Source organism: Gossypium hirsutum, chromosome A08 (genome assembly GCF_007990345.1).
Source record: "Gossypium hirsutum isolate 1008001.06 chromosome A08, Gossypium_hirsutum_v2.1, whole genome shotgun sequence".
Taxonomy (NCBI): Eukaryota; Viridiplantae; Streptophyta; class Magnoliopsida; order Malvales; family Malvaceae; genus Gossypium; species Gossypium hirsutum.
Genome location: NC_053431.1, coordinates 10,956,293 through 11,028,381, shown reverse-complemented (window position 1 = coordinate 11,028,381; position 72,089 = coordinate 10,956,293). Strand labels below are relative to the sequence as shown.

General features: G+C 32.9%; 2 protein-coding genes, 1 long non-coding RNA gene and 1 other non-coding gene across 8 annotated transcripts; 3 read left to right on the top strand and 1 right to left on the bottom strand.

The window, feature by feature from the left end:
* The first annotated feature begins 44,150 nt into the window (after nucleotides 1–44,150).
* On the top strand, nucleotides 44,151–44,257 carry LOC121205121 (small nucleolar RNA R71). Its single transcript, XR_005900204.1, has one exon. It is a non-coding gene; the product is annotated as a small nucleolar RNA R71 (small nucleolar RNA).
* Nucleotides 44,258–47,394: 3,137 nt separating this feature from the next.
* LOC107902519 (guanine nucleotide-binding protein subunit gamma 2) lies at nucleotides 47,395–49,775 on the top strand. Of its 2 annotated transcripts, none has more exons than XM_016828707.2 (5): nucleotides 47,395–47,615; nucleotides 47,735–47,892; nucleotides 49,065–49,117; nucleotides 49,373–49,417; nucleotides 49,512–49,775. In XM_016828707.2, the coding sequence occupies exons 2-5, from the start codon at nucleotides 47,767–47,769 to the stop codon at nucleotides 49,594–49,596; spliced, it is 309 nt and encodes a 102-aa protein (XP_016684196.1). In that variant the 5' UTR covers nucleotides 47,395–47,615; nucleotides 47,735–47,766; the 3' UTR covers nucleotides 49,597–49,775. The 2 variants fall into 2 exon arrangements, with proteins under 2 accessions (XP_016684196.1, XP_016684297.1); XM_016828808.2 differs by having other exon boundaries at nucleotides 47,443–47,615; nucleotides 47,738–47,892.
* A 238-nt stretch (nucleotides 49,776–50,013) lies between these two features.
* On the bottom strand, nucleotides 50,014–52,586 carry LOC107902730 (uncharacterized). Of its 4 annotated transcripts, none has more exons than XM_016828995.2 (4): nucleotides 52,358–52,586; nucleotides 51,364–51,808; nucleotides 50,371–51,086; nucleotides 50,014–50,267 (listed from the first exon to the last, which is right to left on the bottom strand). In XM_016828995.2, exons 2-4 carry the CDS (start codon nucleotides 51,763–51,765, stop codon nucleotides 50,249–50,251), a joined length of 1,137 nt encoding a protein of 378 aa, XP_016684484.1. In that variant the 5' UTR covers nucleotides 51,766–51,808; nucleotides 52,358–52,586; the 3' UTR covers nucleotides 50,014–50,248. The 4 variants fall into 4 exon arrangements, with proteins under 4 accessions (XP_016684484.1, XP_040931778.1, XP_040931779.1 ...); XM_041075844.1 differs by adding an exon at nucleotides 52,235–52,262 and having other exon boundaries at nucleotides 50,014–51,086; nucleotides 52,358–52,522; XM_041075845.1 differs by lacking the exon at nucleotides 52,358–52,586 and adding an exon at nucleotides 52,235–52,257.
* Nucleotides 52,587–53,776: 1,190 nt separating this feature from the next.
* On the top strand, nucleotides 53,777–55,060 carry LOC107902956 (uncharacterized). Its single transcript, XR_001685665.2, has 3 exons — nucleotides 53,777–54,419; nucleotides 54,537–54,599; nucleotides 54,682–55,060. It is a non-coding gene; the product is annotated as an uncharacterized lncRNA (long non-coding RNA).
* Nucleotides 55,061–72,089: the final 17,029 nt, after the last annotated feature.

Sequence of the window (72,089 nt, the reverse complement as noted above, 5' to 3'; positions counted from 1 at the left end):
ATATTTGTTTGATATGAATGGTTAGTATTACGGTATGTATGCTTGATGAATGTTTTATGACCAAACAAAGTGGTTATAATAAGAGAATAAAAGTGTGATATGGCAATAAGTCAATAATGCTTGAACATGAAATTGGTGTGGAATGACTTAGGCAAGCATGGTATAAGTGTATAAGTGATGATCAAAATGACATGTTCAATTGATTATGAATTGGTGTGTTTAGAATTGGTATAAAATAAGTAAGCAAAACACAGGTATGACGACATATGAATAGTACAATTGAGTCTTAATGGAGAATGTTTAATCATTTACTTGATGCTGCATTATATATGTCTATAATGTATTTAAGTATGTGAGCTATTAATGGTAACAAAAGGCTTGGAAAATAGCCTAAGTGCTAGCCACACGGGCAGAGACACGGCCATGTGTCTCAACCGTGTGGAGGACACGGCCTAGCACACGGGTGTGTGGCCTGGCTGTGTGGTTCAATTTGTTTTACTGACGTCATAAACAGAGAGTTACACGGCCTGAGGACATGGGGTGTCCCTATGTCCACACAGGCGTGTGACGCTGTTTCATGAAAATTTTTCTAAGTTTTCCTAAAACTTTCCAAGGTTATCGGTTTAGTCCCAAACTGCCTTTAATGCATGTTTAGAGCCTCGATAGCTCGCGTAAGGGACATTATGCATGTGATTGAATGTTTTTAATTTAAATGAAATTTTATGGCCCAATTTTACGAAATTGTATACTTTTAAGTCCGATACCGATGTCGAATACCGGTAAGGGGTGTTACAGTGACGATGTTTCCCGACGATCCCTGAGTCCGAACTAGCTTTGATTATCTATAAAACAAATACAAATAACACACAGTAAGCTTCATAGCTTAGTAAGTTTGTACCAAACATACTCAATAGTTCAAATATACAAATTATCAATTCTAATTCATGATCCTTTATCATATATATACAAATTCATCAAGCTTCATACACATAGTATCAACTACCACATAGGTATCGTACGTACCTGCACTTTCCTGTATTTATTTATTTCATTCTCACATTTTTATTCAATACGTTAAATCATTCAGAAATCTTTCAATGCTTTAAGAACTTGCACACTTAGTGCATAAATGATTAGTCGAAGCTATAACAATATCGCACACTTAGTGCCATCACATTAAACCGAAGCTATCTTGGTATTGCACACTTAGTGCCACATAAAGCTGAAGCTATTTCAATTCACACACTAAGTGCTATTTATAGCTAAAGCTATTTTAAAACTTACACTAAGTGCCAAACATCGTAGATTTATCATCATACGCAATTGTAGTCACATATATACAATTTATACATTATTAAAGCATTAAAAAAGACATAATTGTAATAACATTTATCACTTACGAACTTACCTCGTACTCTAAATTGACAATTTGGATCGATTACTCGATAACCTTCAATTTTCCCCGATTTAGATCCGAGTTCTTTCTTTCTTGATCTATATGTATTCAAATTAACCCATTTAATCACTAATTCATACAATTTAATCCACAAACACATATTTTTAGCCAATTTTCACTTTGGCCCTAAACTTTCACATTTTTAACAATTTAGTCCCTATTTCATAAAACAAAAATTACTCAAAATTCAATAAAACCCATGCTTGGTCGAATTCTCTATAGGTCCCTAGTAGCCCATATTTTTCACTTATTTTACAATTTAATCCCTCAATTTACATTTTTCTCAATTTAATCCCTAATATGCATTATTACTAAAAATCACTTTACAAAACATGTATATCAAGCACCAAGCTTTCACAATTCATCATCAAACATCCAAAAACAAATGAATTCATCAATGTAAACTTTCAAAATCTTTGAAACTTTCAAAAATTAAGACACGGGCTAGCTAGTACTCAAAGCAACGACCACATAAACATAAAAATCATTAAAAACCAAGCTAAAATCGTACCTCAATCAAGTAAGGAAAGTGTCGAATGTTTGCGCCCTAAAATGACTTCCTGTTTTTCTATTCACGGTTGAAGAAAGATAAATGAAATTCATCTTTTTGTTTTGTTTAATTAAAACATAAGTTAATAACTAATTTACCAATTTAACCTTGGTTTAAAACATCAATAATTCACATAATATAAGGCCATTAATGTCCATTAACCTTATAAATAGCATAATAACATCATAAGGACCTCTCATTTAATAAATCATAGCAATTAAGCACATTTAACTTATAGCATGCTACTTTTGCATTTTACGTGATTAAGTCCTTTTCTCAAATTAATCACTTAAACGATAAAATTAGCTCACGAAATTTTCACGCATACATATTCACATGCTATAAACACCAAAAATAATATTAAAATAATTTAATGACATCATATTTGTGGTCCTGAAACCACTGTTCCAATTTGGCTAAAACCAGACTGTTACAACTTTCCCCCTTAGGGATTTTCGTCCCCGAAAATCTTACCAGCGAATAGGTTTGGATATTACTTTCTCATAGCATCCTCGGGTTCCCACGTAGCTTTTTTAACCCTGTGTCGATGCCATAATACTTTCACTAATGCAATTGTTTTATTTTTCAACTCTTTGATTTCACGAGCTAGAATTCGAACCGGTTCTTCACTGTACGATAAGTTTGACTGAATCTCAATTTCTATCGGGGAAATAATATGTGAAAGATCGAATCTATATCGTCGAAGCATCGATACGTGAAATACATTATGTATCTTTACGACTGATAAGCTACTGGTCCAACTCGCTCAATAATTTCGTACGGTCCGATAAATCGTGGACTCAATTTTCCTTTACGACCAAATCAAAGTATTTTCTTCCACGGAGATACTTTCAAAAACACTTTATCCCCAATCTGAAACTCAATATCTTTCTGTTTCAAGTCTGCATAAGAATTCTATCGATCTGATGCTGCTTTCAAACTTTCACGAATCATTTTCACTTTCTGTTCAATCTCTTTAATCAAATCGACCCCGTGAATCTTATTCTCGCTGAGCTCAGTCTAATACAAAAGTGTTCAGAATTTGTGACCATACAATGCTTCGTAAGATGCCATTTTAATACTCATTTGAAAACTATTGTTATATGCAAATTCAATCAATGGTAGGTATTGTTCCCATGTACCTTCAAACTCAAGAATACAACATCTCAACATATCTCCGAGTATCTGAATAATCCTCTCAGATTGACCATCTGTTTGTGGATGAAAAATAGTACTAAAGTGTAGCTTTGTACCTAGTGCATCTTGCAATTTCTTCCAGAAATTTGATGAAAATCTTATATCTCTATCCCAAAACAATAGAAATAGGTATTTCGTGTAATCTCACAATCTCGGAGATATACAATGCAGCAAGTTTGTCAAGCGAATAATCTGTACACACGGGAATGAAATCAGCTGATTTTGTCAATCGATCAACAACAACCCAGATCGCATCTTTATTTCTCATAGATAAAGGCAATCTCGAAACAAAATTCATAGTCACTCTATCCTATTTCCACTCTGGAACTATAATCGGATGCAATAAACCAGATGGTACCTGATGCTCAGCTTTAACTTGCTGATAAATCAAACATTTTGAAACAAATTCTGAAATGTCACGTTTCATGCCATGCCACCAATAAAACTAATTTAGATCGTTATACATTTTCGCGTTTCCCAAATGAACAGATAAACAACTACTATGTGCTTCACTCAAAATCATCTAAATTAACTCTGAATTTCTCGGAACGCATATTCGGTCTCTGAATCTCGAACAATCATCAACATCAACTTGGAATTCTAAATCAGAGTTTGAATCACATTGAGCTCATTTTGCTAACATTTCATTATCAGCTTTCTGAGCTTCTTAAATATGTTGTAAAAACAACGTTCTTACTTTCAACTCGGCTACAATCAAGCCGTCATCAGATAAAGCCAGCTGAGTATTCATTGCACGTAGAGCATATAAAGATTTTTGGCATAATGCATCACCAACAACATTAGTTTTTCCCGGATGGTAATCGATCACTAACTCATAGTCTTGTAGCAATTCTAGCCATCTCCGCTGTTGCAAATTCAAATCTTTCTAAGTCATCAAATATTTCAAACTGTTGTGATCAGAATAAACATGTCATTTCTCACCGAATTGATAATGACACCAAATTTTTAACGCGAACACAGTTGCAGCTAACTCCAAATCATGTGTCGGGTAATTCTTTTCATGCGGCTTTAATTGTCTTGAGGCATAAGCTATAACTTTGCCTTCTTGCATCAAAACGTAACCCAGACCATTCAACGATGCATCACTATAAATCACAAATTCTTTACCCGATTTAGGCTGTACTAACACTGGAGCTTCAGTCAAAAGAACTTTTAGATGATCAGAACTTTTCTGACATTTCTTGGACCATTCAAACTTTACATCTTTCTGAATCAATCTCGTTAATGGAGTCGCAATCATCAAAAAGTCTTTCACAAATCATCTATAGCTGGCAAGTCCCAGAAAATTGTGGACTTCAGATATTCTCGGAGGCTTCCAATCTATTATTGCAGAAATCTTGCTCGGGTCGACTCAGATACCCGATGCTGACACAATATGCCCCAGAAAACAAACTTCGTGCAACCAAAATTCACATTTGCTGAACTTTGCATATAGATGTTTATCACGCAGGGTTTGCAATACAATTCTTAAATGCTCTGCATGCTCGTTTTCATCTCTTGAATATATCAAAATGTCATCTATGAACATAACAACAAATCGATCTAGATACGGTCTGAAAATTCGATTCATCAAGTCCATAAAGATAGCAGGTGCATTTGTTAGTCCAAAAGGCATGACTAAAATCTCATAATGACCATACCTCGTTCTAAATGCAATCTTTGGCACATCAAAATCTCTAACTCACAACTGGTAATAACCCGATCTCAAATCTATCTTTGAAAATACTGTAGTCCCTTTCAATTGATCAAACAAATCATTAATTCGTGGTAGTGGATATTTTTTCTTCATCATCACTTTATTAAACTGTCTATAGTCTATACACATTCTCATCGTGCCATCTTTCTTTTTCACAAACAACACAGGAGCACCCCAACGCAAGAAACTCGGTCTTGCAAATCCTCTATCAGTTAATTCTTGCAACTGAGCTTTTAATTCTTTTAACTTTGTCGGATCTATTCTGTACGGAGTTATCAATATCGGTGTTGTACCCAGCATTAACTCAATGCCAAACTCAACCTCTGGAATCAGTGGCAAACTCGGTAACTCTTCGGGAAACATATCTGGATACTCACACACAACTAGTACTGATTCGATCTTCTTTTCATTCACTTTCGTATCAAGCACATAAGTTAAATAAGCTTTGCAACACTTTCTCACACATTTCTAAGCTAGCATCAAAGAAATCACTGCTAGCAAACCATTCATATCATCTGACTCAATTCGAATAATCTCATTATTCTGACATCTCAAATCTATCGTCTTTCTTTTGCAATTCACATCAGCATCATGCAACGTTAACCAATCTATACCCAGGATTATATCAAACTCATCAAATGGTAACAACATTAAATCAGCTGGAAAGCAATTATCCCGAATCATCAATGGACAATTCTTGCACACTTTATCAACCAACACACACTTGCCTAAGGGGTTTGATACTCTAATTACAAATTCAGTAGACTCTATAGGAAAAGTCTTACTGGATACTAAATTCACACATACATATGAATGTGTTGATCCTAGATCTATCAATGCAAAAACTTTAGTATCATAGAGTGTAAAAGTACACGTAATGACGTTAAGAGATGACGCTTCTTCACAAGCGCGAATAGCATAGGCTCGTACAGGTACTCTAGCATCAAATCTCACAGTAGTGTCTCGTGTCACACCTCTATTACCACTCACATTTCCCGTGTTTCTAATTGGTCTACCTCTAGCTACAATGTTACTCGGCCTTGTGTTCTGAGCATTATCTTTTTCAGCTAACTCTGGGCAATCTTTAATAAAGTGATATCGTAAACCACAATTGTAACAAGCTCTGTTATTATTGTTCACCCAACAATCTTCTAAATGCAATCTTCCACACTGTTGACACTCAAGTTTAGCATCTTTTACATTGCCAAAATTCGATACTGATGTGGCTTAAGTTTTAAGGTTGGTGTATTACTTCTCGCGATCTCTATTCTGATATCCCGTTGAAGCTGTGGATCAGTTAAAATAGTTTCTAGATTTCTTTCACGAAGAATGATAAGATTTATTCATCGATCACTTTCTCGAATCTCTTGCCTTTAAATCAGCTTTTCTCTTTCCTTTGCTGAGATCCTCGGCTTTACAAGCCCTCTCAACTAGTACTACAAATTCTTTCAATTCAAATATCCTGACTAACAGCTTTATATCTTCGATCAATCGATCAACAAATTGTTTACACATGATCTCCTTAGTAGACACATATTCCCAGGCATATTTTCTTAATTGTACTCAGTGATAGTTATTCGGCCCTGCTTCAATTCCAGAAACTCTTTATGTTTCTGATCGAGGAATATCTGGCTTATGTACTTTTTTTGAAACTCGGTCTAAAAGAATTCTCAAGTAACCCATTCTCTAGGAACCACCGATGTTAACGTTTTCCACCAGTGATATGCATTATCTCTAAGAAAAGATACTACACATTTGATACATTCATCTAGAGCATAGGACAATTTATCGAATACTCTGGTCATGTTCTCGAGCTAAAATTATGCTCTCTCTGTGTCGTCATCAACTGTAGCCCAAAACTCTTCAACCCTGGGCTTACGAATCTTATCCACTGGCGGCTTACACAATCAAGTTGGATCTATTACTTGCGGCACAACCGGGACTTGTCGAGGAACAGGTGGGGGTAGAGGTTGTTGAGCAACCGAATTTGTTCGTACAAATTCTGTTAACCATTCAGTTATCATTCAGAAAAAGGTTTGCTTAGCCACTCCTCCCTAACTACTAGAAATAGGCCTAGAATCGGTCAGCACTACCCCTTGGGCGAAAGCGGGCGCATTACTTTCAACATCGTCATCTATAGCTAGATCAGGATCCAGTTGCTATATAAAAACACATTTTAACAGTCAGGAATCATCACACTATCGCAATTTATATATATGGCATGTATAGCTAGACTCTCACTCGTTACTTTAGTCCTAGAATCGACTAAACCGTAGCTTTGATACCAATTAAATGTAACACCTCTAACCCGTATTATTCGTCAGAATAGGGTTATGAGGCATTATCGATCAATCACAACATAAATCATACATTTGTGCAACCATAAATATAATCCATTCATTTCAATCATTTTGTCCCTTATAAGGTCCTACGAGACCTTAAAACATGATTAAACGAGGTTCGAGACTAAACTGATAACATTTACAAACTTTAAGAAATTTAGAAAATTTTCTTTAATTACAGGGTCATACGCCCGTGTAAACAAGCCATGTGCCTTACACGGCCACCAGACACACCTATGTCACAAGCCGTGTGAAAACAGGGCATACATACTAACTTGTACCACACGTGTAATGACCCAAATTTTACAGTTATCGAAAAAGTGTATTTTCGAGTCTCCGTTTCTGAAAAATGGATTCGTAAATATTTATTAAAAATATTTACGAAGTTAAGTGAGTGATTAATTTAAAGTTTAATGAAGTGAATTAACTTAAATTAAGGATAATTAGATAAAAGGATTAAATTGAATGAAGAGTGAAAGTTTAATTATAGAATAAAGAAAAGTGAAGGGACAAAATAAGCAAATAAGCCAAAAAGGGGTGACAAATGTATGGTTAAAATAAGTTAAATGTGTACAAATATAAATGGTACACATGTATTATACATGTGTATTTACTTATTATATAAGTAAAATAATAATAATTAAAGTTTATTATATTAATATTATTTTATATTAAATAAATAAATAAATAAAAGTTATGACAAGTGTGAGGTGATAAATGACTACATGTGTATTACTAAATATACACATGTATAAATAATAAATATTATAACAGTTTAATAGTTTAATTAAAAAAAAGAAATAAATGAAATAAAAGAAATAAAAAAAAAAGAGAAACAAAGAAAACGAAACAGAGAAGAACAGGGGAGAAAGAAAGGAAAAAAAAGAAAGAAATGGAGAAAAGGGAAAATCAAGGTTTTGAAACTTTAAACTTTAATAGGTAAGTGAATTTAGCCCTTTTTTACTAATTTTGATGTTTTGAAAGCTTTAGAACAAAGTTTTGATGAAATTAAGTTGATATTTTGAAAGTTATTAGATTTCCAGATAATGTTCATGTTGAGTAAAATGATGAAATAAGGGTTAAATTGATAGAAATTCAAGTTAGAAATGAAATAAGGATTGAATTGTAAAGTAATTCATAAATTTTATGTTGTAGGGACTAAATTGATGAAATTTCAAAATTAGGAAAATATGCTAGAAAATTAATAGTTAAGTATGAGTTTGAACAAAATTTGAATAGAAATTATATTAATTAGATGTAAATTAGAAGTGAATTAATGAATATGAATTGTTTTAATTCCCGTAGCTAATGTTGTCTCGGGAAATCTCGGCTAAGCAAGGAAAAATGGCAAAGACAATGGGAGTTAGCTCTAGAAAATACGGTTTGTATTTCTATAAACCGAATTTAATAATTATTTGTTGAATTTATTATTTATATGAATGGTAAGTATTATTATTATTATTATGGTATTGAATTGAATAAAAATTCATAAATTATTAGTGATTATTGATTTTGAATAGAATATGTGAATATTGAATGGAAAATTGAAAAATGTATATTGTATTGAAATTGAATTATATGTGAATTGATATGGAAATGTATTGAAATGAAGAGAAAGTAAATTAAGAATGGAAAGTGGAAATTGAAAGTTGGCTGGATACCCTATTAACAATGTCGGGCTAGTCGGATATGGTTGGCATGCCATAGGACCAGAGGAGTTAGGGATATTCCGACTGTGTGTCGATGAGACACTATATGTGTCAACTACTGTGACTGTTCAGGATTCGTTTCGAAGAGGTACTCTGTACCTAACTGTTACTGTTACTGTTACTGTTTCAGATTTGTTCCGATGAGGTACTTTGTGTACCGTTACTGTTACTGTTACTCGTTACTGATACTGTTACCAATACGGAGTATTCTGGCTTCGGCCAATGAAACACCGTGAAATATCCCTAGTGTGTGGGTTGGATTTGAGTCCGTGTATCCGTCGGGTCAGAGTCATGTTAATAGGGACAATCAAAGATATCAAAGAATGAATGTTATTAATTTATTATTCATTAACTGTTATGTCTATAAAGACTGCTTGATTATATAACAGATGAAGATTACTGTATAGTAATGAAAGTATATTGAAGATCGACTAATAAGGTTTTAAAGCTAAATAATGAAGAGTAAATGGTTGAAGTATTAAGATTCTAAAGTAATGCTTAAAGTTTAAGAATACATGAATGTTGACTGCTAATGAAAGGTATAAATGGACAATGAAGGTAGACTGAATCAAATGGTAAGGTTTATATGTTATGAAATTAAGTTATATGACTGAAGTATAAAGACCATGAAGTTAAAGTTTAAAGCCCGAATGTATATATGAATGACGAGTATTGTTTTTTAGTGATTTACAAGTTTATTATGATTAATATATGACTTAAGTAAATGTTAAATTTCTTACACTATTCAGTACTTCTGTTTATAGAAATACCACTGAGTTTATACTCAGCGTACGGTTTGTTTCCGTGTGTAGGTTAGGTTAAAGAAAGACCGTCGAATCAGCATCCTAAGTCGATCCCGAACTCAACAAGGTAAAACATGTTAATTGTTGATAATGGCATGTACCTAGGCTATTAAGTTAATAGAGTAAAAATGTTCAAGAATGGTTTAAAGATGTTAGGTCATAAAATAAAATATGCATGCTTGAAAGTTAATATAAGTAAGTTGTTTAAGATTGTACACAAAAAAAATTTAAGTCAATTTAGACTGTGGTACCATTAAGAGTACATTGGTTGAATGTTTTATTGTTAAGTTGGGTTAGCATTAAATATGTTTAATCGAGTTTTAATCATGTTGAGAGTCGGTAAAAATGTTATCTTAAAGCCTAAGTTTTTACAGGGTTAGTAACGCAAAATGAAGCTCATCATAAGTCCACACGGCCAGGTCACACGGGTGTGTGATCAGATCGTGTGAGACACATGGCTCGAGCACGGGCGTGCGCTTTGGCCGTGCAAAATTAACAGATTCTAAAGAAAAACAACACGGTGTTCCCACACGGACGTGTAAAAAGGGTACACGGGCGTGTAAGAAGGGCACACGGGCGTGTGACACTGTTCACAAAAGGAAATTTTTTTAAGTTTTCACGAAAATTTTTATAAGCTTCCGATCGAACCCCGGTTGGATTCAAATGTTTATAGTAATCAATATAGGCCCATTTAAGATACAAAATGACATAATTTTAATTTATGTATCATAATTATCCCTGTCTAATGCATAAAAGTATTGTAAAGACTGGTAATGCTCCGTAATCCTGTTCCGGCGATGGGACGGGGTTAAGAGGGTGTTACAACACGACCGAGGACACTCCTGTGTACCAGACTGTATGAAATCTAAGGGAGGTTACTGACTTGGGTCACACAGCCGACCACACGCCCATGTGCCTCGCACGGCCAATAGACACGCCCGTGTGTCTAGGCCATGTCAAAACTGTAGGGTATACTGACTTTAATTCAAAAGGGTACCCCAGGGGATACATGGCCGTGTAACATAGCCGTGTGTCGTACACGGCCGAGACACACGCCCGTGTCTCTGCTGTGTGGACAAAAATAGGCCATTTGTAAAGCAAATTTGCCACCCTTTTGTCTTGCATGCAAATTAACCTAAATGGTATCATTTCAAGACATTTATAAGCAACCAAACCCAACCAATTCATACATATATTATGTCATCTTTACATAAAATTTCAACTACTAAATTCCATAACCAAAATATATACCAAAATCATTAAACTTGTATGACTTCTAAATGCATTTCTTCATCACCTATTTCATATCACAAAATTCATCATATCATCGTCTCAAACCAAACCAATTCATAAAGCATTATATACATCACATATAACACTTACTAACCACATAATTCAAGCCAAATTAAATAGCTATACATACCACATTTACAAGCCAAATCTCATGACTAATATCCTGACTCAAACCATACCAAAATAACATTAGCCTATACATGCCATATACCATATATACAAGTTTTAAAAGTACTAACAAATGATCAATAGTGTGATGACGTTTCCCGATGATCCCCGAGTCTGAACTAGCTTTGATTATCTATAAAACAAAGACAAATAACACACAGTAAGCTTCATAGCTTAGTAAGTTCGTACCAAACATACTCAATAGTTCAAATATACAAATTATCAATTCTAATTCATGATCCTTTATCATGTATATACAAATTCATCAAGCCTCATATACATAGTATCAACTACCACATAGGTATCGTACTTACCTATACTTTCCCATATTTATTTATTTCATTCTCACATCTTTGTTCAATACGTTAAATCGTTTGGAAATCTTTCAATGCTTTAAGAGCTCGCACACTTAGTGCATAAATGATTAGCCGAAGCTATAACGATATCGCACACCTAGTTCCATCACATTAAACCGGAGCTATCTCGGTATCGCACACTTAGTGCCACATAAAGCCGAAACTATTTCAATTCGCACACTAAGTGCTATTTATAGCCAAAGCTATTTTCAAACGCACACTAAGTGCCAAACATTGTAGATTTATCGTCGTACGCAATCGTAGTCACATATATACAATTTATACATTATTAAAGCATTAAAAAAACATAATTGTAACAACATTTATCACGTACGAACTTACCTCGTACTCGGAATTGACAATTCAGATCGATTACTCGATAACCTTCGATTTTCCCCGATCTAGATCCAAGTTCTTTCTTTCTTGATCTATATATATTCAAATTAACCCATTTAATCACTAATTCATTCAATTTAATCCACAACACATATTTTTAGCCAATTTGCACTTTAGCCCTAAACTTTCACATTTTTAACAATTGAGTCCCTATTTCATAAAACATAAATTACTCAAAATTCAATAAGACCCATGCTTGGCCGAATTCTCTATAGGTCCCTAGCAGCCCATATTTTCACTTATTTCACAATTTAATCCCTTAATTTACACTTTTCTCAATTTAATCCCTAATATGCATTTTTACTCAAAATTACTTTACAAAACATGTATATCAAGCACCAAGCTTTCATAATTCATCATCAAACATCCAAAAACACATGAATTCATCAATGGAAACTTTCAAAATCTTTAACAGTTTCAAAAATTAAAACATGGGCTAGCTAGTACTCAAAGCAACGATCACAAAAACATAGAAATCATCAAAAATCGATCTAAAACCATACCTCAATCAAGTAAAGAAAGTGCCAAATGTTTGAGCCTTAAAATGGCTTCCTCTTTTGCTATTCACGGTTGAAGAAAGATGAATGAAATTCATCTTTTTGTTTTGTTTAATTAAAACATAAGTTTATAACTAATTTACCAATTTAACCTTAGTTTAAAACATTAATAATTCACATAATATAAGGCCATTAATGTCCATTAACCTTATAAATGGCATAATAACATCATAAGGACCTCTCATGTAATAAACCATAGCAATTAAGCACATTTAACTTATAGCATGCTACTTTTACATTTTACGCGATTAAGTCCTTTTCTCAAATTAATCACTTAAACGATAAAATTAGCTCACGAAATTTTCACACATAGATATTCACATGCTATAAACACAAAAAATAATATTAAAATAATTTTATGACCTTGGATTTGTGGTCTCGAAACCACTGTTCCGATTTGGCTAAAACCGGGCTGTTATAGGTATAATATTGTTGTTGAATAGTTTAAAAGCATGAAAGAATGATGGTTGATTGGCTTGAAATTGTATAAGTTGATTTGAAATGATTTGGTGCCAACTAAGGCATATTAGTTTAGTTGACAGGGAAAATGTTTAAATGATATGTTTCAATATGTATTTGGTATGTTTTGTACAGGTTATGTTGTGGATTTTTTTCACTAAATGGTCAGTTGTTTAGATGGCCAAGTGAATGGTGTCAAAGGACCTATTTGCACCAAAAACAGGTTCCTCATCCCGACGTCGATTTCCTTTTGTCACAACATTGGCCAATAGTTTGTGATATCCCGACGACAAATGGTCCGACTTCGTGATGTGACATACTGTTTTGGCGACATCACGACATGAAGGAAGTGACGTCACGACGTTGGCCCTAAATTTTTAAAACATTGCAATTTGGTCCTTATTCAATCTCGAGTCAATTTTAGAGCTCATGTAAGATCGCATAAGACTCAAGAAAGGTTTTAATTTGTACTGAATGATTACAATGATAGAAGTTATTATTTTTTTACTCGAGTTGTTTGTTAAATGTCTATAATTGTTCTATTTTAATCTATAGCATCCTGCAGCTCGGACCCGGCGATTGGGCCGAGCGAGGGATGTTATAACGACATTCGTGGACGTGGGCACAATTTTGACCTGAAGGCATTTAATATCACGACACAAACTTTCTAGTGTTGCGACCTCGACTAAGTAGGTAATGGGTTCCCTTTACTTTAACGCTTGGCTTGGAGTCGCAACCTCGAGGGCTTAGAATTGTGACTTAAGGCTCAATGTCGTGACCTCTACAATAGGTTACTCCAAGTTGAGTTTTAGTGAAGTTTAACTTCCTCAAGGTGGTGGAAGGGTTTGTGTGGCAACACACAAGATCCTATGTCGCGACCTCGACCACAATTGAAGTCCTCTTTGATGTTCAGCCCCAATCACCTCCCTACACATGCTCAAATCAATCATTAGACTTCCAATGGCATAGTTTTGTTAATTTAGGTTAAAAAATGTAAAATATAATAAAAGCTATCATTAACACTAAAATCTAATAATCAATCAAAAGAACTAAAAAAAAATTGTAAACTACTTTAAAACAATCTCATTAAGTACTTGAGAGAGCCTAATTTAACATATCAAATTATGGCAGATCAATCAAGTCTTACCAGGATGCTGTAAAGTAACATTCCATACCCGACCCGATTATCGAGTCCGAGCTGTAAGCTGCCACATTTATTGTCGGACCAACTACGATTAAACTATGTTTAATTTATAATATTAACTATTAATTTTAACTAATACATTCATATTATATGATATAAAGTCCTCTATGGGTCTTATTTGAGCTTACAAAAGCTCTATAGCTAACCTAGGGTCAAATTAGACCAAAATTGTAACATTTTCAAACTACAGGGTTAATGTTGCAACGTTGAGGGTTCCTCGTCGTGACACAACATACTAAGTAGGTCTCGTCGTGACCTCGAATATACATCGTTGCAACGTGAATCTAAGGTCGCTTATCATCGCGACGTTGGGAATATGTCGTCTCAACGTGCCATACTGTTTACATAAAAATCAACATGGTACAAGTTTGAGAGACCTATAATAATACTTTACATACCAATTACGACCAAAACAACAATATATCAATTAAATTCAAACTAGTATATGCCAAATTGATGCTTTAAAACAACATCAAGCCACCAAATTCTAATAGGACCATTTTTAATATAAAATCAACTTAAACCCTAAGAACATGCTATGTACTAATGAAAAGAGAACTTTACAAAATTTTCTAAGTTGGAGAATTGTTTCTTGGATGCTAAAACTTCTTCTCAAATTCTCGAAGATTACGTAAATCTGTGTATGGAGAAAACAAATCATACTCTGAGTAATAGGGCTCAATGGTACTTTCGTAAAACAAAATAATAAAATATAAAATTACTAACTTGTTATATTACATATATGCATAAAACTATCCACATGTGAGTATATATGTAACACCCCTAACCCGTATCCATCACAGGACTAGGGTTAAGAGGCATTACCGAACATTTCAGAACATTTATCTAACATTCCACAACTTTAATCATACATCATCATATCATAGCAATTTATACCTTTAGAAGGTTTACGAAACCCTAAACATGTTTTAGAGGGGATTCGGGACTAAACCAATCACATATAAAATTTCTCAGAAACTTAACAAATTTTCTAAGTTAAAGAGGTCACACGCCCGTGTGATCAGGCCATATGCCTCACACGGCATTACACAAGCCCGTGTGTCTAGACCATGGCAAAATAGGGCATACATACTAACTTGTCCCACACAACCGGAGACATGCCCTCGTGCCTTAGCCATGGTTGAAACTGACTTGGGTCACATGGCTAACCACATGCCCGTGTGTATGGCCCGTGTACCCTTCTAAATAGCCACACACGCCCATGTGCCAAGGTTGTGTGCCACACACGGCCACCAGACACATCCGTGTGTCTAGGCCGTGTTCGAGACTGACTTTAAATTGTAGGACTACCCCGTGGGACACACGCCCGTGTCTCTACCCGTGTGGACAAAAATAGGCCATTTGAAAAGCCAAATTGCCACCCATTTTGGTTCATCCCTACAAACATAAAACAAGCACATTTTATTTCTCAAAGGCATCCAAAAACATACTAAATCATGCACTATTCATGCTTCAATATTAACAACCAATTTCAAGCTTAAAATCCATACCAAATTATACCAAATCATAAACCAAAGTCATACTAAAACATTTGTTTCATAACTTCAATTCACTTCATTCAATCTCATACCAAAATCTTACCAAATTGACCAATTTTCTTGGCCATATATATACACCAAATTCACCATTTTTGAACACAAACATATACCAAAATTCATTCATAATCTCATCCATAATCAAGCCATATCACATGACTAGATTAACACATCTCAAAACATAACACATTAGTCCTAGCCTATACATGCCATACTTCAATATTCATATTTTCATAAGGTACCAAAATAGAGTTCGATAGTGTGGTGATGATCCTCGACGATCCCCAAGCTCTCGGTAGCTTCGATATCTAAAGAACAACTGAAAAACACACAAAGTAAGCTTTCAAAAGCTTAGTAAGCCATATACAAATAAACTTATCATTTTAAGCATATAAGTATCATAAAATACATATCCTCCATAGCCAACTACTATCACAAACCACATAGTTCATATAGATTTCACATATTCCCAACTCATTTGCAGATATAGCATATTTTCTCATACTTATATCACATATCATCACTTGCACATATACTTACTTCTCATTAACAAAAGTTGAACACATCTCCACGAACCTGAATCGGTTATTCATTTATTCAATCACAAATTTCTCAGAATGCCCGTTGAACCATATGGAATCAAATAGGATACGCGGATAGCTCAGAAAGCTCGTACAATACCAACATCCCAGACGTGGTCTTACATGTAATCAAATATCGATGCCACTGTCCCAGACAGGGTCTTACACGAAATCAAACACAATGCCAATGTCCCAGAGATGGCCTTACACATAAATCTCAAATCGATGCCAACGTCCCAGATGTGGTCTTACACGTAATTAAGTATTGGAATCTTATGTCATGACATATGTACGAGACTTTTCGGACGTCGTCGCATTATCAAAACTTTCTCGGATTTCACATATTCATCTTCCATATTCATCCATCACAATTCAAACACATATAAGCATAATTTAATCAACTCAAATACATTTATTTGTATATCAACTTACCTCGTACGAAAATGAATGGATTTAACTGACTACTCGACCACTTTCGACTTTCCCCGATCTAATTTCGTTTTCTTTGGTTCTTGATCTATACACATTCAAATTTAACTCTTTTATTCAACAAATCATTCAATTCAATCCATATACACGTATTTAGGGCATTTTACAAATTATCCCTCACATTTTTACATTTTAACACTTTAGTCCCTATTTCATAAAATCACAAAATATGCATCATTTCCTTTCACACATGCCTAGCCGAATTTTCCTTTAGCTCATATAAGCCCAGATATTTCATTTATTTCATATTTTATCCCCTCAATTTCTCATTTTCACAATTTAATCCAAAATACTCAAATTCATCAAAAATCCCAATATAAAACATAGTAATCTAACACATATCTTTCATTTTATATCATCAAAATTCATAAAAATCACACTATCAACAATGGCACATCTTAAAATCATAATCAAATTTAGAAATTGAGGCATGGGCTTGAAAGATTACTAAGCAACGATTACACAAACGTAGAAATTATCAAAAACCAAGCAAGATACATACCTTTATCAAGCTTATCAATGGCCGAATATCAAAGACCTAAATAACTTCTTTTTCTTTCTCTATTTTCGATCAAAAAGATGAAATAATATGAGCATTTGGTTTTATTTTATTAATTATATTAACATATTATACTAATTACCATAATAACTTTTATTAACCATTATAAAATCACTTAATGGATGGTCATTTATGTCCATTAATCTTATCAATGGCATAATAACAACATAAGGACCTTTGCTTTAATAAGCTATAACAAAGAGACACACTTAACATATAGCAAGTCACTTTTGCATTTTCCTCGATTAGGTCTTTTTTCTAAATTAAGCACACAAACGATCAAATTTTCACACAAAATTTTCACAGATATCAATTCACATATTATAAGCATAGAAAATAATATTAAAATATTTTTCTGACTCAGATTTGTGGTCCTAAAACCACTATTTTGACTAGGTTCTAAAGCGGGCTGTTACAACTCTCTCGCCCTTAGGGATTTTCATCCCTGGAAATCTTACCATTGAACAGATTCGGATATTATTGTCTCATAACATCTTCGGGCTCCCACGTAACCTCTTCAATACTGTGTCGATGCCACATTACTTTTACTAATGGAATTTTCTTATTTCGTAGTTCTTTAACTTCGTGAGCCAAGATACGGATCGGTTCTTCTTCATAGGTCATATCGGACTGAATTTTTATCTCAAACAGAGTAATTACATATGAAGGTTCAGATATGTATCATCGAAGCATCGATACATGGAATACATTGTGGATCTTTTCTAGCTCAGGTGGTAACAACAATCTATAAGCAACCGGACCAATACGCTCAATAATCTCATATGGCCCGATGAATCTCAAACTTAACTTGCCTTTTCTGCGAAATCGGAGTATTTTCTTCCACGGAGATACTTTTAAAAACACTTTGTCACTGATCTCAAATTCAATATCTTTTCCTTTCAAATCTGCATATGATTTTTGACGATCGGAAACTGTTTTCATACTTTCTCGGGTTGTTTTTACTTTCTGTTCAGTCTCTTTTATCAATTCAATCCCATGTATCCCATTTTCACTGAGCTTTGACCAATACAATGGTGTATGGCATTTTCTACCATATAAGGCTTCCTACGGTGTCATTTTAATGCTCGATTGAAAACTATTATTATAAGTAAATTCAATCAATGGAAAATATTGTTCACATGTACCTTCAAACTCAAGAATGCAACATCTCAACATATCCTCTAGAATTTGAATGATCTGCTCAGATTGACCATCCGTCTACGAATAAAAAGCAGTACTGAAATGCAATTTCGTATCTAAAGCCTCTTGCAGTTTCTTCCAAAATCGCGAAGTGAATCTCGGATCTCTATCTGACACAATAGATTATGGCACCCCGTACAATCTCACAATATCAGAAATGTATAACTCAGCTAATTTATCAAGTGAGTAGTTAGATCGTACCGGAATAAAATGAGCTGATTTCGTCAATCGGTCAACCATAACCCAAATCACATCTTTCTTTCTCAAAGATAAGGGCAAACCCAAAACAAAATCCATCGTCATTCTATCCCATTTCTATTCGGGAATCATAAACAACTGTAACAAACCGGATGGCACCTGATGTTCAGCTTTAACTTGCTGACAGATCAAACATTTCGAAACAAAGTTAGAAATATCTCTTTTCATTCCAGGCCACCAGTATAATTGTTTCAAGTCATTATACATTTTCGTACTCCTCGCATGTACTGATAAATAGATATGATACGCTTCTTTCAGAATCATCTATATCAACTCTGGATTTCTCGAAACACAAAGCTGATTTCGGAATCTCAGGAAATCATTATCATCAACTCTAAATTCTGAATCAGAATTCAATTACACTGAGCTCGTTTTGCTATTATCTCATTATCAACTCTCTAGGCATCACAAATTTGCTGTAAAAATAATGATCTTGCTTTCAATTCATAACACCGAACCATCACCAGACAGAACCAAGTGAGCATTCGTTGTATGCAAAGCAAACAATGATTTGCAACTCAAAGCATCAGAAAAAACATTTGCTTTTCCCAAATGATAATCAATAACAAGCTCGTAGTCTTTTAGCAGTTCTAGCCATCTCTGTTGTCGCAGATTCAAATCTTTTTGAGTCATCAGATATTTCAGGCTTTTATGATCTAAAAACACTAACATTTCTCACCAAACAGATAGTGACGCCAAATCTTTAAAGCAAACACAATAGCCGCCAATTCTAGATCGTGTGTCAGATAATTATTTTCATACGGCTTTAAATGTCTCGAGGCATAGACTACAACCTTAGTGAGTCTCAACCAATATTACCTTTAAGCATTGTTGTTGAATTCCTCAACTTGAAGGTTTTAGACTTTCTTTCAGACTTTGGCAGATACTTTTCTGATTCATAGCAGATAACTATACGACAATCTTCAAACTTGACCACCTATAGACATTTTGCTCAATTGGTGGATCACAGACTTCACACCTTATTAGAGATCCTATTTCACAATCTCTTTGAAGATAGAAGTTGGATACATTCCTTAGAATGATATAAATACGGATACTACTATTGGTGGATTCTTATATTTGCTCTAGCGGGCTGTAAGAATGCCAATCACACCATATCTTTAAGTAGATCCAGACAAATAGACTTAGTCCGATAAATGTAATATTCTAGATCATCTAACAGAAAACCAGACAACTTCAATACATAATGTGAAAATTCTGAGGTTTGGCAAACACTTTCACCACTCATAATTATAGATACGCCAAGCTCTCTGTCCTGGTGGATACAATGGCGGGCTCATCAGTCGAATACACAACCGAGAAATCTTTTAAAAAATGCCTCAAGGCATATCCAGATCTCATCAAAAGGCGGTCTAACAATTCGCCACTTAGGCATTACAGAATTCGTCATACAAGCTTTCCAAATGACTTGCCACAAAGGCTTTCTAGATAACTTCTCCACCAAGGCTTTTCAAGTAATACGCCACATAGGCTTCTTAAATAACTCGTCACAAAGGCTTTCCTTGTGTTTTCTGTCCCGACGGACATCATATTCACAATATTGGCTTTCCAGATAACTTGCCACAAAGGCTCTATTTGGTCTGCCACCTACGTACCACTAAGTTGTCATGTTTGGTGATATGGATTTGCCTAAACTCAATAGCACTTAAGGTTTGCCCATCATTGCCCTCGAGACACGTAGAAATCCTAGTAGATAAATACGACTCACCCGTTATTTCCAAAATGTGTCATGGCAATGGTCTTTCTACATATATATCACACTGGTCTTTTCTCGTGTTTACTATCCTAGCGAACCTTGTGTTTACAGTCTTGGAAGACTACATTTTTGTCGTATTAACCTTTATGTTTACTGTCTCGATGGACATCATCAAAACACCACCGCGGGGTCTATTATAATATCACATATTTTCCCGACACTCTACTCAAACCCTTTTATCACCAACCATACTTTGTCATGTATCATTCAATTAAGATAACATATAATAGAATCACACTTCCAAACACATAATTTCCCATGCATGCTTACCACACATTGTCATATTCATGCAACACATCGTATATTTCATTTACATACATATGCTTCACAAAATACACACACATACATATAACAACTTCTCAAGAAAACAAGCACAACTACAGAATCAACCATACAAAGGATCATCATAAAATAACATACAAGAGTCAGGTCTAGAGACTAAACCAGAGACCCACCTTTACCTCGACCCAGAGTTCTATTTCGATCGTCCTTCTCAACCCAGCGGTAGCAATTGCTTAAAAGATCATGGAATTTTTATTAGAATCTTTATTTACAAATATTTTAAGAACGTTTCAACTACACGTAACCACTATGTAAGGCCTTCCACTCACACTCTATTATTCTTACGTCTTTTGTCATCTCTACTATTCAAAAAACATAATATGCAGAGCTATAAGACTTACCAGAAAGTTGAATTATCCATTAGTTAAAAAGTTCTTAGCTCTAGCTTAACAAAAAAGAAGAGAACATTTAGATTAGAAGGAAGGACCAGAACGTCGAGCAGGAAAAAAATCATCTGGAATTCCCTATTTACTATATATATACTCTCGCTCCCCTTTAGTGGATTTTGATAAGTGGTAATGCTTACTAAATTGTCCCCTAATTTCCTTACAAAAATTAGGGGGAAGGAGAAAGAAAATCTAGCGAAGATCTACATTATTGCTTGACCAGACATAAGAAAGGTCAAATCAATCCAGTTGACTCCCAACTAATCCCGTTACAAGAACCAACTTGAATAGTGCTCATTCAAACTGAGTGTACTATACCTTGGTAGTGACTCGCATATGGCATGGTCTTAAAGACAATTAAGTCTCCTACTACTTTCTCATACACTTGGTAGGCACTTCGTGCTCAGCCAAAACTTCAGGGCATACTCTTTCTTGTGCATATTCTTTCTTCACTTGAACATACCCTATAATTAAATCCTTAGATACTGCCAACGAGCTGGTACTTTAACACTAGTATACTCCAATACTCTAACTCGCCAGCAAGCCAGTAGGGTGGCAGTTATGCTACCATAGTGTGCCAAAACAGTTAACATGCATACCTCACTCGCTTTTTTAAATCCACTATTTTTGGGGTGTGATAGTAGTTACATGCTTCTGCTATTGCGAGACACAACTATACATAACATGTTAGTTTCATCATCATTCTACAACTCTTACCCTACTCTAGTCATCTTGAATTTCCCAACAATGATGACTTTTATAATATACACACTTTACCATCTCGAGTGGACCGACATCTATAGTTCATTTAATTCAATATATTACTATCCCGAATGGTCCAGCAACGATGGTTCGCATAATTCAATATATTTTACCTTTCCAGATAGTCCGACAATGATAGTTCCCTTTTATTTATATTTCACCATCCTAGGTGGTCCAGCAACGATGGTTTCCCCACTTTACATATACTACCATTCTAGATGGCCCGACACTGATAGTATTCATGATCTATTCATTGTACCATCCCGGATGACCCAGCAACAATGGTTTTCAACTTATGCCGCCAACTAAATCGAAGGTACTCAAGATTGTTATTAGAATAATACCAAATTGATGCACATTAAAACTATATAAAACATTTCAATCTCATCATCAATTTAATAACCAAACACATACATTCATATCATGCACAATTTCTATTCAATTTCCACAACACATCACATTTCAAGGTAATGTATATCATTTCTCATCATATTCATTTTAGTCTTTTATTTTGATATCATCTAACATATTCAACATTACAATAACCTTTACCATATTATACTCACATTGACATTCCATATGCAGCTAGCATTTATGCACAAACAAATCAAACAATAAGACTTGTAATGATACAAACTTGGGTCTCGTGTCACTTGTCACAATCCTCATTTTTCCTTTCCTTCTCGATAGCTTAGCATCGATGTTAACTACAATCATAATTTAATAATAATATAGTATCAAATTTCATCTAAATCACATTCAAATGATAAGCCAATCATATTTTGCATTTTACTCAATTTAGTCCCTAAAATTGGGACAAGCATAATTTTCAAACTAAAGCTTCGAATTAAAATCCAATTTCACATATATTCATTAGGGACCCTCTACTTTCTATTCCTACCTCAATTTTGTAATATTTTTTTCATTTTAATTAATTTGGTCATTAATATATGAAACTAACAATTAAGTCCTTTTCATAAACTAAACTAAATCTCTAACAATTTCACACAAAATTCTTCAAGAAATAAATAATGAAAACTTCTTAAAACTTTAACAATTTTATAAATTGTACATGGACTAGCTAAATCAAGCTTCCATGACCTCAAATCTATGAAAATTCCAAGAAAAGTATTTGAATTTACCTTCCAATTTAATGGTCAAATGTTTCAATGGTTTGGAAACTTTCTTATACTTTCTTTCTATGGTGGACAGTAAGAATGAAGAAAAAAAATAGTGAAATCCCACTTAGCTTTGACTTTTATACTTTGGTTAATTAGTAATTAACTTAATAATGATTTTTTTAGGCTTTAATAACTAATTAAAATAATTTAATGACACCATCCATCACCGTACACTAACTCTTTTTTAGAAATGGTTTATTAACCATTTTATCTCCTTGTATAATCGCAATTTAAAAATCCCCAAGCCTTGTCCTAATTAAAAATCTATAGTGATTAAACTTTTACAATTTAGTCCCTAGGCCTCAATTAAACACAATTTCGGCTAAATATATTAACCCCATAAATATTCCTATTTAATACTTATAGACTCAGTCTATAAAAATGAGGTCTTGAAACCATAATTTTTGACACCACAGGAAATTGGGTAGTTACATGTAAAATGCCAATTTGATTCATACTTGTGGCAGTTTCTAACTCATTGATGGAAACTTAATGATCTATGTCATCTGCGTGAGCTTTTTGTAATTCATCATTACATTTGGAAGAAGAAGAAGCCATAATATCAAACAAGTCCTTGAAAAATTGATTCACTTCAATCACCTCTCTATCTATTGCAACCAATGCTAACTGAAGACAATGAGCAAAACAACGACTATAATAATCATATTTACACTAATTCAAAATTAAAGCTTGCAAACCATTGAATTCCCCACACATATTACTTGATCCATCATAACCTTGACCTTGAAGATTTTGTATGTCAAAACTGTGTTGCAAAAGAATATTAAAAATCTCATTCTTCAAAGTCATTGTTGTATTATCCTTAATATGGACTATATAAAAAAATCTTTCGTTTTCTAATTCTTCCTTGTCGACAAATCTTTAAAAAATAATATTTTCTCTTTTCTTGATTCATCTCTTGCTTCATCCACGATAATGCAATTTTTTTTGTCACTAATTTCTTCATAAGTTGCATTACAAACTCTATTAGCATATATTTGTAGTATCTTTTTTTGTGTTGTTGAAGAAATATAAGTAGCATTTTATAGAGCACTTTTTAAAACATCTTCAACTTTTTTATCAAAAGATGTTAATAGGGTTAACAATTCAAGAAACTTTCCGCAATTATTTATCCTACGTTTCATCATAACCTCTAAAAGCACAACCTTGAAACATCAATCAATGAAAAATGCCAATACTAACTTTAAGATATAAATGGTTGGTTGTAATTTGTTGTGTTGTTTGCCTATGACGTGATGCTTCATTATGCTGAGATTGATTCATTAAATTCGCATAAGCTCTTTGTGCATTATTATGTGGTAAATTCGGATCATTACCTATATGTGTCAAAAAAGCACAATTTTTTCCTTTTCATATACTTCTTTTTTAATTACTAAAGTCATTTTGAGTAAATGTAATTGATCCAAAACGACTCTTTGGATTGATATTATTAAGAAAACATGGCAAACAAAATATTGCATCTCTTTTTTGTACAAATGTGGTCCGAACCCAAATTGATCTTAGGGAAGAAAATATTACATCTTTAAAAGGCGAATATTCTCACCAAGAAAAAATTTTAAATTGTGATGGTTGAAAATAATGATGATGCTTTTTTGAATTAGAAGGAAGATATCTTAAAAGAATAGATTGATATGGCTCGGCCTTAATATAAGTCCTCTAAATTTTATTGTGTATATTAATGAGCTACTCGTATATTTATTTGCATAATCCCGAATCACATTCTAAGTTAAACACTTTAAACACAAATATTTTATCATTCTCATTCTAATTTAATCGACCAAAATAAAGTATAAAGTTTAGTTCCCGAATAAAAAAATATATAGATGAAACTTAGGTTTAGTTTGGGTGGACGATGCGTTTACCTCCAATGAGGTTAAAAACAACAGCGGCGGTGAGATTAGTTACTGTAGCGATGAGATTAGATATTGTAGCAGTGAGATTAGAAACAGTGGTAGGGTGTGTGTTTGGATTCAAATGCAGCTATAACGGTGAGGTGAGAATAGAAAATAACTATTAAGGACATATTAGAAATGACATATAATAGAAATTTTTAAAATTATTTTACTTTTACAAAAATATTAAAAATATGTGAATTTATAAATTCATTCAATAAAATATTAAAAATATTTACTATTTTTATTAAAATATTTATTTTTAATTAATTAATATTACTTTTATAATGGTAAAATATATATAACTACTATTTTATAAAATAAAATAAAAAACAATCCATGTCTTACGTGTGTGTATATATTAGCAACACAAATATATATTAGATAAAATGTTAAAATTGTAAAAAAAAAAAAAAATCTTTATATTGGGTTACTTTTGTTTTTATTGGAGCTGTAATGAGGTGAGGTTTTTCAAACAGTACCCCATCATTAGTGTTCTAAACACTCAAAAATTTTAGTAACAAAGCATTATTTCTTAAAATTCTATCATACTGATAGTAATTGGTGATCCAAAGATAATCTTAGACTTGTAATTATTAATACACAAATTAGAAGAAAAAAAACATTTGTTTTTATTCATGTACTGTCCTCTTAAAAATACAAGTTCATGTGACTACATGAAACTTATAGGCAGATTATAATAATATTATAGCAAAGTTTTATTTTTCCCTCTCACTTCAAAAATATTTGATAATTGGAAAGGACAGCAGTGAAAGTGCCATTGCCTATATGCCTTACCTGTCAACATCCACAAGAATAAAACAAAGAAAACCCATTTTCATTTTTGCTTTGAAAATACACCATATTTCTGCTGGCCGCCTTCCACAATTTGCCCACTTTGTCAAATAATATCCAATGTGTAAAATTAATTAAATTCTAACATCTTGTGACATGAATTGATGTCACAGAGGTGTTTCCAAAGTTACTGAGAAAAGAAAAGGAAAAATCTCGTTATACAAATATTTTATTTTATTTGGTCAAACTTTGCCTTCACATCCTGTACTCTTCAGTTCTTTTAATTTGAGTATTTTATTTTCGAGTTGTTTAAATTTAATCTCTAAGATTTGATTTTAATAACAATCAGTGCAACACAAGTAAGTGACTAGTAGTTGATTGATTTCTATCATAAATTTCAAGACTTTAAATTTAAATTAATAAATTGAGTATAATTTAAAAATTAAAATCTAATTAACACCTATTATCAATTAAAATTTAATTTTAAAATAAAAATCACATGTTAAAATTTAATTTAACGGTGTTAAATGTATTTTTAATATCACCATTTGGTTGTGTTTTTATTTCACCTATATAAATTTGATTCTTTAAATAAATTTAGTCAAACGTGTTTTTAAACATAACTCATAATATATTTAATTAAATCGGTTAAGCCTCCGTTAAATGTATACACAATACTAAGATGGAGATGAATCAAACAGTTCAAGTCTATACTAAGTGTTTGACAAAAAAAATTTATCACCATTTCATACTAATCAAAACTCTACAAGATTTTTTTTTATATATATTTACATTGTTTTTTTAACTTTTTTTTACATTTTTTGTGTAAGAATTAAATATAATGACGAAATTAAAATTAATTATGAGGTTTTTTTTATAAAATTATGAGATATTTGTTTGCATTTAAAGACGAATTTGTGGTAAGATTTTTAGTAGTAAAATTAATATTAAACATAAATTAAAATATTTATATAAATTATTAATGATTATAAGTTTTAATATTATATTAAATTATAAGTTATAATTATAATATTTATATAAAATTTTCAAATAATAATAATATATTAAAAAGGGATTAATATCAAAACTATACATGAACTTTGATCCAATGTGTAATTTGATACATGAACTTTTATTTTGATTCAATTACACACATTACACAAATGAATACGTGTCACACCCCAAATTTGAGCCTAATAGTTTCGAGAGTAATTTAGGGATTTTAGCTCAAAATGTGTAGGAAAATTCGAAGCATGTTAAACCGGAAATATCTTCGTCTATGGCTTTTAGAGATTAAATCAATTTTTGAAAATAGTGTAGAAAAGACATTTAGTTTTAAAACGTGGACTGCTTTGAAAAGGGGGTTAAAATTAGGAGTACTACAAGGATAAATATATCAAAGTTTAAAATTGACCTATTTCTTCCCCCACCTACAGTAAACTCACGAAAACTTATCCCTCACCTCTTATTGTCGTCTCTTGATTTTCCAAACTTCAATCCTTATAATTTGTATCATGTTCCAAGCATTAAACCTCCCTAGAATTTTAAGAAAAACATCAAAAGCACCATTGATTTTACTATTGTTTATCTTGTGGGTTTTCTCGGATTTACTGTCAAACATTCATTCTTTCCTCAAAAAAGGTAATATTTCGTTTTCCTATTAATTTTTTATGATATCTAGCCAAGTTTTTATTCAATTGAATCAAAGTTTTGAATAAATGTCAAAATTTGGGTCGTTAATGGTGAAATTCGGAATTTTGAATGAAAACAATGTTTCAAAGTGTTTTCAACTTTTTTTATGCGATTACAAGGTTTCTAAAATTTCCCTAAAGTTTTTTTGAAAGATTCTAAGGTTTTATTGAGTTTTCGTGAAGATGACCATTGTACGTCGAAATTTTGGAACCATGAATCTATGTTGTTTTGTGTTGTTTGAAGGTTGAGAATCATTCTTAAATAAATAATTAGATGTTTGCAACCAATTTTAGACAAAGGGAATGAGTAAAGATTGAGATATTTGGGTTTCGAATTTGCAAGTCGAAAATTCCAATTCCAAAAGGAAGGAACCTTGGACCTGTGTTTTTTATTGTTTAGGTGTGGCTGTAGTTGTAAATTAATTATGTTTGTTGTGTGGTTAATTTTAGTGAAGATTCGGAACAGTTGGAGCCTTCGATGAGCCAAGAAAAAAGGAAAGGAAAAGCTAGTTTAGGCTTTCGGCGACTAGGCGAAAGCACGAATGGTGAGTATTTGGAATCGCTGCTAGTAGACACGATTTATAGCGTTAATTGTGAGCGTAGGAGTAGCCTAAACCCCTACTCTAAGTTCCAAGTGTAAGATTTCTTATACCCCTCGTTTAATTTGTGAAATATGTGATTGTGTGTTGTGGGTTGAGTATTAAGATGTGATAATGTGACATGCGAAATATATTTGTAATGGTTGTTGTGAATATGATAAATGTAGGCATGTTATGCATGTCAAATGACAGCGATGATGTTGTGCTTATAATGTGAATATGTAGTGAATATGTAGTGAAAGTGTGCAAAAAATGGTAAGTGAATGAGTGTATAATTGTTGATATTTTGTCCTTATAGTTGGCATGTCATAAGATTTGTAAGTACTCCTTGTGTTGTGTTTTTGGGGCATTAAGGCCTGAGACATTTTTAGAGAGATAATGGAATGTGAGTTCAACTCCATTCACCGAGATATGTTGGTGTGTTGGAAAGAGTTAGCTAAATGCTACGCTTTTGAGATATGTTCGACTCATCAAGTCAATGGCGTATTGGAGATCCAAGTATCCAATGTGTAGTGATAGAGCCCACTTTTATATTTTATAGCTCAAGTGTCAATTTGTCATAAAAATGTGATGTATGCTTGATTATGTGATGGTAAAGCTAGATGAGTTGGTAGACATTGTATGAGTATTTCAATATAACATTATAGTAAATTATGTAAGAATTTGTGATTGGGTCGTTTTCTTTTAACGCATGACATCATGTTTTTTTGATGGTTTTCCAAGCATTCACTAAGCTGGTTTAAGCTCACCCTCTCTTTTTAAACCTTGCAAACAGTTAGCAATGCAGTATGAGTGATGCAGAAATTCCAAGGAAGTGATCCAAGTTAGGCTCAGTAATTTGAGTAAGTGATGTTATTATTCTTTTATACTGCAGAAATAAAGGCAATGTGGCTAGAATGTTGCTAAATATGCATATTATGTCTTGATATTTTGATGTGTTTATAGACTTTTAGGATTTGATGAATGTTTATCATTATTTTGTTGTATTGCTTTAGCTAGAATATTTGAGATTGAAAAGCTGATTTGGGACTAAAATTATGGTCATTTTGATGCTAGAGGATGTGTTAGTTGATGCATGATGAAGAGGTAAATGTTTGAGTGTGTATTATGCCATGTTTTATTGTAATTTTTGCTATTTTATACTGTGGTATCCATAATTGGGGCATTAGTATCGAAACCCCCATATTGTAACGAATATGCAGAAAAATGTAGCTCAATTTGGTATTGATACCAAATTTCGAGTGTCGATACTCAAGGTATAAATATAGAAACTTTTTTAATTGTATTGATAATTTGCTGAGTTTTAATTTTTGTAGAGAAACAGAATGCTAAAAAGGTACTGATTTTCTAAACAGTATCGATACCCTTTATGATAAATATCGATATCATCAAGTGTGTATCGATACGTACATGACTTGTTTGGCAATTTTCGTTAAGCTATAACACCCCTAACTCGTATCCGTCATTGAAACAAGGTTACAAAGCATTATCGAACAAACGGAACAGTAAATCATTCAATTCATACATCAATGCAATACATATTCTGATTTCATTCAAATACATTCATAATGTCCCTTAATAGAGCCCTCGAGGCCCTAAAAAAATACAATAGAAACAGTCTGGGACTAAATGGGAAACATTTAGAAAGTTTGATAAAAAGTTAGAAAATTTTATACTGCAGGGGTCACACAACCATGTGACCAGGCTGTGTGGCTCATACAACTGAGACACACATCTATGTCTTAGACTGTGTAACATTCGAAATAGGGACACACAGCCGTGTCTTAGCTCGTGTCTATCCCTATGTAACTCACTGACTTGGGTCACACGGTCAAGCCATATGCCCGTGTGCCAGACCGTGTAACTTTCGAAATGCAACCTTTAAAAACCTATAGGGGACACATGACTATGTCGCGTGGCTGTGAGTCACACATGGTTGAGACATACCCGTGTCTTAGGCCGTGTAGACAAAAAAAAGGCCTATTTCAAACCATTCATTTCACCCAAATCAACTTGAACCTACAAGCCAAAAGCATCTATGAACAAAGCACCAAAACATACCAAAATATGCATAATAAGACCACTTTCAATATGCCATTAAAGCACCTCAAACACAATTCATCAAATTCACCCAAAACATATACATAATTGATCATTCATTTGGCATTTATATATAATCTATTTCCATACCAAAACTTACCTCAAATGACCTCAATGAAACCTCATCATCACATACCAAGTTTAGTTATAAAACCTTGCATTAACTTGACCAAATAAACATCAACCATTTAACATCAGAGTACCATAAACATACCAACTACCAAGGTATGAAAATACCACTAATTCCACACTTTAAAACAACATTACAAGTTATAAACATTAACTAAACCTTAAACATAAGTTCACCTATACATGCCATTATAACCATGACCCAAACGTCAAAATCTATTGATATTATTGCTGAATAGTGTGATAGATCTCTAACGAGCTTCCAACACGATCGATCTTCCGATAATCTGTAAAGTAAGAGAAAAACAACAACGCAAGCAATGAATGCTTAGTAAGCTTGTATAAACTTTAAACATAACAACTTCAATTCACTAATTAGTATATTTATTCATATCATAGGTAAGTTCATCCATAACAAGCGTAATTTCTCATATATAAGTACATCTTTCAATTCATCAATCCCTTTTTCTTCATATCATATTTCAATAATGAACTTACCATTTCACTACATTTTCTTACCCGTTTCATTTGTATAATACCAGACATAAGCATAGACATCAACTATAATCTCAAGATTGACATACGCCTGATCACTATCATCAATACACAAGTTAGTGCATTTATGTATACAACTCATTTGGAGTCAATCACATGATAAACCATTTTATAAGAAAAATACACCTTTTGAATCATACCATCTTCTCATGAACATAAGCATATTCTCATTTTTTTCATTTACCATTTCAATGCATATCATTAATATTAAACATGATATAATGTATACTTAAGCTTAACATAAACCTAAGCATCATCTATAGTCTCAACTGTTGAATTCATTTATGCTTAGATCAATATTAAATAAATAACAAATCTTTCAAATTCATGATATAGATTATCTTACCGAGATTTTCCATTTGAAGAACAACTTACAGATAAGAGTACATCGTCAATCCAACCAAACACACCAGATGCTCACACAAGCCAATCCCTCCAACACACCAATGCTCATAAGAGTTAATCCAACCAACACATTAATGTTCATAAGAGCTAATCTAACCAACACACTAAACAGAGAGTATAACACGAGAGTTCGCAACAAATTTTGAACCTCGGTTTACTCGAATAATATGAATATACATCACTCCATAGCCATCTCCACTACAATCCCCCGTAACACACTAAATCATTACTGTACTCTATCTCGCGTTCAATCTAATCTGAACATCAATTTTCAATAATATTTCTCAAATAATGATTCATTATCATCAATTGAATAGATACTTATTATATCATGTTATACAATTCAACAATTCATATAGATATTAAATTTTTAAACTGTACGAACTTACCTGGCCAAATCGCAGAAATGTCAAAATACAGGGGTTATTTGGTAATTTTTCATTCTAAATTAAAATTTCATTCTGTTTATTAATTTAGAAAGTAAAACAATGTATTTTATTCAATTTATAAATTTTTAATGTTTTTACAAAATTGCCCTAAAATTTTACTTTTATTCAATTTAGTCAATGAGCCTAAAACATGCAAATTAACCATTTTTATTGAAATTTCTCAAATATTCATGGCATAACAAAGAGCCCATTTTTGAAATAATTTCACAACAAGTACTTGTACTTCTATTATTTTAACAATTTAATCCCTAATCAAAAAATTCATCAAAATTACTTAACAAAATACTTTTAAACATCAACCAACATTTCAAATTCATCATTTAATAACTAAAATCACATAGATTCATCAATGAAAATATTAAATATCTTTAAAACCCAAATTTAGCTTGCATGCAAAGGAGGGCTTTAGCCGCATGTTTAAGCTATCATCCATGGCTTTTTCATTCTTCAATTTCGACAAAACTCATGTAAAAAAAAAAATGATGATAGCCTAATTGTTTTTGTTTCTAATATAATTTAATTTATCAAATAATCATTTTAATCTTGGTTAATAATTAAAATAAACATCAAATTCAAGCCCATAATTATCCACTAACTCCTTGAATGGTTTACTTACCATTTTAAGTCTATTTTGCTTTATTCAATAAGCTATTTATCACTCAAATTAAATAATGATCAAATTTTATATCTTTTACAATTTAGTCCTTTTTAATTAATTAACTATCGAACGTTAAAATTTATTAATGAAAATTTAATACAACCTTAATGACACTCTATAAATATTTGTAAAAATATTTATGGCTCAATTTATAGAAACGAGGTCCCGATACCTCATTTTCTAACACCACTTGACTTTAGGGTCTTCCACTTAAACTTAATAAATCGTTTATAATACATAAATTATCAATCAAAAACCTTTAAAAACCATATTTAACTCATAAATATTAAATAATAGCATTTACGAACTTACTCATCAGATTTGGTGGCCCTGAAACCACTGTTTCTGACACTACTGAAAAACGAGTTTTTACATAGGTGGTCTTAAAGCATGCTTCTAACTCGTTATAAGGTCATTTAGTGTATGTTTAGTCATTTTTAACATCACCTAGGGTATTTTGGACTTAAAACTCCTATAATTGTTTAACTATGATGATGTTTGTATGTGAATGAGACGTGGTGTAATGTGTGATGATGTGATGTTAGTGTAGCATCCTATTACTCGGGCTCGATGATCGGGTCGGGTATAGGGTGTTGCAATACGTTAACTTATTCTTATATTAGAAAAGTATAATTATTTGTGTATATAATATGTAAAAAAATGGTGTTATATCAATAATGATGTTAGTAATTTGTGAAATTTGAATCAAATTAAAATGTCATGTATAAAATTACACAGAATTAAAGTTCATCTATAACATTGCATGTTAAACCAAAGTTCATTTATAGTTTTGAGATTTATCTATATTAAAAATTATTATTTTACTAAATTATAATTACATTATAATGTTTAACATATCTAACATTATAATTAACATTCACTAATAATTTTTATGATAATTTATTTGTAATTTTTTATGATGAATATAAAATATCCTTAATTTAGTAAAATAGTAGTGTTTAATATATCATTATTAGTAGACCTGCCTATGGATCGAGCTAGATCCTAAAAAAATTTTAGGCCCGTTTGATAGACCTAGGCTCGATTCAACCCAAAAAATGGGTCTAACTTTTTGCCCAAGCCTAGCTCGGATTATAGATGCTAAACTCGAGCCCGGCCAGTATAAAAAAGTTTTATGTTATTTTTTTATATAAAAAAATTTAAAAGTATATTACATCAAAAACACTAAAAAATGTTTCCCAACAAATTAAAAATAAATTAAAAAAAAGTCTTTATACTTAAATAACTAAGATATGTGCAACTTAACAAACAAATGCCTCTAAAATAGTAACAAAATTAACAATAAAACAAGAGTTATACAATATCCAAACAATAACAACAAAATAGTAGCAACACAATAGTGAAATGACAACAAAACAGTGGGAAAAACAGCAACAAAATAATGAGAAAATAACATTTTTTTTGCAAATTCGGGTCAGGCCAGCCCAAGCCAAAAACCCTTACACGAGGCCCAGCCCGTCTTTTAAATGGATCTTTTTTTTTTCCTAAGCCCATTTTTCGAGCTTATATTTTTGTCCAAACTCTCCTACTTTTTGAATGGACCTTTGAGCCGGATGGCTCGGCCATGAGCAAGTCTAATTATTAATAATATTTGAAATTTTAATATACATATAATAATTAATGGGCAAAATATAAGAATATTCACTAAATTATTGACTTGATTCTATTTTAGTCTCTTAACTATTTTTTTATTTTATTACTCAAAACGAAAATCTAATAAATTGACTAATTCAAAATTTTCAAATTAATGATTTTTTTATTCTCGAATATCCAACTCACCAATTAATTCTTCATAATGTCTTTGATAAATAAGATAGCAGTTGTTGACATTTTCCTAGAATTTTACGTAAACCTCTCTGAGATAAATAGTCTTTTTTGTGTAATTCCAAATATGAAGTAAGTCTTCATATCTTATTGCCGAAACTAACTATTTGCAATTCAACAGACCCTTGATTTCTTCTTACTGAGATGAATGAATTTTTTACCATAAAACCAAAAACTTTTCTCCTTTTGTTGAATGTGAATTTAACTGATCAATAATAATAATACCAGTCATTTTGATATACACAATGATTTTAAGTTTGCTATGAACTTTATCATTTCTTTTTCAAATAAAATCAATCAATTCGGATTTCAATTTGATTTGTATATGGATAGAAAAGAGTGAGAGATTTCTACACAAAAAAAATTGAGAGTTCAAATAAAAGGATTTTATTGATTCATTTATCGATCTAATTGATAAACTTTTTAAATTAAATATTTTAATCCTACTCCCCGTTAATTCTCCTTTGATTTTTCTTACAGAAAGTTGTTGTGGAATTTTGATAATTTTCTCAATTTTCAATGTGGGTAAGTAATTTTTCCTTTCTTTACTCTTCTTTCTTTCACTGAGTTTAGGCTCTCCTTATTTCTAATTTATTAATGATCACAGAAAAAGCTAGTACTGGTGGACTCGAACATAACCTGCAACTTAGCAATGGGATTATTTCTACTCCTAACCAAAAAAGTTAAAAACCGTTACATTTGGCAAATTACAACGAAAGATGAAGCTAAATCGACTCATTTGATGACAATATTTGAAGAGTGACAACAATGGGGCAAAGCATTGCCCACCATCGCCACCTCCACTCGACCTCATTCTCTCAACCCATAACAATCTCAAATAAATAAAAAAACTCAACCATTCAACTATCTAGAAACCCAACAATTCAAAAAAGAACCATACACATTAGTTGTCAGTAAAGGATGAGAGGAACCCAGAGTGAGAAGCCTGCAGACACCCCAAAAATTCAGAAGAAATAAGATACAAAAGAAGAAAATCTAAAAAAGAAGAATAAAAGTAGAAGGCTCATCTCGGCAGCGTACGACGGGGGTGGCTTTAAAACAATAGGACAATTCTATCATCAGAAGAGACCACTGACGACGGTAGTTTAGGGGGGCAATTGTTGGCGGTAGTAACAAAGGGGCAACTAGGTTTTTGATTGAAAAAAAGGAGGAAAGAAAAATGAAAAGAGGTCGAGAGAGAGAGGTGGAGTCCGAGGATTTTTCAACGGTGATAAGGAGGCCAGCGATGGACGGCAGTGTTCGCGACGGTTGGAGAAGGGTGCATAGTTTGGGTTTCTATGGTGCAAGGAAAATGAAATAAGGAAAATCCAAAGAAGAAAAGCAAGGCAAAAGAAGCATGCCCAAAAGTAAACCAATCTCCCGGACTGCTACGAAAAACACCATCGGATTTCAAAGTAGCACGATCTAATTCAAAAATTTCACCCAATTGAGCACGTTTAGCATATTTTTTCATAGTAGCAGGATTATTATAACTCACTCCATTGAGTTTGCCACCATAAAACTCAACAGTTACACCTACTTGTTCGACACTATACTTTGATTCTGCCCTTCTAAAAGGGACATTCGCTCTAACAATTCCGTCTCCGTCGACCAAAACAACCAGAAATGTTTCAAAAAAAAGTAGGCATACGACGTACAAAAAGTTCACGCCTGTCTTTATATCTAAAGATAGGGTGCCCTAACCACCCAACGGCTATAAGAAGAGAAAAGAGAGGGAAAAAGGGAAAATGGCTAAGGACGACGGTGGCTTGAGGCGTTACTAGACAGTGGTGGCGACGAAAAAAGACAAGAAAGGAAAATAAGATTCAAAATTCAAAAAAAAAAACACTTACGTGGAAAATTAAGAAAATTACATGGAAATTTCCAAAATTCCATATCAACTTCCTCTAAAATAAAAATTTTAAATGACTAAATCAAAAAATTAATAATTAAGTTACCAATAATTAAGTGACTAAAATAGAATAAAGTTAATAATTTAGTGATTATTTTTATACTTTACTCATAATTAATTATAAGTACATGTTTTAATTTATGTTTAACATTGGTTTTACTACTATTGAACTCACGATATTTGTTTTTGAACAATCTCATTATAGATTCTGAATATATCTTCTCTTTTTGACACAATACCTAAAACTACCCATAGTCCCTCCTCAACCCATAAATAAAAAGATAATGTGCTTCAACGCACTTGAACCCACGTCCTCCTGCATTGGTAATAATGTCCATACCAATCGAGTTAAGAATCAGTCAACTTTAACTCACGATATTTAAATGCAAACGGATTATTAATTTTAATGTTTCATTCTCTTCATATAACAAAATTTAAAATAAATTTTAATTGTTTATTTCTTAAGTCATTTAGAGGTCAAAATTTTCCAAAGACTTGTAATGCACTCAAAAACATGTTTCAAATGTGTTTTAATCTATCCAAATGTTTTTGAGTCATACCAAAGTGTTTCTAAGGTGCTTAAAGTGATTTTAAGGCACTTTGATAGTTCAGTCTCAAGAAAGGCAAGTTAGTAGCCAAACATTGCTCTAAGAGTGCAAAATCTTGAGACATAACTTCCCAATAGCTACTTTTCAACCAAGTCTTGAGACATAAGTTGTGGGGACACTTTTTAAGCTCGGATTTAATGTTTGCAAAGGTTAGATTTCACTCTCAATGGTCGCAAATGTCCACAAACTTGTTATTTGGCATAAATACTCATCAAGAACACTTCAAGACTAAAGAAAAACATATCCCAACATCAAAATCAAGAAAAAAACCTCAATTTTTTTATTTTTCCATTTTCTCTTGTACATATATCTAAAAGCTTATGGCTAGATCTTTTATCAGTTCAACTTAATTTTTGTAAACACGCACATTGTAGAAGTCTTTTTGTTTACTCATATCACCAATTATATATTGAGAGGGTTTTTAACTGAGTATGAAAAACTAAGAAATGTTATAGTTTAGCCATAAAAACTAAGAAAAAGATAGTGTTATAAATGTTATACCTATGTATCAATTCTATTAATGAATTGGGAATTTTTTAGTAATGAAAGTTAAGGTAGTGGAGTTAGACAATTAGGATCGAACTACCATAAATTCATTATGTTAAGTTATTCTCTCATTCTCGTTTAATTTAGAATAGTTTGTAGAATTTTTTAAATTTATCAATGCACTTCTCTTAATATTTATGCCCTAATATGTATACACAACATAATTAATTTTAATTTCATTATTATAATATTTAATTCTTAAAATATGTAGGAAAAAACTTTATGAAAAAAATTAATATAATATAGATTGCTCTTGTAAAATATTAAACCCTAACCAAGACTTTATCAATTATATTAAGAAAAAAAAAGGCTGTTTGATTTAATTTGTTTAAAGAAAAACATCTTGATTTCTTTTTAATATAAATAAATTATTATAAATATTAAATTCGACTTTAATTAAATAACTAACTAATCAAAATAAATCACTATCATAGGGTAACTATTAACACAACTAATTAAACTAAAAGTATTGCTCATTATGTTTGAAAACACATTTTAATTACAATTATTTTTTACAAAATTTGAAATAAAACATGGTAGAGAATTTGGTTTTTTTTTTTAAATATTTCAGGGAGAGAGTGCTATTTTCGTAATTTAGTAAAATGGCGACTTTTTTTAAAATGTTATTGGTTTGACTCTAATTTTCAATTAAAAATAAGGTTTAAATGTCAAAAAAAACCATCATAAAATAATTAAAAATTTATTAAACCCCTAATCAGAAATTATAATAAATTAAGCCCTTCATCAAAAGTTAGCAAACAATTAAGCCTTTGAATATAGCTTTCCATCGAAAGTATAATGCGGTGGTTGACATAGTGACTTAGATAAAAAAAATGATGATATGAAGACTGACGTGCCATTTGATGTGGAGGGCTTAAATAATTTTTTATTTCTGTTATTAAGACATAATTGATTATTAAAAATTATAAGATGATATGAAAAAGTTCAAAATTATTAGATTTATAAAAGAAATAGTAATTTTTTTATATGATTTTAATAATGTTTTAAGAATTATAAAATTTCATATAATTTCCCATTTTTTATGTTTTTCTAAATTTTCTAACATTTTTTTAATTTATAATAATTTATAATAACTTTTTAATAATAATCTACTAATTATTTTTATTTTCCCTTACACTACCTGATCTGATGTCTTGTGCTAAGTTTTATATTTATGATTATCATACTTGAAAACTAACTATTATCACGATGAAGGCAATCGCACCTATCGAATAATAGTATAGTTTATAGCAAGGCCGGAATGTTGAACTCACGGGAACTAAAAGTACTAGTATTAACTTTTTTTTTTATCTAGCCTAAAAATAAGAGGATTTGTTTTATCTAAACTAATTAACTAAACTAAGAATGCACAGGAAGTAAATTGGGGAAATACTTTTGAGAAAACTGATTGATTTAGACAACACCCAAGGGAAATTCCACCTGGACTTCACTTGTTATTTGACTCTGAATTAGACTATTTATTCACTCAACTTGATCCGTAGAAATCCCTAATTTATATTATAATCTCTCTCGAGACTAACAACGTCTAACCCTAGGTTGATTAATTGAAATCTCTTTCTAATTAAAACCCATAGTGTTGCATTAACTCGATCTATGGATTCTCTTATTAGGGTTGACCCTAATCCGGTAGATTTATGTGTCCCTATGTCTAGGGGTGCAATCAACTCCGCTTAATTATGCTAGATCTACTCTTAGATAAGAACTTTTGCTCCTTTGAATAAGCACATCAATACTTGAATTAATATCCTGGAATATTAAAGCAAGAATTAAGAATACATAATTAAGAACAAATCAAGTATTTATCATATAATTCAGAAAATAATAACAATATTCGTCTTCGGTTTCATCCCCCTTAAATATTTAGGGGATTTAGTTCATATATGTAAAAGAAAACATCTCAGAAGAACAATGATAACAAAACATAAAGAAAACCCAAAAACCCCTAAAGGAAATTAAAGGGAGATCTTCAGTCTAAAAGAAGAATTCGGCTTCTGAGATAGATCAATCGGCTTTTTTCAAGTAATTCCTTGCCTCCTACTCCGTGTGTCCCCCTTAATCCTCCTTTGGGGTGTTTATATAGGCTTTAGAATGTCTCAAAACCCTTAAAAATGCCCTTTTTCAAATAGAATTAGACTTGGGCTCGACAGGGACACGGCCGTGTACCACGCCCGTGTGCAAGTGCTTTAAACCGTGTTAGAGCCTGTTAAATAGACACAGCCATGTGGTTTACCCCTGTGAGGAAGTCCAGGCTGCGTTGATTTCCCACGTTGACCCATTTTCTCCGTTTTTGGCCCGTTTCTCGCTCTTTTTACTCTCCTATGCTCACCTAAGTATAAAACATGAAATAAAAGGATTAGGAGCATCAAATTTCACAAATCTAATGATAATTCATCCAAAAATGTGCTAAGCATGGGATAAAAATATGTATAAATTACGACTTATCAGATACCCCCACAGTTAAGCGTTTGCTTGTCCTCAAGCAAAATCCTCAACTCACAACCAAAATAAATTCTTTTCAACTTATAATTCTCATTAATAATGTCTCAAAATAATCCACAAGCAGTCATGCATTGAAAATTTAACTAAAAGAATATTAAAGTTTCAAATAGTCAAAGTCGAGCATTTTAATCATAAAATTATAGGTATCCCCCTTTATCTAAGTAATTATCTTTGATTCCAAATTGACGATGGTTGACATCCTCACTAAAGTTTCACTCAAATCACTTAATGTGTTTAAGGTTCAAATTAAGCACTCATTAGTCAAACATGAAGAGTTATTACCATAGGCTTGCATGAAAATAGAATCTCCACCACTATAAATGAGATGATACACAAATCAAAAGGTCTTTGAAAGGTTGTAACGGGGCTTTGGGTTAAAGGTGTGGATAAAGGCCAAAAAAGAAACGGTTAGAATCGAGATTAACTTGATAAATTACCTAATAGGAAAAACAACTAATATCAATTGAATAAACATGAGCTTCATCTCAGAATATGGAATTAAATACTTAAGCTTATAAACAAAGAATTACTACTAATATGTATGTATATATGTTTTTTTTTTAAAAACAAGCATAAATGTGGAAAGTACATAATAAGAAATAATTCAAGGACTAAAAAGAACGAACCTAGCTAGGTAATAATTCAAGTTAAATCTCAATAAATAGGGAGTTAATAATCATGGGAAAAACTCTTAATGAATTAAAAAGGGTTAAGTTATGGGTTAAAATTTAGGTAAATTAAAAAAAATAGTTTGTTAAGCTCAAAGGGGTTCACTAAGGGTCAATTGTGTAGGTAAGCTTTTTATGAGGAAAAAAATGGGTTAAAACCTAAGTGCCTTTATCATTTTAGTATATCAAATCAATGGTGTGGTCTTGACATATATAATCGATGCAAGTTCTAGAATAACAAATCAATGTTGACATACTCATGATCAATAAAATCAGTGAGCAAGAAGAATATATGCTCTAAAAGGCTCAAAATCTCATAGAAATTATGGATATTTGATGTCAATCTTGTAAATTCAGAACTTCAAGATAATACCTCAATTCAGGGAAACAACATAGTAATTTTAATTCTCAAAAGTTTCAACTAATCATACTCAATTCTCTAATGTCTTAAAGTGTAAACAATCAATGCACAGTTATCTATGATTTAATTTAGAATATATCAATAAGAATCATAAATCAATCAAAATTTACTCTAATAATGATATGAGAAAATTATTTGAAAACAAGATTAAAATTCAGGGATTTTCTGATAATCACATAAATAACCTCCCACACTTAATATGTACATTGTCCTCAATGTACAAAGATATATAATATCAATATAAAGATAATATCAAAAGAGGGAGAGAAGCGAAACTGCCCTGAAATTGTGGATGAAATCCTTGGATTAGTGATAGTGAGAATTATAGGTAAAGCTTATGAAAGGCATAATTCTGAGAAAGTAAACACCACTATGAAAAGAATTAAGGGATAATTCGATAATAACCTTAAGGATAAGCAGAGTTTGAAATATAACATAGAAGTCTTCAAAAATAAATAAGAGACAATGGAATTTTAAATAAAATAGAAATAGAAATAAAAATAATAGTAAAATAAGCACGCCCGTGTGCCCTTATTTCAGCTCGTATGTTTCATGGTTTTTCAAATTTGGGCGTGTCCGAAATTTGGCCCACGCCCGTGTTCTTTGGGCATGTTGGTGTACACAGTCGTGTCACATGGTCGTGTCTTGCTTCATTCGCTTCTCTCACGCCCGTGTATATATGTGCACACCCGTGTTATTTTGACAGTTTCGACCACGGGTGGTGGGCACGAGCGTGTCGGATGCCCATGTTAATTTGGCAGGATTGCCCACGGCCATGTCGCACGACCACGGCAACGTATCGAATCCCGTGTTTTGGGAAAAATTTTACTCTGTTTTCACACGACTGTATCGCACGGTCGTGTCGTAGCCCGTGGTATGAGCACGACCTAAGGCACGCTTGTGTGCCTGGTCGTGTGGGTTTGGAAAACCTGTGTTCAAGGACTCAGTTAATGAAAAAAACTAAAATTTAAAGAAATCACACTGTTAGTGCTCGGGTTGCCTCTCGAGAAGCACTTATTTATAGTCTAAGCTCGACTTACCTCAATTTCGTGTGATTACGGTAGATTGAGGAGTTGAAACTCCTCACCTCTGCTATCAATTTTATCAAAATAAGGTCTAAGTCGAGTATTATTTACCTTAAAAGTTTTGAATACAGTATGTGTTACCTCGACTGTACCATGTGGAAAGATGTTCATTACCGTGAAGGGAGTCGCTCTATCTGTATTGTGTTCTAAAGTAGCAAATCGGGGGTCATTTTCATCTAACAATACTTTTTCCCTAACTTTAATTTGCTTTGTTTCATCCCTATTCTCATCATGGTGTCACTTCGATTTTTCATATGCTTTCGGTCTCTGTGTACGCCATTCATCTAGTTTCTCGATCTGTAGCCTTCTCTCTTCATAGATGGGCCCTTTGTTGTTACTTGAACATGGCTCATGTATGCTCTTAGAACGTGTGTCCTGCAAATAAGGTTGCACCACATGATTAGTATTAGTAGCATGATTTATACAACCACCCTCAAAATTCGATTTGTTACTCGAATTACGAGCTTAAAGAGTGATTGTTTCATCAGCCACACGAAGTGTGAGTTTGCCTGTACCAACATCAATAGTAGTTCTAGCAGTTGCTAAAAAAGGTCGTCTTAAAATCAAAGGTATGTTACTATCCTCTTCCATATCTAGAACAACAAAGTCTACTAGGTATATAAATTTATCGATTTTAACAAGAACATTTTCAATGATATGCCTAGGAAATCTAATGGTTTTATTAGCCAATTGAATTGTCATCCTAGTTTGTTTGGGTTTCCCAAGACCTAACTGTTTAAAAATTTTATAAGGCATAACATTAATGCTCGCCCTAAATCAGCCAATGCATTATTAACATCTAAGCTACTAATTAAACAAAGAATCGTAAAACTCCTTGGATCTTTCAACTTGTTGGATAGCTTATTCTGTAGAACGGTTGAGCAAACTGCGTTCAACTCCACATGCGACGCCTCATCCAACTTCCGTTTATTTGCTAAAAGCTTTTTTAAAAATTTAACTGCGTTTGGCATCTGCGAAAGAGCTTCAATAAACGGTAAGTTAATATGTAATTTCTTTAATAATTTAAAGAATTTACCAAATTGTTCGTCCGTGTGGTCTTTCCTTATCACACTGGGATATGGTACGTGAGGTTTGTACTCTTTACTTACCGGTTTTCACTTATTGTGGTCCACCTTACCTTTACCTTTACTTACTATACTTTCTTGCCTCAGTTCTGGTTCAGGTTCAACTAACCCTTTTTTATTTCGAACAGTAATCGCATTAAGCTATTCCCTTGGGTTAGATTCAGTATTACTTGGCAAACTACCTTGTGGTTGTTCAGAAATCAGTTTGGCAAGCTGGCCTATCTGAGTTTCGAGCCCTTAAATCGACGCTTGTTGATTCTTAAGTGCGGTTTCGGTATTCTAAAAATGAGTTTCTGACACCGAGATGAATCTTGTTAACATCTCCTCAAGGTTCAACTTTTTTTCCTGTTGGTAAGGTGGTTGCTGAAAACCTGGAGGATGTTGTGGCCTTTGATTTCCCTGGCCACCCCATAAAAAGTTGGGATGGTTCCTCCAACCTACATTATAAGTGTTACTGTATGGGTTATTTTGAGATCTAGAATTATTATTACCCATATATTGAACTTGTTCCTCCTCGGTGCTAGGGTTGAAGGATTGATATTCTGTGTGTACTCCTCCTCCATTTGAATCGCACCTCATCACTAGATGTACCTGAATAGAACCATACAAACCATCAATTTTTCTATTCAAAAGTTCTACCTGATTAGAGAGCATAGTGACTGAATCAACGTTAAAAACGCCGACTGCTTTCATCGGTTTTGTCCTCATTACTTGCCACTGATAATTATTCAATGAAATCTCTTCTATAAATTCATAAGCCTCTTCAGGTGTCTTATTATTAATAGTTCCACCAGCAGTTGCGTCAATCATCTATCTAGTCGAAGGATTCAGGCCGTTATGAAAAGTTTGAACCTGTAGCCAAAGTGGTAACCCATGGTAAGGGCACCTTCTCAATAGATCCTTGTATCTCTCCCATGCATCATAGAGGGTTTCTAAATCCATCTGCACAAAAGAAGAGATATCATTCCTCAACTTAGCCGTTTTAGCAGGCGAAAAATATTTAAGTAAAAATTTTTCGGTCATTTATTCCCAAGTTGTGATTGACCCTCGTAGTAACGAGTTCAACCACTGTATAGCTTTGTTCCTCAACGAAAAGGGAAACAACAAAAGGTGAAGGCATCGTCAGAAACGCCATTAATCTTAAAAGTGTCGCAAAACTCCAGAAAATTTGCCAAGTGAGTGTTTGGATCCTCGTCTTGCAAACCATCAAATTGAACAAACTTTTATATCATTTGAATTGTGTTAGGTTTCAGTTTAAAATTATTTGCAGCAATAGCAGGTCTAACTATACTCGTTTCGGCTCCTGTTAAAATAGGTTTAGCATAATCATACATAGTACGAGGAGCAGGATTCTGATTTATTGGATCTGCGGCAACCATAGGAGGAAGCTAATTATTCTGATTTTCAGCCATCTCCTCGGTTGTATTATGGATATAGTCCTCTTGTCCTTCCTCTATGTTTCTTAGGTTTCACCTTATTTCTCTTTGATTTCTGTGAGCTGTACTTTCAATCTCACTGTCAAAAAATAGTGGTTCTGACGGGTTTCTTCTAGTCATAAACTATAAAAACCTGTCAGAAGAAAACAAACGAAAATTTATTAAAATTAACAAAACTAAGATAAGATTTAAATTGCAATAAAATAAATGGCTAAAGTAATAAAAATTAAGCGTTCCTAATATTTTAGTTCCCCGAAAACGGCGCCAAAAACTTAATGTGCTGTCTCGTGATAAGTTTTATATTTATGATTGATTGTACTTGAAAACTAACTATTATCACGATGAAGGCAAGCGCACCTATCAAACAGTAGTATAGTTTATAGCAAGACCAGAATGTCGAACCCACAGGAACTAAAAGTACCAGTATTAACTTTCTTTTTATTATCTAGCCTAAAAATAAGATGATTTGTTTTATCTAAACTAATTAACTAAACTAAGAATGTACAGGAAGTAAATTAGGGAAATACTTTTGGGAAAACTGATTGATTTAGACAATACCCAAGGGAAATTTCACCTGGACTTCACTTGTTATTTGACTCTGAATTAGACGATTTATTCACTTGACTTGATCCTTAGAAATCTCTAATTTATATTATTATCTCTCTCGAGACTAACAATGTCTAACCCTAGGTTGATTAATTGAAATCTCTCTCTAATTAAAACCCCTAGTGTTGCATTAACTCGATCTATAGATTCTCTTATTAGGTTTGACTCTAATCCGGCAGATTTATGTCGCCCTATGTCTAGGGGTGCAATCAAATCCGCTTAATTATGCTAGATCTAATATTAGACAAGGACTTTTGCTCCTCTGATTAAGCACATCAATACTTGAATCAATATCCTGGAATATTAAAGCAAGAATTAAGAACACATAATTAAGAAGAAATCAAGTATTTATCATATAATTCAGAAAATAATAACAATATCCGTCTTAGGTTTCATCCCCCTTAGGTTTTTAGGGGATTTAGTTCATATATGTAAAAGAAAACATCTCAGAAGAATAATGATAACAAAACATAAAGAAAACCCAAAAACCCCTAAAGGAAATTGAAGGGAGATCTTCAGTCTTGAAGAAGAATCCGGCTTTTGAGATGGATCAATTAGCTTTTTTTGAGTAATTCCTTGCCTCCTACTCTGTGTGTCCCCCTTAATCCTCCTTTAGGGTGTTTATATAGGCTTTAGAATGTCTCAAAACCCTCAAAAGTGCCCTTTTTCTGAATAGAATTAGACTTGGGCTCGACAGGGACACGGCTGTGTACCACGCCCATGTGCAAGTGCTTCAAACCGTGTTAGAGCCTGTTAAATAGACACGGCCGTGTGGTCTACCCGTGTGAGGAAGTCCAGGCCGTGTTGATTTCCCACGTTGACCCATTTTCTCCGTTTTTGGCTCATTTCTCGCTCTTTTTACTCTCCTATGCTCACCTAAGTATAAAACATGAAATAAAATGATTAAGAGCATCAAATTCCACAAATCTAATGATAATTCATTCAAAAATGTGCTAAGCATGGGATAAAAATATATATAAATTACGACTTATCACTACCATACATTATATTTAGTCAATTCTTATCAATTGTCGTCATATTACCTCTCCTCAATCAAAATCATCATTGACCACTATCTTAAGCTATCAAACACTAAGCACATTGTTAAAGAAGTGGCTCGAAATCCTATACTAAGTCCAATAACCATCATAGGTCAAACTCTCCCATTAACTTTCAAAATACATGTTTTTAATATTTTTTTAATTTTTTTACCATTTTAATAATTTCTCTATAATTTTTAAAATTTTTATAATATTTTTCATTATTCTTTCATATTTTTTATTAAAATTAATTTCTCTATATTTTATATATTTTTATAATTGTTTTATAAATTTTATATTTTTATATATTTTTTGTTTTTATAATATTTATAGATTTTTTGTTTTTATAATATTTATAGATTTTTTTATAAATTTCTAATTTTTTTATAATATTTTGATAATTGTTAGGCTTAAATAATTTAAAAAATCAATTAAGCCCTCCACGTCGATATTTTTCCACGTTAGCTGTCACACCATTATTTTTTCATGCTAACTATCATTCTTCTACCTGATCATCACTTAACAGCCCTTCAAAAGCTTTAATGGAAAATTATATTTTAGGAGTTCAACTGATTGCTAATTTTTAATTAATTTTAATTTTTATTAAGGGTTTAGGATTTTTTAGCATTTAAGTTTAAAAACAAGTAAAAGATTCAATTCTTAAAAAAGAAGAAGAAGAAGAAGAAGATGTGCAGGTAAAGGTTGAGGCTCTAGGTCTTTGAATACTTAAATTTGAGTTCCACTCTATGTAATTGTCATGTGTGAGTCTCCAGTCGAATCGTATACAGTTGCCATGAGTGGGTTTTTGTCTAGTTGTATTTAGGTTTTTCCATCTGTTTGTTGTATTAATTTGATCCTAATTTGTTATTGCTCAAAAATATTATGTTATAGTTATAATTGCATTGTATCTGGAAATTTAATTGGGCTTTAGCTTAGTTGGTATTCAAGCACGCATTTTCTTCTGATTTAAGTGTTTCAAGGATTATAGGTTGAAAATAAAAAGAGATGGGAGTAAATTTGAAAATATAGAAGAGTATAGGGAGTGAGGGAAAGTTAAAAGCATTTTATTTTTAATTGCTGGGGGGCAAAGAAGTGGAAATGAGGAAAAGAAGAACAGCTTTCGAAGAAAACAAATAGTAAACGAAGAAAAGTCGTTTACTCGTTTCCGTTTCCAGAGTTTTTAGAGAGAAACAGCAAAAAATTAGAATTAAAAAAAGATCAAAGCCTTGTACGACAAATTCAGATCTGCAGGTTTGCTTCATTGCATTCAAATTTCCAAATTCTACAAGAAATGAAATGAAATGAAACAAAACGATCCGCGTCGTTTTCGGGAATGAGCAAATTGTATTGAAATTTTTGAATATTTGCAGCAGCCATCAGGTAAGCGAGAGCGAGAGCAGCAATGGAGTCAGAAACGGCGTCGTCGGCGGATGAACAGCAAGCGGCTGGTTCAGCAGCTGATACTAGAGGCAAACATCGGATTCTTGCCCAACTCAAGCGTGTCGAACAAGAATCCAAGTTCCTCGAGGTTAGCTTCTCCTTTTCTTTTTTATTCTTTTCCATTTAAGGTTTGCTCTATACTCTTTGAGAATGCCGTTAAGAATTTTGACTTGGTCTGTCTTTTGATAAATTTAAGGATTTCTTTATAAAAAAAAACGGAGCTTGAATTTTCCGTAGAAAAAGTCATAGAACATGTCAGGAGAAGAAAGTGCAAGCTTTTTCATAAGCTTTTCTTCTTAAGATAATAGAAAATGGAAGCAAAATTTTTTTAGATTCTTGTATTGGATTATCCATTTAGTTGGTAAGTTGAGCTAAGTAGAGGAACATAGTGATGGCTTAGAGTCATTGGAAGGGAAAGCTAAGATCCTTGTAGTGCAACTATTCAAAGCAGATCTTAAAATTGGGTGTTTAATAGTTCTTCTTTTACTGGCGATCCCAATTCAATAGGCTTTTGATCATTTTTTGGATCTTATACTAGGATACTGTAATTTCCTTTTTTGCTAATTTGTTGCAAAAATTGGCCAAGATCTTGCCGATATGCGCTGCTCATCTGTTTATACTGATGCTTGAGAAGTCTGTCTAGGTGGCGGAAGAAGTTCTGTATCAATCTTGCTATGGCGGTTCTACTTGTGGAAAGTGCTAAACACTGTTTGTTTTGTTGTTAATGAATTAGTCTTTTTGGCACCGTGAACACGATAAGCCAAATGTCTTCCTATCTAGTGCTTATTAGTGGTGGTGGAATCTGTGTGTGATAGGCAAAAGAGCTTTCTTGAATTAGTTTTGACTTGTTCTTGGTCTTTGCTAAGCTTCACTTTGATTGGTCATGCTTTTCCATGAGTTGCATAAAGAAACTGTTAGCAATGTTTGTGCACTTTCACCACATAAAAACCTCTATGGTGGCACCTATTGGCCTTTGATTATACTATCCATTACTACTCCACATGAATAGATTTCCATTTAGAGTCTGATAATTTATAATGCCCCTTTTGTTCCTATGTTTGTGTGGTATTTAAATGATGTGTGCTATATCAATGGTTGTAGGCCATTGGTTCATAGACACTGGTATTGTCCCATCCCGTTTGCACTTATCTTTTGCTGCAGGCAGATGATGAATTTGGTTTTTGTATCAGTGTAAAAGACACCATATTACAGCTTTGTATGTCTTATGTTTCTCCCCCCTCTTTATGTATCGTTTTCCAGGAAGAGATGGAAGAGCTTGAGAAAACAGATAACGTGTCAACCTTGTGCAAGGAGTAAGTTTTAAGAAATAAAATTTTCTTTCCCATGAACTTGCGAAACTAGAAACTGTTACTTGTCTGATTCTAAAGCATTTTCATTTATCAATATATTTTGCTGTTGGACAAGATTTTCCTGATCTAAGTATTTGCTCATCAGCTGTCGGTACACTTCTCATGGTATCGACATACTAGCATGTTTGGCATGACGCTTCACGCATATATTATATGGTAACTTGTTTGACCCATATTAGCATCGGCCTTTTTTTACAGATTGCTGCTTAGCATGGAGACCAGACCTGATCCACTACTTCCACTGTAACTACTAAAACTTGTCTTGTTTTTGTATTCTGTTTTAGATAATTTTTTTTTCTCTAAACCTCTAATGCTTGGATTTGTTATTTGATTACAGAACAAATGGTCCCATAAACCCATCATGGGATGTATGGTTTGAAGGGCCTCAAACATCACAAGGTTGCAGATGCCGGATTCTGTGATTTGAAGGCAATCTAACATTTGTTTTGTTGCCAAGATATGTTATATAACATACATGTTTAACATTTTACATCTCTCAATTGTTAACAAATATTCAATTCACTCATGTCCACATTGTGCAATACCAAAATTTTGGGATGGCTCAAACTGAAATGTAAAATCTACTCTCTTTTTGATTTAATGTTGAGATGAAATTTGTAATATCAGATATATAATTTACTCTTCTTTTTAATGTTTAAATTATGATTTCCAACTATCTCTATTCGATTTTTAAAGGAATATAAATATAAATATAAATATAAAAACATTAATTAAAATATATTACAAAAAATAAAATTTGGATTAAAATCTTCATATATTTTCATTCTTAAAAGTACAAATAAAAATATCTATTATATATATATATTAACCAGACAGAATTATCGAATCCAGTCCTCATTTGAATTATCAAAAAATAGGAATCTGACATGTTTTTTTTCCTACATATGATCTTTTATTACAAAACAAAATGAAATTTCTTCAGCCAAATCACCCTTATAATAAGACATGAACTCCTGCTATTGGCTCTAAGGCCTAAGCTTCAACATGTAAAACCTCAATTCCTCCATATACTTTACATGTTATGTACACCTGAAAGGTTTATAACGAGGAAGGTTAAGGTGCCGCCACCCACCTGCAAGAGAGCCTCAAAGCAATTAAATCCATATGCCGTGACAAGACATATGAGACAAACATGACCGGATCATAAAACGTGAGCAGACAAAAGGTGTCTCAACTGGAGTAGGTGTTCCTCATCTGAAATGTTAAGGGAGAGGCGGAGATTTGTTAACAATGCCTCCTGCTCCCAAGTTAAAGGACCCGAAGCATACAATGCCTCTACTGTCGACTTGTAAGCACGAAGCTCTAGTTCATGGATATTGATGACTTTTTCAACAGGGGATGAGGGTAAGTCTCTTTTGCCACACAAAGATGGGAATGACGACTCGGCATCGGAATGATCAGATGTGTTTTCCAATGGTTTAGGAGAAAGTCGGCCACCAGCAACACCATTGAAACTACAGCTAGCAACTGAGCATTGGTTGCTATTTTCAGTATACTGAACAGACCTCGAAGAATGATATACACAGTATGGACTTGCGTCTTCCATCCTGTTATTCCTTTTAGTCGATTGCTTAATTAATGTTTCATCAATCCCTGCATTCGGGTAAGAAAAATCATCTACCTGGTTAAACCAAGGAAGTGTTCTCTTAAGAGGTGATTTCCTAGTCTTGAGGTTTCCTCGAAAGTGCTTCTCAATGTTGCATTTTTCAGATTGATGTGCGTAGACTTTATGTATGACATTATGAGCCCTGGTCTTATGTTGTCCCTCTCTATCCTTCTCTTTAGACCGCAAAGCTTTGTTCATAAGTAATGGAGTCTTGAAACGCAAGCCACTGGCACAGTACGGAGTTTCCGCTGTAAAACTGTTGGCCAAATCTTTACTTTGAGCAACCTGCAATCACATGTAGGCTGATTCAGATATATTGATAATACGGAAAAAAAACAACTGCAGCTCAAGCAAGAATCAAGTTCATATCATAAAGAACAATGTGGAAGGCAACAAGAAGATATTTTCTTGAATTCATTCGAAACGACTTATCACGAGTTATGCTATGCTTTATAGAGAGAGAGAGAGAGAGAGAGAGAGAGAGAGAGAGAGCTCTAATAAACTTAAACATTTAGAAAAGAGAATTTAGGTCCAAAGCACGATGAATGCAAGGTGCATTTACCTTCCCAACCACCATCCATTTGTTACCATGCCAAGCCTGCCTAACCCTTAAACTTGACACATGGAATTCTTTAAGTAGGATGGACCCAAACAACTTAATGACAAATGAATCATTGTTCTTTAACACCTTTGCAACCTTTCCTATCCTCCAACACTGGATATCGAACACCTCAGCTACATCCCCGACTGCCCAATTCTTCCGGTTTACATATGGAGGCAATGGTCTAACGTCCTTCCCTTTCACCGTCTCCACCACCCTTCTTCCTTCACAGTCTGTAAACAGTTTGTACCTAACAATATAGTAGTCACCATCTGCTGAAAGAATATTACCAGTAAACCAGGAACCACATGGATCATCTTCTCTTCTCAAAACCTCCACCAAGTTCCCTTTTCTGAACTTCATTTTTCTTTTGAACTCTTATTATGCTTGATCCCGAAAAACAAGACTGAAATATAAAACAAAATTAATACCACTGATATTGTGATTGCTAAAAGAGATCTAAAAGTGATCCTGAGTTGAGTGGAAAGGAGCTCAATGCCAAGCAAAATTTTGAGATCGAATCTTGTGAATGGAAAGAAAACAGTGGAGAGAGTTTTATCCCGTTTTGGGGGTCTAATTCCCAAAACATTCAATTGCAAAATAAGAAAATTGTAATCTTCAAGAACTCCATGAAGCTAGTTTATATAGAGATATAATCAAATCTAATTAGAAAAAATAAGATTGATGCTACAAACAGGGAACATTCTGCAACCAAACTCAAATGAACTCATTCAGCCAACAGTTTTCAAAAACATCAATCAACCCATGGTTTTGCAATCCTCAAAAACACCCAGAAAAAAGAAACTGAAATAATTAAAAAACTAGCACTTACCCAGAATTAAACATCCTAAAATTATGAACTATAATAAGACAAAAACAAAAACAAAATTAGAAATTGAGAAGGAATTCCAATTCAATTCAATTGAAAACTTTTAATTAATTGAATGGGACTGACCTGAGAGTAAAAGTGAAGAAATGAAAACGAACAGGACGCAGTTTAGTTGCGGTCATGACCACATCCTTACGCAAAATTGGTTTATTTTGCGCTCTCTTTTGATTATTATTTAAGTAAAAAAAAAACCCTACTAATCAAAGATTAACTCATTTTTGAAGAAATAAATGATGGGGATAATTCATAGTTTTAGACAAAATCTTTGCCATGTTGGACCATTGATTTCATTACAACCTCAGAATCGACGTGCCTTATGAGACCATTAAAAAAACAGGTCTTTAGTTCCTGTACAAAATCAAAGAATACAGAATCATGATTAAGCATAAATTCCGTCATGATTATTTGGATTTTGATTATATTATATTTTTTTAAAAAAATCCTTGTTATTTGAAATTAATGCTACATAACTAGCTTCTTGTCTTTAAACTTAGAAATAGTTTATAGTTAAAAATTACTTCAAAGCTTGACAATAAGGTCATTTCCCATAAGGGCATTTTGGACTATGTTGCATATGTATGACGTAAGCTGTAACCGTAACATAAAATAACAAATGCCCTTATCATATCTTTTCCATGGTTTTGAAGATTTTGAAATTCCATCTCTAAATAAAATGAAATTACCCCTTCTTAAATTTTACATGTGCCCGTAAGTAGGGCTAAATAGCTAATTAAAAAAATCTAAATATTATTTTTAATCCCGTTTAATTTTATTAAATTTAACTTATTATAATTTAAATATATTTCAACCGATATTCGATTTACAAAATAAAAAATGATATAATAATAAATTTAATTCTTAATGTTTATATTTTTTTCAAGTTACTCTTACTTTTTAAAAGCTAAATTTAGCCATCAACTTTTCAAAAATAGTCGTATCGTTTTTTTCTAAAAGAAATGATGATTAAAACATTAAATTTTAACATTGTTGGCGTGATAACTTACATGTCAACCTATTCATGAGCCAGGCCATCTAGCCTAGTCTGAAGGCCCGTTCGAAAAATGAGAGGATTTTGGGTCTCGAGTAAGGCTTTTTTGGCCTGAGCTCGGCCTGAATATGCAAAAAAAAAATTGCATTTATTTTTCTATTTTTTATTATTTTATTGCTATTTTATTGTTGGCTTTTTCACTATTTTGTTACAATTTCACAATTATGTTGCTACTATTTTTTTGTTATTATTTGAATATTGTATAAATTTTATTTTATTGTTAATTTTATTACTATTTTAGAGATTGCACATATCTTTTTTACTTTTTGCAAAATAGACTAGTATATTAATGAAAGAAAAGATAGGAATGGGCTAACAAAATTCACAGGCCCACCAAAAAATGAAAACAAAACCCAATAATGGTAAAACCTTAAAATTATTACCAAAGAAATAGACAAATTAAAATTAAACAGAAAATTAAAATAAACTTCCAATCTGATAACAGTTGGAGTCCAATTAGCATTTCCACAATTAATGCACCGATTCCAGTCCCAGAAAAGCGGTTTCCAAAATCCCACTTTCCTGTTTTCCTTCTATGCATAGACCCCCTATCAAACAACCCTCAGTCAGGTTCCCTCATTCTCCGTTGATCCACCTCCAATGTTCGTTGCTCAGGGACTATTCCGATCAGGTATGCTCACGATTCTCCTTTCATCGCTTCTCTAGCTAAGTTGTGACCGATAATATTTGCAAATTTGTATGTATGTTGAAAGGTTATTTGGTGAAAAAATTGTTTTTGCTGCTGAATGTTCCATATTATATCCCCAATCACTGATTTGTTAGTCTTCTCTGAGTTACTTTTTTTTTATTACTAATATCGAGTCTCCTTCAATGATAACTGATGCGAACCCCATCTATTTTCCCATAAACATTGCTTGGAGGCACACAAGGGCCTCTCCTGCAAATGAAGAGGCCACCTCTCCGTGAGCCACTGTTTAGAATGCGAGGACCTCCCCCGAAGCATTTCTAACCACCACCCCTAAGACTGATTTTACCCGAGAGTCATCAAAAGCAGTGTCGAAATTAAGTTTGACAACAGAACCAACTGGTAGCCACCAAACTATGGACTCGTGCCTCGTGGTAAAATCTCGAACCTCATACCCCTCTAGTTCCTTAATATATTTGTTTATCCATGCAACAATTTCCAGGCCCATACTTTTCTTTCCTTCATGTAATCATTTGTTTCTGTCTGTCCAGATCGCCCACAAAGGGTAGCAAAATACTCGACATTAAATGCTTGAACTACTCTTGAACACCCAGGTAAGCCACTCCTAGTGTGACAAAATCAATTCTGTTAATACCCATTCCAGATTCAAGCTAATCCAAACTTCTCGCCTCACAGGGCATTCTTTGAAGATATGGTCAATGTTTTCAGTAACTGCTCCATATTTGGGACATACTACCACCGAGAGCAATCTCTTGCACCAAAGATTAACAAAATGAGGATTAAAATTTCAAGAAATTTTCCATAATAGGATTTTAATTTTCCTTGGAATGTGAATATTCCATCATTTTTTGTAAAATAAATTAGCCTCAGTTTGTAAATAATTAGGAAGAAAGCCATGTAAAAGTTTATAAGCACTTCGCACAGAGAATTCTTTAGAGGCTTGCCCCTTCCATACCATGAAGTCCGCATGAGGTTCCATTGCTAAGGGAATTCACACAATTCTGTTTGCCTTTTCTTTAGAGAAGGTAGAATAAATAAAATCAGACTTTCATTCTCTCTTTTGTTCATCAATAAGATCTGCCACTTTACTTAGCTCAATGGAATTCCTAATTGATTCTGCCTTATAACTTATAGTTCCAGGGAGCCACGCATCAGCAACAATTGAAATATTCTAACCTATTCCCACCTTTCAGCAAATCACATATTTCAGCAATCCTTTAGCTACCCATACACTGTTCCAGATATATGAAGGTAGTTTTCCTAACTCAAAATTAAGAAAATTTGTATTTGTAAAATACTTAGCCTTCAGAACTTTTGTTAATATTGAATCTGGATAATTAAGAATGCGCCAACCTTGTATAGCTAATAATGCAACATTGAATTTGGTTAAACTACGGAATCCTATACGCCCATCTCGAACTGCTCCAATGAATCCCTTTTCGCCTTTATCCTTTTTGCCACCAAAATTGAGCCATTATGCTGTCCAATTCCATACGCAAGGACTTTGGAAGTAAAAAATAGGTCATAGTGTAAGTGGGTATAGCCTGTAAAATGGCTTTAATAAACCCTTCTTTACCTCTTTGAGAAAGGAATCTCAAATTCCAATTCCCAATCCGTTGCTTCATGCGATCCTTTAAGAGTTGAAAAGAAGCTTTTTTATTTTTCCCCACAACAGTCCCACAACATTTGGCAAACCAAGATATATTTCCATATTATTTGAATTTCTCACCCCTAGAATATTGAAAACAACTCACCTAGACTTCTCCAAAGTGTTGCTACTATAAAAAATCGTTGATTTGTCGTAATTGATGCTTTGCCCCAAGCATCTTTCGTATTCCCTTAGGATTGATTTCAAAACTTATGCACCCCTCTTGCTACCTTCTCCAAACAACACACTGTCATCAGAAAACAATAAATGAGAAATCGATGGACCCCTTCTACTTGCTTTTTCTCCTTTAATCGACCCATCCATCAAGGCCATCGTTATAAGCGCATAAAGGCCCTCACTAAACATTAAAAACAAGAAAGGACTAAGAGGGTCCCCTTGTCTAATTCCTCTCGCCGGTTTAAATGTCTAGCCACTTTTTCCATTAATAATTACAGAATATGAGACTGAAGTGTCGCACTTCAATATATTTTTCACCCACAAAGTATGAAATCTCATCTGTAACATCATAACTTTTAGAAAATACCACTCCACCTTATCATACGCTTTGCTTATGTCTAACTTAAGTGCTGTAAAACCTTTCTTCCCAACTCCTTTTTGTCTAAAGGTATGAAGAATCTCATAGGCAAGGAGCACATTATCCGAAATTAATTTATCCAGCACAAAGGCACTTTGGGCACTATCAATGCAATTGCTTGTTATACATTCGAATAAATTCGCAATCATTTTGGCTATTATTTTATAAAGAACATTACATAAACTAATAGGTCTGAAGTTTCCTAAGTTCATTAGATTAAAGACTTTAGTTATAAGCACAATATTAGTAAAATTACAACGGTCCACAGGCAGACCTCTGTTTAAAATCCCCAAGCAATAGTCCGTAACCTTGTCGCCCAAAATATGCCAAAATTGTTGAAAGAATATAGCCAGAAAACCATCTTCCCCCGACGCTTTCATAGGACCTATCTCCTTAAGAGCCGTCACAACCTCCTCCTTCGTATAATTCGTTATCAACTTCAAATTTTCTTCTTCAAAAATACATCTTTCAATCCCAACAAGGATATAGAAGAGAATAGTTGTTAAAAATAATGCCTTGCAATTTCCTCCATCTCTCCATCATCACAAGTCTCTCTTCCATCGTCATGCCTCAAACTATGAATGGTATTCCTTCTCCTTCTTAGTAAGGTATAATTATGAAAGAAATTCATATTTTTGTCCCCTAATTTCAACTAGTTTACTCGAGCCCTTTGTTCAAATTTGTATTTTTGTCCCCTAATTTCAACTAGTTTACTTGAGCCCTTTGCTCTCAATGCATCTCGTTTTTATCAATCTCCAGATTAAGATGTACTCTAGTATCAATCAATTTAGCCATACTCTCATCAGTTCTATCTTGATCTAAGAGAAACTCTATTTTTTCTGTCAATTCCTTCTTACGCCCTTCCCTCTTCTATCTAAGCCCAGTTACCCATCTCATGAGCCCACTCTGTAAAACCTTCAACTTCTCTAAGATATTGCCTCTACCTGATTGCCACAGTCGTTTGACCTCATCCGCACAGTTTTCCTCCTTAACCCACCACCCCTTAAATTGAAATACCCTTTTAGACATGAGCTTCAATCCTATATCTATATCAAGTAGAAAGGGATAATGGTCAAAAAAAAGAATGTGGCAAATGGTAGATTACTGCTGATGGAAATATATTCCTCAATTCTAAATTTTTTACACCCCTATTAACCTTTTCACAAATATTAGTCTATGACAAATTCCCTTTTTCCTAAGTAAACCAAGTACCCAAGAAACCAACATCCGTCAGTTGACACTTCTCCAAAACATCACTAAACTCAATCATCCTCCTCTCTTCTCTTGGCGTGCCACCACCTTCTCAAAAGAATAAAAAATCTCATTAAAATCTTCACAAACCCTCCAAGGTAAACCTTGGAGTCGACTCAAGTTTTTTAGCTTTCCCCAAGTAGCGCCTCTATTTTGTGCATAAAGGGAGTCATAAAACCTTATAAACCTCCATTCCTTTCCATCATCATTTTCCTTCAATGTGACATGAATGTGATAAGCCGAATAACTTTTTAAACAAATATTTGTATTATCCTTTCATGCCAAGCGTAAACCTCCTCTTGAACCATCCACTGCAATATCAACCCCATTTAGAAAACCACACTTCCTCCTAACATTTTCCATTCATATCTTGCTTAGTTTAGTCTCCATGATGAAGACCACCTGGGGATTGTACAATTTAAGCACATACCGAAACTTTCTAGTAGCCCATAGACTCCCTAATCCACGAACATCCCAACTAAAGATTTTCATTGCGACTAGCCGGCTTGCCCCTTGGCAATCGCCGATATAAAGTTACATTTTTCCAACATCTTCTTATTCACCAAGGACCCCATCTCTTCCCCTTTCATAGATTTATCACTCTCTATTTTGGGCCTCTTTTTCTCATCACCACCTTCTATCACACACATGATCGAATCTTAGTCCATTTCTACTTGACCTTGTAAATTCAATTGAATCCCATCGACATCCAGATTTCGATTAAGGCTCCCTTCTAAATTCATCCCTCATATGGGATTAATACGACCTCCCAACCTTCCTTCATTCTCTTCCTTCCTTTCACTTCTACCCAAATCAGACCCTTTATAATTATTCCCTCATCTTGTCTCTCCCTTCTTTTCCCTCAACCATACACTGCTCATCTCGAGAGATCTTCTAGATTGAGCTCTTAGTGAAAGGTCTCATCCCATCTCAACTACTTTAAACCCTAGATCCATCTTCACTTGACAAAAAAGAATCGCCATAACCTATTCGACCACAAAAGAAACAGAACAAAGTTAACCGTTCATATTTAAAATTGACATACGAATAAGCCCTTGGATGAAACTAAAACTTTCTTCTTCCTTCTCAAAGAACGCCTTACGTCCAACTAGTTCCTCATTCAAAGATGATTTTGCACCCATCTACTTAGATTTGTGCCATCATATTCTAAGAACTTTCCAATAAAGTCCCCCATTTGTCTCACCAACGCCTCAGAGAAATACCCCATAGGCACATCGTGAATTTGAACTTAAAAATTTGCAAAGATTAAAGGCACCCTCAGCGGATCCTCTCCCTCTCCCAAATAATGAACCAACTATAAAAGACTGTTAAAGTCCATGGAGATCCTTTCAACACACTTTCAAGATCCATTCTATGAAAAAATCTAAACAAAAATCTTTTCTCACCCAAATCTAAAATTTGGACCCCTTTAACTAGATGCTAGAGATTAGCCATTGTGCTTCTCATCGCTAGGAAGTGTTTAACACTTGCGATTAAAAAATAGCCTACCAAACAAAAATCCTCTTCCGCAGAAACTAGATCCGACTCTCTCTGCACTTGAACAACCTCCTCTTCTTCATCGTCCAATGATAACCCAACAAAACCTCTTTCCATTCCCCTATTTCACTCAGACAAAAAGTCCCTAAGTTTAAAGAGATCAAGCGATTAATCTTGATGGCGCCACCCAAAACTTAGAAAAAAAACCACAAAAAACAAACTAAAACCCTAAAAGAAACAAAAACATGCTAGACGCAACAAACAGAGACGTGCAATGAGAGCAGACAAAAAAATCACATTCTAATAGCGCATTTAAGTTGCACATATCTTAGTGTTGTTTAAATATACATATATTTTTTAAAAATTTATTTTCAATTTGTTAGGAAATATTTATTTTAACGTTTTAAGTATTTTTGATGTATTATATTTTTTAAAAAATAATATAAAAAATTAATAGGGCGAGTCCAGTCGGGCCCGGGTTTTAGCATTTTTATCCAGTCCGAATTTGGAAAAAATTTTAGGCTCATTTTTAGGGTTGGGCCGAGCCCAGGCCTAGCAAATGGGCCTAAAATTTTTGTTTTGCCTAGCTTAGCCTGGCCCAGCCCATGGACACCTCTACTTACATCTCATGTGCATATCATGCTAAAATGACACTTGTCTTATATGTCACGTCAACAAATAATTTAAAATGTAGGATAAACTAACTAGTTGGTCACCTTACTTTTAAGACGTCACTCAACCGTTAAATCTGTAATGGAGGTTAATTGTACACGCCACATCATGTTCACACTTTCATTTTGGCCACCCAAAAAAATATCATTTTTTAAAGTATTGATTGGGGTAAAAATTAAGAATTTAAGTGAAAAAGTGGTAGAAATTAAAATAATGCATTAAAAATGGTCAAATTGTACTTGTTTATCACATTACTAAAAATTCTAATTTTATTTCAATATTGAAATTTTAAATTTCAAAACTTAAAAATAGATTAAATAAATTGTTGAAAAAAATTATCCTTTGATAATGTTAATCGATTTGTTACCGTAATATCGAAATTAATTAAATTAATCTCTTTCTAAATTTCTAAATTTTATATGATGTTTCCATATTATTCTTAATGAAATCAACTTGATAACTCATTTAATAATTATTTACGAAATTTAAATTTCTTTTGATTAATTAAATTAATTGATTGTTTTTTGTTTGGGTAAAGAATGATGAAAAATTTTAGATTTTGTTTGACATGGAAGATAAAATTAATTAATTTAATTAATTGTAAGAGTTTTTATTTGCTTTTAGCTTAGTATGAAAAACTCGAGATCATATAATCAAAAGAAATTTGAGTTTCATGTACAATTATTAAAGATAATTTATTTGAGTTGATTATAATTTCAAAGTATAAAATATAAAATTGTAAGATTTAAAAGGATGCTAAATTAATTTAACTAATTTCAACATTATAGTAACAAATCGGTTGACATTATCAGGGGATAAAAAATCAATAACTTATTTAATTGATTTTTATGTTTTGAAATTTAAATTTTCAGTGTTGACAAAAAAAATTAGAACTTCAGAAAGGCAGTAAACAAGTACGATTTGACAAATTTTAAAGAATTATTTTAGTTTTTATCGTTTTCTCACTTTAATCCTTAATGTTTTTTTTATGTCGACTAATATTAAAAAAAAACAAAAGGATATTTTTGGGATGACTAAAATGAAAGCAACCTAAAAGTTGGGTGACTAAAACGAGAGTGTGAACATAATGTGGTGAGCACAAGTTAACTACCGTGAGAGATTTAACAGTTAAGTGACTAAAATGAAAGCACCTTAAAAGTTGGGTGACCAACTAGGTAGTTTACCACTAAAATTTAAAAATAAAAAATTAAAATTAAAAAAATATATAAAAGTTTCATAAAAAGTATTAAAAAAAGAGCATGGACTACACGTAGATTGTCATAAAATTTGTCATGTTTAAAGCTTTAACATTTTACATAGTATTCTCGTTAAACAAATCATTTCAACTCTTTTTCAAAAGATTGAAGGTTAAATTTAAATCTTTTTAAAAGGTTGAAGGCCAAATTTAACTCAAAAATAATAATAAAAGTCAAATTGATAAAAAATATAAACTTAAGGGGTAAATTTGACATTATGCCTAAAAATCTGACAATTATTTGAATTGGATTCTATTTTTATCTAATTTATAATTAATTTTAAACTTTTATAATATAAAAAAAAAGTATGAACTAGTGAGTATAACTTTAAAAAATTAGTTGAAAACTCTTTTCTATTGAAAAAATGATTAACCAAATCAATTAAAATCGGTGGAATTCTTTTCAATTCGTTTACCTTTAATATTCAGTTCTGTTTCAATTAGATTTTTCAAGAACCAAAATATTGCAAGGTTTTCCAACAATCGAGTCCTTATCTCCTCTATTCATAATTGATAATTATGTTTTGATTACCCGTGTCTGTTGGATCAAGTGGTAAGTATGACTAGCTGGTAATGCAAAGAAATTGAAAAAAAAAATTAAACGGTTACAATTTGACAAAATTAGAATCTATCTTTTAAACGATTACGATTTCCCAATATCAAAATCTGGTTTTTAGGAAACTAAATCTACAAATTTACCGTTTTTCCCTTTCAAAAAACAGTATAAATAGGAGGTCATTCTCCTCATTTTTCATAAAATACAACAAGAGAAAAACAAACTTCTCTCCTTCTTCTGTTTCTAAATTCTGGTGTTTTGCAAAATTACACAAGAGGGAAATTCTATCTAGGAGATTGAGTTTTAAACAGGACCATCTGTGACCCCTCCAATCTTTCTTACGAATTGAACCTAGTGTGGTTTTGTCGGTTTTCTTCTAGCTTATTTTTTGATCATTCCGATCAACTACTTTTGTTTTTTGGTTTTAATTCCTTTCAAGAAAAGCAATATCAACTGTCTTCCATCGTTTTTATTCGGGTGTACGAATATTGAAGTACTATGTTAATCTTGGAGGGTTACCTCCACTACACGATTACACCGACCAGGGCAAAATTGTTTCTAAGGTAATGGTTCATCCAAGACACAATGCTTGCATTATTTATTTACACTTAGTTTGGCTTCTTGTTAGCACTAACAATTTTTCTTTGCAGTATTATATTTCTAACAATTTATAAGCAAATTATACTACTATTTAAACATGAGAATCATTTCTGTTTCCCACTGTTGGAACCAATGAATACTCTTACAGGCAATGAGCTCGAGTACACTTGAGGATCGTTAGAGTAAGTGAAATGTCCTATTGAGGCAATCAATTTGAGGGCACTAAAATAGTACAAGAGTATGCTTAAGTAACATAGGAGCAGTTGCAAGCTTCATCTGTACTGGCCAGTGGGCCATTGCGGGCTTGAAAGGCTTAGCGAGATTGAGTGGGTCCGAAGACCCTTGAGTTCAAGATGGGTCAAAGGTTCTTTGAGTTTGAGTAGGTCTGATGACCCTTGAGTATGAGTTGGTCAAAGGTCCCTTAAGTTTGATTTGGTTGGAAAACCCTATGAGATTGTACGAAGAAATAAACGACGTGCCAGATTTTACGTGAATGAGTATTAAAGTCTAAAATTGAGATTGAGATCGACCTAGTTCAATGGTGTCGGGTGTATTGCAGTTGGCCAATATGGCTGTGTTCGAGAATGGTTCAATAATAGCTGAATTAAAAGTAAGACCATTATTTGTTCAACAAATTTGTGATGCCCAGAAAGTTGATAACGAGTTGATAGCAAAACAAGCTCAATGTGATTTAAATACTGATTTAGAGTTTCGAGTTGATGTTGATGACTGTTTGAGATTCAGAAACCGAATATGGGTTTCGAGGAATTCAGAGTTGATTCAGATGATTTTGAATGAAGCTTATAGTAGTTGGTTGTTTGTTCACCCAGGCAGTACGAAGATGTATAATGATCCGAAACAGCTTTATTGGTGGCATGATATGAAACAAGACATTTCTAACTTTCTTTTGAAATGCTTAATTTGTCAACAAGTAAAAGCTGAACATCAGGTACCTTCTGGATTACTTCAGCCGGTTATGATACCTCAGTGGAAATAAGACAGAGTTACTATGGATTTTGTAACCGGTTTACCGTTGACACCGAGCAAGAAAGATGCAATCTGGGTTATTGTGGATAGATTAACTAAGTCAGCTCATTTTGTTTCGATACGTACAGACTACTCTCTTGATAAGCTAGCTGAATTGTATGTTTCTCCAATTGTGAGATTACATGGTGTGCCTATATCTATTGTTTCGGATAGAGATTGAGGTTTACATCGCGGTTTTAGAAGAAACTGTAAAAAGCTCTAGGTACGAAATTACATTTTAATACTGCTTTCCATCTGCAAATAGATGGTCAGTCTGACCGAATCATTCAAATACTTGAGGATATGTTGAGATGTTGCATTCTCGAGTTCGAAGGTACATGGGAATGATACCTACCTCTGATTGAATTTGCGTATAATAATAGCTTTCAATCGAGTATCAAAATGGCACCGTACGAGGCTTTATATGGTCGTAAATGTTGTACACCATTGTATTGGACTAAGCTCAGTGAAAATAAGATACACGGGGTCGATTTGATCATAGAGATGGAACAGAAAGTAAAAGTGATCCGTGAAAGTCTGAAAGCAGCATCAGATCACCAGAAATCATATGCAGACTTGAAACGTAAAGATATAGAGTTTTAGATCGAAGATAAAGTCTTCTTGAACATCTCACCGTGGAAGAAAATACTCATATTTGGTTGTAAAGGTAAATTGAGTCCGAGGTTTATTGAACCGTATGAGATTATAGAACGCATTGGCTCGGTTGCTTACAGACTATTGTTGCCACCTGAGTTAGAAAAGATCCACAATGTATTCCATGTTTCGATGCTTCGTAGATATCGATCTATCCTTCACATGTGATTAGTCCATCTGAAATTGAGATTAAGCCCGATATGACGTACGAGGAATAACCGATTCGTATTCTGGCTTAGAAGATTAAAGAGTTGCAAAATAAGAAGATTCCGTTAGTTGAAGAATTGTGGCATAAACACGGAGTTGAGGAAGCAACGTGGGAGCCAGAGGATGCAATGGGAGAACATTATCCAAACTTATTCATCGGTAAGATTTTCGGGGACGAAAATCCCTAAAGAGGGAGAGTTGTAACAGCCCGATTTAAACCCTAATCAAAACGGTGGTTTTGGAACCATAAATTCGAGTCAGAAAAATATTTTAAAACTATTTTCTGTGTTTATTTTGTGTGAATTTATATCTGTGAAATTTTCCTGATTTAATTTTATCGTTTGGGTGTCCGATTAAATAAAATGACTTAACTGCGTAAAAGGGAAATTTGGTGGTTATTTCTAAAAGGGGCCTAATTGCTATTGGCTTTATTAATGGGAGCCTTTAAGTTGTAAATAGCCCACTTACATATTAGTTGGATGGTATTAGGCTTATATTATAAAGTTTTTATATTAATTCATTAAGGTTATATATGTAAATTAAACTTTAAGTTATAATATGTTATAATATATATATCATAAAACATAAAATAAAGTTAACATAAGTATTTATATTATTTTTCTTACCGAATTCAAATAAAATAAAAAGAAACTAGGGTTTGGTTGCTTTCAAGCTCAATTAAGGTATGAGTTTAGCTCAATTTTTGATAATTTTTACGTTTTTGAGTGCTTCGAGTACTATACAACCCATGCTTGAATTTTTTTATTTTGGCGAATATTTTGAGTTAAGCCATTGTTGAGAGCTTGTGATTTTTTTTGTTTGATGATGAAATATGAAAGATATGTTTTATATTAACATGTTTTGTATTAGAGTTTTTGATGATTTTGAGTAATTAGGACTAAATTGCAAAAATAATAATTTGAGTAAATATAGAAAAATGAAATGTATGGATTTGTATGGGTATGGATAAAATTCGGCCCAACATGGGTATATTAAAATTCTATATATTTTGTGTTTTGTGCAATAGGGACTAAATTGTAAAAAGTGTAAATGTCAGGGGTAAAATGGTAATTTACCCATTTATGTGTTTTTGGACTAAATTGAAAGAAAATATGTTTGAATGAGCTTAATTTGAATTTGTTTAGATCACAAACCAAAGAAATCGGATTTGGATCGGGGGAAAATGAAAGTTGTCGACTAGCTGCCCTATTCCGTTTTGTATCGTCCGATGTAAGTTAATAAGCAAATAGGTGTACTAAATTTAAATTAAATGCTAAGTGTATATGTTGGAATGAAATATATGAAATTATATATGCTGTGGCCGAATGTGAATAAGTTTGGCTGCTATATTTCTGAATTCGTTTCGACCGAGTTACAACGTCCGAAAGCCCCATATGAACCTTAGGAATAGTTAGGATACATATGTCATGACATAGGATTCCGATTTATTTGTGCGAGTAAGACCATGGCATCGATATGTGACTCTGATATATGTGTGCGAGTAAGACCCTGTCTGGGACAGTGGCATCGATCTGTGATTACATGTAAGACCACGTCTGGGACGTTAGCATTGTACGATATATATGTGATTATCCGAGTGTCCTATCCAATTCCGAATGGTTCATCGGGCAAAGATAAGTTGTGTTCGAGTGTGTAAAACGAGTTAAATGACCAAGTATGAACTAACTTGATGTTTACTTAAAATAAGGTAAGTGTGTAATTTGATACTCATTACAAATAGTCTGTACTGCAAATGAGGATTATATGTGAACTAGGTATGTGTATTCAACCTTGTTAATATTATTGGAATGAGTCTTAATTATATGCATGGGAATTTATGTATTCGGTCACATAATCAATATATGTATATGAATTTATATGGTGACACGTGAGCTTATGTTATTGTGTGTATGTGAATTAGATTTGTAATGACTATTTGGCTTTGGAAATTAAATGCTAATATGTTAATTAGGCTATATAGACATTCGGTCAAGGTGATATTTATAATGAATATATATACATATATATGTATAATATGAACTTATATGTGCTTGGATTTAAATGTGTAATGATAATATAATGAGGTTCAGTTTAATTAAGTTGATAACATCGTTGAATTGTTTATTTGCTTATGACTTACTAGGCTACAAAAAGCTTACTCTGTGTATATGTGTGTTTTTGTTTTATAGATTTTGGATCAAGTTACGAGCTCGGGGATCGTCAGCAAGTTTGTCACACTATCTACTATTTTGCTACCTTATAAGCTAAACTCAAATTATGGCACGTATAGGTTGGCTTTGGACTTAGTTATTTTGAAAATGTATGTATATTGGCCATGCGAAAATGGCTTAACTACCTTGCTTGATTTGGGTTTCGGTTTAGTTATAGTTTAAGTCTATTTTAGACATGATGTCGTGGGCTATGAATAATTATAAGTTGTATTATGTGATGGTACATTAAGGTTGTTTTATGACTTTGTATGTAGCATGATTGAATCGGTCATAAGTATGTTTAGTTAGTTTGGAGGTGTTTCATACTAAGATAAAATATATATATGTGCGTGCGTGTGTGTGTGTGTGTGTGTGTGTGTGTGTGAATTTGCTTAATATGCTTTGACTTAATCTCGTATGTTCTTAGATATAATGTTTAATGAGCTTAGATTTAAGTATTATAATTCGGTGATGAAGGTTAACAAGTATTGAATATGTTCCATGATTGTTTGGTCAATTTTCTGGCATGTATTCACGTGTTAAGTGTGGCTTTAAATTTTGTGTAAATGCGCACTACGTATATACATGTATTAATAGCATGTACAACCATGTTATATTGCACCAGTGATGCACATGTGATTTCTTATTAAATTATGTACTATGATTTCTACTAGTTTATTTATGAGCGTGAGCAGAGGTTAATATTTGTGGTTAAATGGTAGCTTGATGATTTAGTGAATTATGCATGAACTGGTATTAAATTATTATTAGGGGTCGAAAATGATTTAGGTTTAATGGTAAAATGTGTTTGAGTTCGGTGACATATGTTGTACTCTTATACATTGGTTGTTTATTAAATCGTAAACATGACTTGCTATAAAGTTTTATTCAGATTTGTTAAATGCCTTTAATTTCATATATACATATGATCGAATAGATATAGTAAATTTTACTAATGCATGAAATATGAAATTCACATTGATTAATATGATAATGATGTACAAATGAATGCCAAGTTTTGGTATTGAAATTTGTTCCATAGGTAGTACAACATGTACGTGTGCAGGTTTTTTTTTATAAAAATTAGATTGTCATTCCTTTAATGAAGTTGTTGGGTTGTTATATGTCCTATTTATAAAAAAATATATAATTCATTATATTATATGCCGGAATATGTTTTAAATATGTTATCATTTAAATGATACGAATTTTTTTTAGGTTTGATATTTGATAATTTCACGAGCAATGATGTGTTTAAAATTTTGAATTGTTAAAATGAAATGCTTAAAAGTATGAACTGTGACATGACCGGTAATACCTCGTAACCCAAGTCTGTCGATGGATACGGGTTAGGGGTGTTACATTCTGTATTTGTAGATTTAAGAAAAAAGAATGATTTTTGGAATCCTTAAAAAGTTTCAAAATGATAATGGATTCTGGGTTTTAAAACCTGAATACCTTCGATTTAACCGGTATATTTGATTGTCATGCTTAGCTGCCAGGACAAAGAAGGCTCTAGTATTCGGACAAGCTAAGTTGGGTAGGACGAAATATAGCAAGTGAATTTTTGTACTCCATTTTAGGTGTTTGTTATTTGAATGATCTGTTCATATGTTTGTTTTGAGTTCAGGTTGAATTCTATGGTTGTATGTGATCACAGTGAAGGAGTATGCTATGCATGTATAACGCTGTGGAAATATATAGATTCTTGCAAGTTGTTCTCTAATGCCAAATATGGTTGTTTATTGATGTATAGATAAGTGGCATACTACATGTTGCAATAATAAGTGTAATGATATGCCTGAACTGTATCTCTATAAAATGCGGAGTACGGAGGGAGTTACTTTAACAAGTTAGCTGAAGATAGGAAATTTGGCGTAATCAAGGAATATGCGGATTGAAAGGGGATTTAAGGGCGTTTAGCGGCATCGTGGAATGGTTATCTACTGGCTCTTCGGAGCAACACCGTGTAAATGGTACATAGACCTATGGGGTGACACTGTCTAAACGGTATACAAGTCCTACGAGGCGACACTATGTAAACGCTATAGAGGTCCTTGGGGGTGACACTTCAAAAGGTAAGAGGTTCTAGTAGAAGTGTCTTAAATGTGGTCTTATATGAAAAGAAAGGGTGTTTCCTTCAAAGTATCGGCAAATAAGTATCCTACATTAAGTATCTGTTAGAGTTGACCTATAATCCATTGTGGACCATGAGGTAATGAAAATGTTCTTTAGGTTTTAAATTCTAGGTATTCATTGATAAAAGGGATCGCTAGAAAAGTGGGAAGCCCACCAAGGGCAATCTTAAGAAGAATGTCCACCAAGAATTATCTTAGATGGAATATATTTCAAGGAATATTAAAGAGGATGTCTACCGAGACTATTTAACGCTGAGAAGTCCACGAAGGACTAACTTAGGTGGAATGTCCACCAGGAATTAATAAAGGAAATGGTTGTCCATCAAAACTATCTAGCATGGGGAAGTCTACTTAAGACTATGAAATGTGGAAGTTTGGCACGGAAAATCTAATAAAGGAAGTGGTTGTTTGGAGTATCTTAGTAGATGGTATAAAGTGGGAATGTCCTATGGGATTATTTTTCAAGTAAGAGTCCATAAAGAAAAATGGTGTTTATCTATCAACCAAATCTCATGTTCAAGATCTAAATGAGATGTTAGTAAATAGACCCTCCTTTAAAGAAGGGTCTATGCACGAGCTAAGTCATAAGAACATAAATTATGGGGTAATATAGTAGGTCTATATTGATTTTAGTGTGGAAGGAAGAGATCCGAGTAAGAGTTTACAAAGGTGGCGATGTATCTGTAAGTCCACCAAAGGTAGCCGACAATCTGAGTAACTGCTTATGGGGTTATCTTCGAATAAGTCAAACCAGCAAGGTAAACAAAGTTTTGTTATAAAGTTGGACAATGTTAAGTCACAAATAGGAGTTAGAAAGATGACAATTTTACCTAAATCTATTGTCGTGTTCGCCAACTATCCATTCAAGAAGAACATGTGGGTGTCATCTGTGCCAATCAAACTACGAAACCTCTTATGTGATATAGGGAGTTTAATTATGTGTATTATTCATTTATTCATGAGCTTTAAGTCACTTGCGAACACTGTTGTATAGATTCTCACTAAGTTCTTTCAAACTTACATGCAATTTTTCTTGAATGTAGGGTTAAGGGATGACTCAATGAATGACCATGTAGAGGGACCAAGCCAGACACTGTCAAGTTCACGCTAATGGAGTCATGATTGTATCATGCATATAAAGGGGTACCCTTAGAAGCTATGCCTTGAGGTTCAAATAAGTGAACATTTATTAGAATTTTAAATTTCAAGTCATTGTACATATATAAACATATACATGTTCAATATGGAAAATTGATTGTAAGAACCTTAGTATTGGTAGGAAGTTTATTTATAGTTATATTTTGAAACCTATTGAAATTTAAAGAAATTAGATAAAAGTTATGTGATAAATATGAATCAATTCTGCCATTATTTTATTTGTAATAAATCAAATTAGAATTTTTGTTAGTAATTTGGGTTAATTATAATACTTAGTACTCAGACTCGGTGATCGGGTCGAGTATAAGGTGTTACAGTTTTACAAATGGGTATGTCTTTACTTTGGGTGAAGCAACTATTTTTTGGAAATCTGCTAAACAGACGTTTATTACTCACTCCACGATGGAGTCAGAGCTTATAACTCTTGACAAAGCCAAGTAAGAGGCCAAGTGGCTTAGAAATCTACTTGCAGAGATCTCTTCATGAGAGAATGGAGTATTTTCTTTGGAGTTCGTGAGGTCTGAAAGGAACCTAATTGATCCACTAACCAAAGGGTTACGTAGGAAAATGGTTCTTGATTCATCGAAGGGGATAGGTCTCAAAGCCTAGTGGCTGAGGAATTCATGGTGGATACCAAACTTAGTTCTCTAAGTCCAATGTAGTCAAATGAAACCATGAAAAAGCTCATAGTGTTCATTCTACCTATCTCTATAGCAAACGATGTACACATAAGGTTGAGTTATCACTCTTAATAATTTCAAATCTCAAGATTTAGGTGGTCCTATTAAGACACTCTTGATGGATTCACTGACAGGTGAGGTTGAGTTTATTACTCTTAATGAGTTTATATAAAGAGTTTGGGAGGCCATATTGAGACGGACTTGACGAATTCATTGAATTTAAATTTTAAAGGACGAGTTTAATAAATGCGCTTAATGATTTCATAGTCCTGATTTGGGTGGTCTATATTGAGATAAACTTGATGAAATCACCTATGTAAGTGTGAAGGACTAGCCACCTTCTATGAATGAAATTGGGCAGTCTTTCTAGAGCACTTACCAGTATCCTGAGGTGTATTGGTTAAAACTTGTTGATCTATTGTGGAACATCAATTGGATCTAAGATTAGTTATGTGTTATGAGTTAACCCCTATCTTAACAAGTTCAAGATTTGTTCACTTGTTAAAGAAAATAATCACTCATTTCACTACGGACTAGTTCAGATCCACAAGTTACTAGTGCTTAAGCGACTAATTTCGTCGTTGCTCCTCACGTTTTACCTTTTTTTCATGATTACAAAAATTACTTTGCATTAGTGGAGGAATGTTGGTAATGCAAAAAAATTGAAAAAATATATTTTTAAAGGGTTACAATTTGACAAAATCAAAATCTAGCTTCTAAACAGTTACAAATTAATAGAATCGGAATTTGGCTATTGAAATTTTTTAAGAAATTGAGGGTGAGTTTGGATGGGAGGTGCGTTTAGCTGCGGTTAGTGTAAAAACAGCGGTGGCGGTGAGATTAGATACTGTAGTGATACTGTAGCGTGAGACAAAAAGTAAGCTAAACGCACCGCACCGCAGTCAATCGCCCATCCAAATGAAGCCTGAATCTGTAAATTTACTATTTTGCCCCTTCAAAAATAATATAATTAGAAGGTCATTCTCTTCATTTTTCATAGAATACAACAAGATAAAAACTTCTCTCATCCTTCTGTTCTCTACATTTTGGTGTTTTATGAAATTACACAAGAGGGAAATTATGTTTAGGAGATTGGGTTTTAAGCTAGATCGCCTGTGACCCTTTCAATATTTCCTAATAATTGAACCTAATGTGGTTTCGGCGGTTTTCTTCTAGTTTATTTTTCGATTATATTTTTTACCAATTGCTTTTGTTTTTCAGTTTCGATTCCTTTCAAGAAAAACAATACCAATTGTGTTCCACCTTTGTTATTGGGTGTACGAATATTAAAGTATTGTGTTAACTTTGGGGGAGACGTCTATTACACGATTATACCGATTAGGGCGAATTTTCTTCTAATGCAATGGTTCTTCCACGACACATTAATTACTTTATTTATTTACACTTAGATTGGCTTCCTGTCAACGCTAACAGTTTTGTTTTACAATAGTATATTTCCAACATGACTGAGTAAAAGAAATCGAGAAATTGAAAGATTGAAAGATTGATTCAAACAGATAGTATGTAGACTTTTTTACAAATTAAAAAAAAACTATGATTAATCTAATTAAATTATATTTATATTTAATTTATAATTTTTATACTGTAAAAATATGTTTTATATTTAAAATAGTGAAATAACTTTAAATTATAATATAAATGATTAGAGATAAATCACAAACTGTACATAAACTTTGATCCAATATGTAATTTGATACATGAACTTTCATTTTGTTCAATCATACACATAAAACTTTTTTTTACAGGAAACATATAGGTTTTATTAAGGGGGATAAAAAAAAACAAGTTTGCAACAGTTTTTGCCTTAAGACCCAACAACCCACAAAATAGCCTAAAAATAAAATGGAAAAACGAAAACGAAAAGCCTAAACTAAACCTAATCCCTTTCTTTGTTACTATCCCAATTTAATATGTG

Excerpts from the sequence above, each read along its gene's own strand:
- LOC107902519 (XM_016828707.2), top strand. The coding sequence starts at position 47,767 with ATGGAGTCAGAAACGGCGTCGTCGGCGGATGAACAGCAAGCGGCTGGT. Across the intron at positions 47,893-49,064 it reads AAGAATCCAAGTTCCTCGAG|GAAGAGATGGAAGAGCTTGA; the intron begins GTTAGCTTCTCC and ends ATCGTTTTCCAG. Across the intron at positions 49,418-49,511 it reads CCTGATCCACTACTTCCACT|AACAAATGGTCCCATAAACC; the intron begins GTAACTACTAAA and ends ATTTGATTACAG.
- LOC107902730 (XM_016828882.2), bottom strand. The coding sequence starts at position 51,765 with ATGAAGTTCAGAAAAGGGAACTTGGTGGAGGTTTTGAGAAGAGAAGAT. Across the intron at positions 51,087-51,363 it reads AATGGATGGTGGTTGGGAAG|GTTGCTCAAAGTAAAGATTT; the intron begins GTAAATGCACCT and ends ATGTGATTGCAG.